Source organism: Hydractinia symbiolongicarpus, chromosome 1 (genome assembly GCF_029227915.1).
Source record: "Hydractinia symbiolongicarpus strain clone_291-10 chromosome 1, HSymV2.1, whole genome shotgun sequence".
In the NCBI taxonomy this organism is placed as follows: Eukaryota; Metazoa; Cnidaria; class Hydrozoa; order Anthoathecata; family Hydractiniidae; genus Hydractinia; species Hydractinia symbiolongicarpus.
The window spans coordinates 28,928,055-29,000,143 of record NC_079875.1 but is presented as its reverse complement, the minus strand read 5'-3'; the positions used below and the strand labels follow the sequence as shown (position 1 = coordinate 29,000,143).

At 35.6% G+C, this 72,089-nt stretch overlaps 6 protein-coding genes across 7 annotated transcripts; 5 read left to right on the top strand and 1 right to left on the bottom strand.

Annotated features, from left to right (window-relative positions):
• The first annotated feature begins 9,349 nt into the window (after positions 1-9,349).
• LOC130629543 (52 kDa repressor of the inhibitor of the protein kinase-like) lies at positions 9,350-10,210 on the top strand. The gene has a single exon (XM_057442797.1). It carries the CDS (start codon positions 9,350-9,352, stop codon positions 10,208-10,210), a length of 861 nt encoding a protein of 286 aa, XP_057298780.1.
• Positions 10,211-16,593: 6,383 nt separating this feature from the next.
• LOC130649116 (uncharacterized) lies at positions 16,594-19,247 on the top strand. The gene is made up of 2 exons (XM_057455336.1): positions 16,594-19,007; positions 19,094-19,247. The coding sequence occupies exon 1, from the start codon at positions 16,956-16,958 to the stop codon at positions 17,595-17,597; it is 642 nt and encodes a 213-aa protein (XP_057311319.1). The 5' UTR covers positions 16,594-16,955; the 3' UTR covers positions 17,598-19,007; positions 19,094-19,247.
• LOC130649099 (uncharacterized) lies at positions 19,037-30,434 on the top strand. Of its 2 annotated transcripts, XR_008983001.1 has the most exons (6): positions 19,037-19,183; positions 19,256-19,453; positions 19,595-19,758; positions 19,882-19,946; positions 29,900-29,992; positions 30,349-30,432. XR_008983001.1 is itself a non-coding variant. In XM_057455313.1 (5 exons), exons 1-5 carry the CDS (start codon positions 19,039-19,041, stop codon positions 29,934-29,936), a joined length of 609 nt encoding a protein of 202 aa, XP_057311296.1. In that variant the 5' UTR covers positions 19,037-19,038; the 3' UTR covers positions 29,937-30,434. The 2 variants fall into 2 exon arrangements, 1 of the variants encoding a protein (XP_057311296.1); XM_057455313.1 differs by having other exon boundaries at positions 29,900-30,434.
• Positions 30,435-30,452: 18 nt separating this feature from the next.
• Positions 30,453-32,718, top strand: LOC130649107 (uncharacterized). Its single transcript, XM_057455325.1, has 2 exons — positions 30,453-30,650; positions 30,727-32,718. Exon 2 carries the CDS (start codon positions 30,766-30,768, stop codon positions 31,282-31,284), a length of 519 nt encoding a protein of 172 aa, XP_057311308.1. The 5' UTR covers positions 30,453-30,650; positions 30,727-30,765; the 3' UTR covers positions 31,285-32,718.
• Positions 32,719-40,613: 7,895 nt separating this feature from the next.
• Positions 40,614-45,111, top strand: LOC130649081 (uncharacterized). Its single transcript, XM_057455285.1, has 4 exons — positions 40,614-43,075; positions 43,228-43,270; positions 43,566-43,648; positions 43,807-45,111. The coding sequence occupies exons 1-4, from the start codon at positions 43,073-43,075 to the stop codon at positions 44,800-44,802; spliced, it is 1,125 nt and encodes a 374-aa protein (XP_057311268.1). The 5' UTR covers positions 40,614-43,072; the 3' UTR covers positions 44,803-45,111.
• Positions 45,112-49,547: 4,436 nt separating this feature from the next.
• LOC130629535 (uncharacterized) lies at positions 49,548-52,749 on the bottom strand. Its single transcript, XM_057442786.1, has 5 exons — positions 52,617-52,749; positions 51,023-51,898; positions 50,679-50,925; positions 50,050-50,462; positions 49,548-50,002 (listed from the first exon to the last, which is right to left on the bottom strand). The coding sequence occupies exons 1-5, from the start codon at positions 52,747-52,749 to the stop codon at positions 49,548-49,550; spliced, it is 2,124 nt and encodes a 707-aa protein (XP_057298769.1).
• Between the last annotated feature and the right edge of the window lie 19,340 nt (positions 52,750-72,089).

Sequence of the window (72,089 nt, the reverse complement as noted above, 5' to 3'; positions counted from 1 at the left end):
AACATGAATAACTGAAATACATCAGAAGGAGTCTTTAAATCTTCTAAAAATGAATTATGAACATAAGATTTTTACCAGAACTATTTAGGACCAGACTAGACTTGCCTTCGCATCATTCATTTTCAGCGTTACTGGACCCTAAAGTGTGTTTCAGTCTATGTTAAGATAACTATTGTTGCCAGGATTGATACCTTATCGATTTATACAATTGTTTTGTATATGCTGTAAGGCTAAAACTGAATTAGTAATAATGGTAATAATAAATCTCCCTGTACTTTTCACCCATGCGTTGTTTGTTTGGAAGAACACAGATTTTAAGTCAACCAGACTGATGATATAAACAGCATTTAGCATTTCTATTTTCTTAGACCGCATTCAATAATACCAGTTTATTATTCGTTTTTGTGCCTTAACAACAAGGCCGTAAATGCCCACCTGCTGTTCTGGCCGCAAAAGTCTTTTTACTTTTAACTTACGTCAAACTATTACGAAGTCAACAGTCCCATGTTTCATTTGTGTTAATCAAACCAAGTTAACAATATAGACAAAAAACACATGGTTATGACCTTTTTGCGAAATAACATTTCACAACCTAACTAATCTTCCCTGAAATATACAAAATTTATAGTGCAAATCTGCAGCCTAAATCACTTACAGGTGCCAATTTGTGGTTTTAGTATTGCAGAGTGCTTTGATCTTCCTTCTCAGTGGGTTTTCAATATTTTTTATCAAGAGCGCAGCAACATAATTAATATCCATGGATCTCCCAAAATATAGGGAGATTAGTTAAGATAGTTATAAATAAAAAGTTACGTCAACAGAAAATTTTGAGTACCGTCACTAAACCTAGACTTTTTTCTGTTTGGAAACTGCCACTGACATGAATTTGCGCATGATAGTTATTGAGTGATATGCACACATCAAATTTCAAGTTAATTTATTAAAAAATAAGGCGAAAAAAAACACTTTTAGAAATTCACGATGTCGCGTTTCGTTTTTCCAACGAACTCCTTTCTAAAGTTGCGTTTAGTTGCACAAACCCCACTTGACTGTCGTATTCAAAACATAACTCAAAATTAAAAGCAAGAGGGATTTTAGTGGATAGTATATTTCTATGCTATTGGGGTGTCTCAACACGACTAATTTTTTTTAAACTCATTTGGGCCTTATATATATACAGGGGAGATTTGTTACATTGACAACTTTTAACGGTTATTGCGACCATTATTGGGAATGTAGAAAGCACAAAACAAATTTAAAAAAAAATTAATTGAACTTGCAATTGAGCGGACATATTTGTTTTACTCTACCTATAATAGTAAACATTTCTGGTAGGTTTAATTATTTTACAGTTTTAATTAATCTAAACAAAATTAATAACAGCAAAACATAAAAATGAAATGTCAAAAATGAACATATGAGCGCTCCTTAACCAACTTTATAACGCCTCATTGAAAACAAATAGTTTCCAGTATTCTAAACTGTATTGATAGCCAAGAAAGAATGGACCTATTATTTTGTAATGATTTGCAACTGCTTTATTTGGTTTTTTAGCAAAACAAAAAAAAGGAAAACACCATTGATAAATAACTTGGTAAGTGTATTATCATTATTATTATTCGTCGTATTCATGAATAAACAATTTATCACAATAATTTCACATTTTTCAGTCGCGCTATATGCTGAATTTATTACTCACAGAATTGCGCATGCCGGGATCAATAAGATAAAGGTCTTTTTGGTCGTTGGATACTGTGTTCCAAATACTGCGTCGTGTTATTCGTGGTGTTTAGCGTTGCATGTACACGGTATAGACATTGCCTTACAACATTGCTCGCTGTGCTTTGATATTGTGTTTACCATATATTCAAGTCGTGTTGAGAAGTATACCAGTCCAAGCACAAGTGTGACAGTGCAATCAAACGTATAGCTGTCATCATTAACGATTACTGTAAGTGCCATATTTAATGTTCAACAATTTTATATTTTCCGGTTCATCATCATCATCATCATTCTCGGCTTAACGTCCGTTTTCCTTACTAGCATGGGTTGGACGGGGTATATTAATGACCCTCTTCCAATCTGATCTAGACTGTGTTAGATCTAAACTCAACTTTCTCTGTATCAAGTCTGTCCTTATAATCTCCTGCCAAGTCTTTCTCGGTCTGCCTCTGGGCTTTGCCCCAGGAACTTACCCAATTAGGTTTAAAACTTCGGTATACCTTACTTTTCCATGTAATTTACTGGATTAACTTTTCCATTTATTTTTATTTTAGTGAACGTCTGGAATCAATTTGACGGGGAGTCGTTAGGTCGTTGGATGCACAGGGTAGGGGGGGGGGGAGGAGAGAGAGAGAGAGGTTTCCCGGTAGTAGGTTCCAGTGGTCTAAGTAAAAATTACCCGTTTTTTGTGTAAAAAGAGTTGGACACATTTTGGTTATACATATACAAATATCAGAATCTGACCGAGCTTTTTGATTGGTTAATACTATTGTTCCTTGCAGAATTGATCACTATCGGGATATCCTTTGTTTTGAGAGCAAATAGCCTCACTCACTTAAAGAAATATAATTGATTTCTAAATTGATTATTTTTATTCTTCAACAGAAAAATATTTTAGCACATTTTTTCAGCATAATGTTTATAATTTTGATTCTCAATGCCTCTCAAAAATTTGTGACATCAAAAGTTGCTAACGATCGCTAAAAAATTTTAAAGTTTCCACTCCTTTGGCGATCTTAGCAAATAATTATAGCTCTTGTGCTCTTTGCGGGAGACTGGGTTTCGATTCCTTTTGACGGCGATTCAATATGGACGAGTGAATGTTACCATAGCCCCGGGTTAACCCAAGCCATGTGAGGGAAATTGGGGAGATGGCCAACTGTTGTGGGCCGTTGGATGTTAAGCCATGGCCCCTCCTGGAAATAATAGACAGGGTATATCGATATTTGTGAGGCTAGTCATGTAAAATATGCACATCTATCTATCTACCAGGTAATCATGAGCATATGATATAATCATATTGAGGGTAACAGGTAATCTTTGAGTCGTAGAGGGAAGAGTTCTCCGTGCCCTTGTCTACTCATGCCTTTTCGGGTGCTGCCTACTATGGCCTTTGCTGCGACTTCCATGCTTTGCTGTTTCCCTCTTTTGTTTCCTTGTCTGCTTTTGCCGTGGCCTTAGGTTGCTGTGTTTAATAATAATCTTACCCTTCCAATGCCTTTACTGGTGCCTGCCTACTATGCCCTTGCCTGTGCCTTCCATGCCTTGCCTACCCCTGCCATTCTGATTCCTCTTCCTGTGCCATGCTTAAACCTCTGCCTAGGCAACCTCTCCGTAACCCTTTCTATATTGATTTCTCCAGATTATTCTTCTCCTCAAAAAGGCTTATTGCTGACCACCACGTCTAACCCATGCTAGCATGGAAAACGGACGTAAGCCGAGAATCATGAATGATGATGACTGCCTAAGCCTGCATTTCAAGTTCCTGATAATGCAGCTGTCAGCGAGATAATCTTGATCATAAAGATGCTCTTGACTCTGACTCTGTAAAACCGATGAAGAAGTTGTTTTAAACAACAGTGATTCTGAACACTCTGAGGATGTTGCCATCCTTGTTCTCGACAATCCTTGGGGACAAGGTGGCTCAGTTACTCAGCAGATAGAATATATTTTATTAAAAAATCAATAGAAAAGAGAGGAAAAACTTTTGAACATTTCAGCAAGGCACAATGAAATATTCAACCTGTTAAGTTTTAGGGTTAAATCATAGAGGTTTTGTTTCTCCAAAGTTACTGCTAAAAAGACAGTTAAACTTCCTTTTCGCAGAATATACTACTTTAATTCATCCCCCGATACAGAGAGATCCAGAATTTACTGTCTAATTAAAGTTTGTTTTCATGTTATTCTTCCAATATGTAGCGCAAACATCAACGTAGTTTAGTAAACTAAAGTCATCATTTTCACATTTTGCAAAAAAGCATACATCATTTATTTAATGTCCAACGAAACCCTTATAATTCGCCATTTTTAGGGTCGACAAATAACTGCTATCGTACTTGCACGTATTAAAATACTGCTTCTCAATTTTCAAACTTAACAAAAAACAAAAAATATTTTAGCTACCTCCTAAATAAAAAATATTATTTCTACCGGAGAAAAGCGAAGAAAAATAAGAAATAAAATAATAGTTAATTGCGTAAATATTACAGTTCAATGCAAAAAAACGACATTCTATTAAATATATTTAGCGTTTTCTGCAAAGATTTAATCAAGCTACATTGGTGACAAACTGTTTTTATGATGCAGTTAAAACGCAAAACTAACTGTGTTTTGCTAAAAGTTTGTTGTTCGTGCATTGCCGTAAAAGGCAACTGAACTATGCTGTGGAAAAACAAATACTTTTTTCCGTTGTTATATCTTCGGCTATTTTTTACATGTCTGATTGCACAAGGCCTAGGGTGGTTTGAGGAAGGCTTTTTTTTGGCCTCTTTCCAGGAGAAACTGAGCTAGTTCTTCTTTTTTTGTTAAACTTGTTTTGTGTGTCTAATAAATTGGTTTTTGAATTATTTATTAATGTTGTTGTTGTTGTTTTTACTACGTTTTCCAATTACTGTTATGAAAATCTGCGGCGATTTTGCTCTGTTGTGAAACCTTTAGAGGGTTGCAACTTCTACCTATTGCTTAACCAGCTGTCATTAGATAAGTATCGTCACTGCAGCAGCTTCTTTATTTTCCTCTTTTCCGATTTACATAGCCTGTACTATTTCAGGTGACTTAAAGCTTTACGCATGCTTTAAGCTCATCGTTGTCTTTCAAAAGGCTTCCTTTAAAGCTTGAAAGTTGTGCCCACTGTACATGTCCAGGGACTTTTGGTATCTTTCTGAGAATAAATTACAAAGTCCATGCACAATGATAAACTCGACCAGTTAAGACTTAAAATTTAAATTCTGGAGGTTTTGCTCCTCTAAAGAATATGCTCATATAAAGGAACACAATTCTTCCCTTTTCAAGGAGATAATTGGCACCAAAATTGAACAAACAAACAGACAGAGGGAGTAGGACAGGACTTCTGTAAAGGGTAGAAGGGTTTCGACTCATATTCCTCAACCAAGGTACCCAAAATGTCTAGTTGAGTCACCTCAAAACAGGTCTACGAACAGTTTTCAGCAGGAACTAGAGATTTCTTTCATCCACAACTTTTCATCTGTCCTACTCTATACAATCTTGTGTGACTGGGGTAATAAGTGGAGTCGTCACTCTCCAAAGATAAGACCAGTGCAGTCAAACCACCTTGCTAACATAAATTTTTTTTTGTTTCCTTTTTGACTGGGGTAATAAGTGGAGTTGTCACTCTCCAAAGGTAGGACCTGGTACAGTCAAACCCCCTTGCTGGCGTAATTTTTTTTGTTTTTCACTTTTATTTTGACTGGGGTAATAAGTGGAGTCGTCACTCTCCAAAGACAAGACTACAAAAAAATAAAAATAAAAAAAAAATAAGAATAGTTAACCCCCTTGGTGACATAAGCCAGAAGTTGTGCTGCTGACTGCAATTTACCTAAGCTCTTCAGGAAAAAGGATGTAAGGTTGTACACCATTAAGCAAGCTTTGTTTGCAAGTGACCACTGCTCTGTCGTTGCAATGAAACCACTTACCATGTACTTGGTTATAAGCAACAGTAGTGTAATGGCCGTTGTTCAAATTTCCAGAGTGGTTAATTGCAGCCCTTAAGTTGTAGTGCTTGCGACAAAGGACTTCACTGTCTACAGTGATAGGTATAGAAACGGTGCCTGGGTAAGATGTGACAGGAGAACAAACCTTAGACAGAAGATCTTTGTTATACGCAAAGCGCTTTAATTGCAGAACCAAAATTGAACTGCACTCTGCGACCTCTTCTTCAACTGTTGCAGTTTGGTAGCTATTGCAGTAGTGACAGAAGTACGAGTTGACACTGACAATTCTTCGCTCTCCAAAAAGTTATCTATTCAGGATTGTACAGTCGATGTCAAGGGCAGTTGAAGAAATGGACTTACTTGCTCAGATGTGCTAATATTATTGCAAGCGCTGCAAGTAGTGCAGATTTTCACACAAGTGTTGAATAATCTACAAAAGAAAGGAAAGGCTAAGGACAACTCTGGTATGAGATACTTAAGAATCTCTAGGGCATCTTCCTGAGAGAACGGATTAAAAGCAGCACCCCTTGCATTAGAAACATGGCCTTTTTATGCATTTAGAAATGAAGAAGTGTTCACTGGAATGTTGGAGGAAGATAGTTTGCGTAGAATACTTACAGAACTTTTACCTATCGCCATATTGGAATCATTTGCAGAGATGGCTGTGGCGACTTCGGGTAACACATAAAAACATTGCAAGATGGAATTGATGTAACATGTGTTGCCCAAATTTAGCAAGCCGCTGTTGCTGCCTAGTGATTCTTGTGCAGGCAAGGTAGTGGAGCTCTTTGTTACGCCCTGGGGATTCGTGTCCTTAAAGCTAGTGGTCGAAGTTGCTTGTGACTTGGATGGTTTCTTTGAAACAGTTGGTATCAATTGAGCGGTATGCTGTGGATCCCTACCAGGATGAATCCAAGACAAAGAATCTCGAGATAGCCATATGTAAAACGACGATCGCATAGATGACTCAGTAAGAGATTTGAGAATGGAACGCACAGACATGTTAGAAAAGTCGAGGCGACAAGGCAGATTCTGTTTCGGAACAAAATCCCCTAGCTCCTACTTCAACCGCAAAGAAATGCAGAGAGCAATTGTTTAATCTCATGACGGAACAAAGTGACGAGTATTTATCAACCTTAAGTCCATACCAAGTCTCCATGTTCTCTTCGCATAGGTAAGTTAATTCAAGGATAATTACAGTTTTGGTCATGAAGTTAAAAGTATGTCCGGACAAAGTTGCGTTACAGCAAGATAAGGTGGTACTATTAAGGTTGAATCTAAGTCTGACAGTAATTCTCCAATCAGAGGCCAGGTGAAGGATTCCTTGAATTTTTGAACGCTTTATGGTGGGAAGATGTTAACCAGCTGGAAGAAAGGATATTTTATGACATCTAGATGGTTTTCCTGGCTCATAATCGGATAAGAACTTCTGAATGGCTGTCACTAACACACGTAGAACAGTATCGTGGCGGTACGTGAATCTACCTTGTGAAAGGGCTAATTTACAAGCGCCTAAAATGTGGGACACGTTACAAGAGGGTTTTTTACATAGGGTGCAACTGTTGTCATTTTAAATTCCCCACTTGACAAGAATTGTAGGAGAAGGAAGCGTGTCATAGGTTGCGCCGATGCAAAACGAAAATAAACTTTGCGGCAGAGGCTGTCTGTTTGCACATAAGAAACTGCAAGTAGAGCTTAGCCAACTTTCTCATACAATTTGTCTTTTTTGCTATTTTTCTCTTTTTACAGATGGTAACTATTACCAATATTGCACTATCCCCTCGTGCACCATTCACAATTAAATCTTTGCGTATGATAATTAAGACTTATGTTAAAACACTTTGATATAACCTGCATTGGTTCTTGTAACATAAAAAGGCAACAGTACTCTTTTGTTTCAAAAATTGAACGTTTTTGCATAAAGATTTTACAATCTGGAGGGGGAATTAATGGAACAACAACAGTTTAATTTAAGTTTAAAAGTTTAAAACTTTAATTTACTATTCCTAAAAACATTATAAGAATCTGTTCTTAATCTATTTTAGAAATAACCACAGAAAACAAAATAAAGTATTAAATACATACCTGCCTGCATTAGCAGCACATAATTTGTGAATTTTCAGGGGCGGATACATACCACGTCAAAGACGTCAAGTGACGAAGGTAAATTGTCTACCTGTATAACGGACGATGTCAATCGAGAGGGGCATAGTAGTGCGTAAAGTTCTTTTTATGTAAACAACGTGCACCGACGATCGGGAGTTGATATAACAATGCAATATTTCAGTTATAAACTGAAACAAAAGCCAAAGATTTAATATGGCTGACCTTAATTGTTTTTATTAAATATTCTTTTGTTTTATTCTCAGAATAGTTTTATTTTACAAAACGTGTCATAAAAAAATATATAAATGGTAGCTGAGTTGTGTTGTTATGTTTGTGAATGTATTACTAGTTAGGCACAAGACTCAGATTGGCTTTGTTTTTCTTGTTTTAGCTCTGAAGCAAGTGGAAACTGCTTATACAGCTCGGTATCATTAATGTTGTCAGGTGACAGTTCATTGTGCCATGATTTAAGGTTACTTACTTCTTTAGAGTTGTTTATTCGTGCTGAGTTTTATTCTACGCATCCCCTCTATTTTTGAACAAGGACAACTAAATAATAACCAACTTTTTAAGAATTTCAAACAAGTATTTGATATGTCCCTGGCTATATCTGATAAAGATTACCCCCATGGTTCTTCACTTACAGAATTAGTGCAATTTGAAGCTCTGTATAATTGCAAAAACGGCAGATGGGCAGGTCTTCTTGACATACTTGGCCTTTCTACTCTCATTAATCACAATATAAATGTAACATACCCCGAATGCGGCGAAACATGTTATAAGTTATTGTTTGCGGAGAAAGTTCAACCTCGAATCCCCAATGAAAACATAGCTTCTGACATAGAGCTTTGTTATGTTATGCATGGTTATGTATCGAGACCAGGTGAAAATTATAAACCAAACCATTTTGTTCCCTGTATACGTTTGTTAAATCATAGTAGTAAGCATAAATCCTTTTCCAATGAAAAAAAACTTGTAAAAACAATTAAAACTGTGGGTTTTGCTAGTGATAAAGTACAAGCAAAGCTATCATTTTGGACCGATTAATGCAGCGATAAGCTTGTATTACCTAAAGTAAAAAGTATGTCCACACAAAACAGTTTGCCGATAACTAAAATAAATAGTACTGATTCAATAAAAAGTTTATCTACATATAATTCTAAAAATAGTTTAACGGTTTCCATTCCTACCTCCAATGCCAGCCAAGTTTTTGGAAAAAATTCTTCTACTTTTACTTCCCCTGCTAATCTTTCTTCCCCTGTATCCTTTTTCTCCCAAAAGCCTTTATTATTTCCTTCATTTTTCTCAGAATCATCATCAAAAGCAGGTAGCTCATCTCTTGTCACTTCTTCAATAAATGAGTGGGATGTTGCTGGATATAGGGACAAATGTAAAGGTCCTAGGCCAGAAGAATTATGTAATTTGATAAAAAATGTTCACAAATGTGATGACTTGTTTTTCCTAAAAAAAAAACTAAAAGTTTTCGTCGGGAAAGACTTAAGTCATTTAGTTGGCTATGTTATTCTCCAAGACAAGATGTTGACAGATTTCCAACCAAGGCATATAAAATAATGAAACTGTTACGTGAGCCATTAACATATTGGCCTGATGCATGTGCTGCTTTCAAGCGCCATGAAAATGTTCCCAATGGCATACATAGTGATGCTTTTACCTCACTGATAAATGCTGTTGAAGGTAAATCCCAACCAATTGATGTCTTAATTGACAACCAAAGGAAAACTGTTGTATTAGAAAACCGAAAAAAACTGATTCCCATTATAGATGCCATCATATTGTGTGGACGGAAAGGTATTGCACTAAGAGGACATCGTGATGATGCTAAGTATCATTCAGCTCCAGGGGAATATTCAGTACGGAGAACTGGCAATTTTGTAGAATTGCTGAATTTTCGAGTTCGAGGTGGTGATACTGATTTAAAAGAGCATTTATCAAAAAGCCCTAAAAACGCAACATATATTTCCAAAACCACTCAAAATGATTTAATAAATTGTTGTGGTGAAGTAATAACTAATAAAATTGTTTCTGAAATTAGGAAGAATAAATTTTTCTCTGTCCTGGCTGATAAACTTTTAGATTGTTCTAATAAGGAACAACTTTCTTTAGTAATCCGTTATGTTGATTCAAGTAGAAATATCAAGGAAGATTTTCTTAAATTTCTTCATTGTAAAGAGGGTTTAACTGGTGCAGATTTAGCCCAGCTGATGTTGTCTGCTCTGCAAAATTTAAATCTAGATTTTAGTAATTGCAGGGGCCAGGGTTATGATGGGGCTGGTAATGTTGCTGGACATTTAAATGGTTTATCAGCTCGTCTTCTGTCAGTTAACAAAAAGGCTATTTATGTTCATTGTCATAGCCACCGTTTAAACCTTTGTGTTGCTAAATCTTGTTCCATTACGCTGGAAGAAAATTAAAGAAATTTCCTACTTCTTTAACTTTTCACAAAAAAGGCAACTTGAAAAAAATGTCATTCAATATTGTCCTAACTCTCAAGTCTAAACTTAAAGATGTCTGCCGAACACGGTGGATTGAGCGTATTGATGGCATGGAAGATTTTCAGGAACTTTATGTTGCAATTTATGTGACCCTTGATGATATGACAGTTAATTTAAATAAAATTGTCAATAATGAAACTGCCACCAAAGCACACTCTTTTTTAATGAAATTTCTACCTTTGAGTTCATTGTATCTGTGGTTGTGACCAGAAATGTTTTGGCACTAACACATGGTGTTACAACTTTGCGTCAAGATAGAAGTATTGATATTACAGATAATGTTTAATACATCACTAATTTGAAAAATACAAATATGAGTTGCAGGAACAATGTAGATTTTTTTCACAACTCAAGGTACAAGGAGGCATTAGATGTTGCGGAAAGTGTAGGAGTTGAGGAGAAAATGAAACGGGTTATCAGAAGTCAAACATTAAGGGACAACCAACCTGCTATCAGTCCAAAGGATTATTATAAAAAAGCCTTAACCATACCAATCTTGGACCATTTAAACAGTGAACTTAACTCGAGGTTTAATTTTGAAAACTTTGTAGTGTATAATGGATTGTGCATTGTACCAGCCAAAGTAGTTTCAATGGTTTACTCCAATAAAGATTAGAAGAGCAAATTCAAAAGGTTTGTAGATTTTTACTGTGGGAAAGTTTGCTTTGGATTATCAGGGTACAAGACCTGAAACCATTGTTCAAACTTTAAAGTCAATAAATGTTGCTATTCGCATTCTTGCTACTATCCCTATTACTTCATGTGAATGTGAAAGAAGTTTTTCATCATTGAGACGATTAAAAAATTATTGCCGTAGTACCATGACAGAAGATCGTCTTAATCGCCTTTCCTTAATGTACATTCATCAAGAAATTATTCCAAAGGTAGATATGTACTTAATATTTTTGCCCGAGATCCTAGAAGATTACAGTTAATTTAAATTCACTTAAAACTTAATAATATTTAAACAATTTACTTTAATCCTTACTTACCCATACTTACCTTTACTTACTCATCTTTTGCTAAGTCTTACTTTTAAGTTGGTAATTATACACCTAACATCTTAGGTTCACTGTAAAAGTTTCTTAATTTTGGATTTATTTTGTTTTTATATATTTCTTTGTTATTATGTCAGCCCGGTATACTGATGTTTAGATGTCAAATTTGATAGATTCATTCATTATTCCATTGGCCGGTTTTGACAATTTGCTCAATTTGACCCATTTCATGTTAGTTTCAATTTGTCCATGGTTTTCTACATTATGTGATGTGCAAGAAAGAAGAAAGAAGATTTTTATGGGTTCTTAATGCAACCCTTCAAGTTTTCAAAAAACATTATTTTGTAATACCAGCTGCTATGAAAAAGTAGCTAGATATATGTTGTTTTTTCTTTCAATTTATTCTTATGAAATAGGTGTCTGGTAATTATACATTAAAAAATGATAATTGGGGCATTTGCGACAAAACATTTTTGGCTTCACGAAAAATTTTGACTAAGGACTTTTTAAACCTGTATCCGCCCCTGATTTTATTTTTTAATTCTAAAAATATTACCAATAAATCAGGAATACTGTTTGGTTGATAATTGCTGAGTATAGTGAAATAATTGACAGTCACGCTGCCATCATTGCTCTTTTGAAAATAAGCAAATTATCTTCCAAATAATCATAAGTCTTTTTTAAATTTTTTCTTAAGTAGTATTTCGTTATTTCACATTGATTCCTCTGCTACTATAAATTTGATCAATCCAACAGATCACAACAGAACACCACAAGATCAGAAACAACAAGTGGACTAAAATGGAAATTTGCCAAATTTTAGCAAAATAATAATTAATAAATAATTATTATTTTGTATTTATTATAATTCCATCCCAATCTATGAACGCAATGTGCTATTGATTTGGCTTTTGTTTAAGTTCTGTTACGTTCTTGAGTAATTACCTTTGTTCTTAGGAGACGTAGCTATGGCAACGGCACAAGCAGATGAATCAACACTTGCAGCTTCAATTTCAAAGAATGGAGATCAACTTAAACTGGTCACTCTTATCAATGAATGTTCCGACCAATTGCACTCAATGCTGCATGAACGTGGAAACATGTTAACAGTGCTGTTGTATCAACAACTGTTGCCATTTAAAAAAACATTTGAAATATCTAAGAATTTACATTTTTTGTGTTTTCTTGAATTTCTTATTGTTTGTGTTCTTTACATCACGCTCTCCAATACATAACATGACTTTTTAATTGGTTATTGCTGGGGTATGCTGTTGTTCACTTTGTATGCAAGAAAGTATAAATACTGATGACTGCAATTCCATTTGCATTGCCCTTTTAGCCGTCATCAGTCACACTGCTTCATATTTTAAATCGGTAAGTATTTTCATACAAATTACACTTTACTCTTATATTTGTTTACCTAAAGGATTATTTTTATCTTTTCCGTAATTTAGAAATGGCTAACAAAAAAAAGTTCAAAAACAGTCATAAATTTTCTATGGCTCAACCGTCCTGAGTTAGCAGAAACTCTTGAAACAAACTCGCCGTTGGTTGGAGATAAGAGGTTGAACAACATTTTTAAAGGACGTATATGGCAAGTGAAGGAATCCTTGCAGCGGTTTAATAGAAAATCAGACGAGGAGAAGCCGTCAAAGTCGAAATTAAAAAAACTTCCACTTGCAGTAACAGGCGCCAGAGGTCTTTAATGGCTATGCTTGCTGACGTGGACGAGGAGAACAGCGTTGCATCAGTTGAACAGCCAAAGGCAGAGTCGAAGAAGAGAAAAAAACCAACAAGAAGTAATCCGATTGGCAGCATGTCGTATTAATTACATTGACGGAACAACCATGCACATACACACAGCATATATTAATGCATACATTTGAATGTAACAAATTTGACAATCGTAATATGAATTCTACACACTTCTTCAAACAAAGTTATGATAGAAAAAGATGCATATTCTGTAGCGAGTTCCAGTCAAGTCTATCTCGCCACATCAGATGTGACCAAAAACCAGAAAGATGAAACAAAGCATTTTAAGGGCAAATTTCGATATTATTAAAGACTAGCCGGGTAAACCCGGCGTCAAAACGCCAGGGTAAGCCACAAGTCAAGATGTGAGCCGGCGATAAACACTCTGTGGAGCGTTTAATAACAGCCGTAAACTGCTTCACACAATGAGGTGGAGTGCTTCACTGTAATATAATCTTTTTAAAAAATAACTATCCCGCAACAATAGCTGTAATAAAAATAGAGTTAACACACCATTGTTACCCGGTCATGGCAAAAACATTCGGTCAATATTATTTTATTTTGCGGAATAAGTTTTTCTGAAAGTTAAAAATTTATTCGTGGCAATGGGCTGACCGCTTAGTACAGTTAAACAATGTTGCACAGGTGTGTAGGGATAATACCCTTTTGAAAAACTTTCTTGCAGACTCTGTTTAAATAAAAACACAAGAAACAGTCCATTCTTAACACAGGGCTGAACAGTCGGTCCAGGTAAACCGTGGTGCACATTCTTACAGGCGTAATACACTTTTTTCAAAAAAATATATAACAGTTCGGTGTAAATAGAAACACAGAAAACAGTCTGTTGGGGGAAATACACGAAATTTGATTATTGAACATATAATATTGAACATCGTTGAGTAATTTAACTTTCCTCGAACTTCTTTAACAGACGTGAATTACTTTAATTTTGATAAAATAAACTTTATATTTTTAATATTTACTTAGTAAATTTACCCTTCTCTCTCACATTTGTTTGGATATAGTCTGTTTGGGTATGTTTATAATCTTCTCTGTCTATTTATAAATATTTTTCTTTTGAATAGTTTTCTACTTTTTAACATATCTATAGTAATGTTAGAGCATATTTTATGTATAATTTATTTTTTTAAATCTTTACTCTTATAAATTTTAAACAGGACACATATTTATAGCAGTTTTTTTAATACTGAAATGTAAGTTGAAAGGTTGTCATGCGATCACACAAAAGGGCAACCAATATTGGTTATGGCAAGAATGGACGTTAGGTGACACAATTTCATAGTGTTTTTAGTGTCCTGAATGAAATGGGGATGGTTAAAAATTTCTGCTTGACTAAAGGAGCCTCATTCGCAATCATTTTCTACTTATTTGAACATATAGCAGTGCCAACTGACTCAGTTAAACCCATTTGTATAGATAATTGTCATTCGCGGAACAAGCTTCAAGAAATTTTTCCCACGTGTATTGTGAAACTAGACTGACTTCATTCAATTTAGGGACTTAACAAGACTCTCTTCAAAAGACATCCATTTTTCCATAAGTGTAGGCTTGATTTTTTGACAGAAAAATGATTTGGAAACAAGTAGAATAAAATGTACGGCAAGCATTGAACAAATCAATAACAGTCTTGATTGTTTCGTAAAGAAATAGGAAAACATTTATTACAATGGCTGGAATATTTTTAATCAAATTTTCAAAAGGGAAGTGAAAACTCTTAAACCGAATAGCAGTCAGCAGAGCCGTGGGAACTGGAAAGAGATCTTTCTTTTTTTAGGTTAAGCTAAGGAAACCTAACCAGCTCCCCTTGGAGGAATATGTTCAAAACACGCGAAATCATGGGTTAGAAAGAATTGGTGCCATCATCACCGATTCTTTTAACTTCTGGGACAAGCACACAAATGTCGAACTGCGGGATTGTTGCTATTACTCCTATTACTAACAGAGTTTAGAGAAGCGATGGATGGGGTTTGGCTTGACAGGGAATGATTGGATGAAATTTGATTGTGAGATAACAAAACAGCAAGCTGTAATGATGGAAGTAGTCTACTGACTCTTTTGTTTTTGAATTGTAGAGGTTACACCTTCTAGAGATCTATATTCAGTACAAGATCTCCCTTTTTACAAGGATAGTCTGCAGAGATCATCCCATTAAAAAGGCCCTGATCAAGTCGTTGAAATTAACGTATCAAAGTGGAAAGGGAAGTGTTAAGCTGGTGCCAGTTTTAATTATTTAAGACTGCGTACCAGCCTTACAGATCTTAGCCGATCCAGAGAAAAGAAAAATTTTGTGTGCACCTTTCAAAAATCCTTTTCTGTTTCCCAGTACCCAAAACTCGACAAATTATGCATCTGGGTGGCATACGACACACAATATTTGCGTCAAACTGAATATCAACTCAGCAGCTACATTAACCGCCACAAAAAATCGCCATCGTGTTAGCAAGCTTTTCGCTTCTTTGGACTTTTGGGGCAAGATGGTTTACTATAGAAATTCAGGAACAAAGGAGAAAATATCGAGTTTTTAAACTTACATGTCTGACAAAAGTAAAATTTAGTACCACTACTTAGTAGCAACAAGTTAGCAGGTTAAATGAAAATAAAGTAAAATGTAGCTATAAAAATCCTAACCATGTATGAAATAATTAAAATAAAAAACAAACAAATAAAATTAGTCACAGAAGTCACAAATAGGTTTATCTGAAGAACAATATAGTTCATGAAGCCATGCTGAACAGTTTATACACTGTATCCAGTTTTCTCCTGGCAATGACTCGTGCCACCAATCACTTCGAACTAAACATTCGCAATCTTCTACAACTGATGGTGCCATTTTTGTTTTAGTCCTTGTAGGGACAAATTTTTAGCTTGTTTATGTTGCACTCGATTACGCCTATTGGTTTCCCGGTCATTTGCTCATAAAGTTTATACCGTATGGGCGCAGTTGAGGCATAAATTGCTAATTTTAGTACATATTCTTTCCTTATATTTATACTTTTCTACAACATTTAACTTATCTAAAACATGGTGAAATGGTTCTGCTCGTCATCCCTTTGCTATAATAACTTTCGAACACAAAATTCAAATGGAGAAAAGCTTGTATTTTACAGATTGCCAAGGACCAAGGATTTACAAATGGAGTACCAAAAAATTATTAAAACTGCTGGAGTTAATTGGAAAAACGGACACATATGTTGTGAACATTGGAGTGCTGGTTATAAAATTAATGACACTCTTCCTGATGTTACATTACCCCAGTCACAAATTCCTATTATTGAGCAAAAATATAATAGAGCAAAAGAAAGACTTGAAAAAACCCAAAGTGCAGCAAATAAAATGAAAGTTAAGGAGCTAAAAAAAAAATTTGAATTCATCCAAACACTTCGTACACCATCTAGTGTAAAGAGAAAACCTTCTGCTAAAAGAATATATTCTACGCCAGTACATATACAACGAGAACCCTCAAAGAGACAGTTATCTGCTAAATTAATATCTAAAGACAAAATTATTGAAGAACTTAAAAAAAAATAAACGAATCAAATAATAAAATAAAGAATCTTACCCATGAAAATAAATTACTAAAAATTAAAAACCACTACCTGCAATCATTTGTTAATAAACGAAATAAAATAATTCTTGAAAAAACAGGAACAATTCTAAACCTTCAAAAGTATATATTTTCCTATGACAACTTACAACAGAAATCTAGCAATATAGAATATTTAGCTGGTTTGCCCGTTGAAAAATTTGACTTGCTATTTCAAATTGTTTCACCATACTTACACATTATAAAATACCCTGACTGTAAAGGAACTGGGGAAAGATCATTAAACAAAGCAACCGAACTTTTATGTGTTTTAACAATTTGTCGTCATTCTCTTCATCTTGGCGTTATGGCTTATATGGCAGGTGTTGGTAAAAGCACAATGTATAGGATATTTGTTGGATGGCTTGTTTTTTTAGAAACACTTTTCAGTCAGTTGGACTTAAAACCAGATGATGGATTTTTATTAAAGAAAATGCCAGATATTTTTGTTCGAACAGGACATGGGTTGACCGACTTAGTTATTGATTGTACAGAATTTAAGTTTCAACATGCTACAAACTTTGAACTTAATTCCCTTATATTTTCTAACTATAAAAACACTGTCACCGGTAAAGCTTTAATCGGAATCTCAGCACATGGAAGTGGCCTTTTTTTCAGTGACATATATCCTGGTTCAATTAGTGACAGCGCTATAACTGAAGAAACTGCTGTTCTTGAATGGGTGCGACCTGAACATGAACTTATGTCAGATAGAGGTTTTTTCGTACAAGATCATTGTTCCATAAAAGGTGTTTTTTTAAATCGACCTGCCCAAAAAGATACAGATCAATTTTCACCTGCTGATGTTGCTGCAAATTTTGATATTGCATCTACTAGAATTCATGTGGAGAGATTCATTGGACGAGTAAGAAATTTTCTTGTTCTGCTATGCCATTTCTGCAGTTGCTCAGTGCAAGATAGAGCCAAAATTTTTTCCTTTGTTTCGTGAAAGTTTTTTAAATAGAGAAGCAAGGCCAATGTATGGCAACATAAGCCACTTACACCAACAGGACATTCACAGTAGGCTTTAACTGGAATATTACTACTAAATAGAATAACTGTAGGTCTTGTTAATTCACCATATGATTTTTTAACAAGAGCTCTAACAAATACATTATTATCACCTGCAACATGTGTTTTTACTGAAACTATTTTCCTGCTAGTCAACATAGCATAAGCTTTCTGTTGCTGACCTAAACTACCTTCTCTTTTTCTACAACTATATTCTTTAAATATCGATGCTGTAACTATTGGATACAATTCCTCTTTAGGACACCAGGGAGCTGAAATGGGAGGGATAAGATTGGGATCTAATGTTGTACCAAAACTAAAATTTCTTTCTCGTTTGACTCTCAATTTTTCCGCAAGTGATGGGTATAATTTGAATCGATTAACACGCATATTAAGCTCTTGTATTGTTCCTCATGTGGACAGGCCACGTTCCATAAACCATTGTACACAATCTTTCTTTTCCATTATTGCAAAAACAATACGTAAAAGTGTTAAACAGCAAATAACTATAATATAATAACTTGGAAGTGTGTACAAACGCTAGCTAAATGTTTACACTTTGCGGGAGTTCTGAAAATTTGTCCCTACAAGCCACTTCGGTCGGGCCCAGATCTGCGCGGTATGAAACTCCGTAATTCTCAGATTTCTCCAAAGATAACTTGTATGGTGATCCTGCATTGTTATCATGCATGGCACGTTTGCGCATTGGAAGGGTTGCTGTATGCATTAGACTAAATAGCTAATTTGGTATGATCGTATGATGCATTAGAAACTGTATGTTGTGGAAATTTTGCAATAACCTTTTTGGTGTGACTTAATGATTTTTTCTAATGTCTGGTATACCATTTTCCCTGGTGTACTTCTGGCATGGCAAAGCAAGTATGTAGTTTTAGCAGATTTAGATTTTTACATAACTGTTGTTAGCCACCTTCGATTTTGTTAGGCCTTTTGCATTTTTATTTGTTGTTGGACCTGCTTATATTTTTAAGCGTTCAGTTTCAGCGGGTATAAATATAACGCAGATTGTGAGCAACCTCAATCCCAGGGCTCTTTTTCTCCTTTTCTTATTACTGCACATGCTTATTTTTTGGACTTTTTGTTTCAGCGGTTATAAACATAGAGTAAATGCAAATTGTGACTTTTAAAAATTCAAATTCCTATGTTCTATGTTTTTATTTGGCACCTCTCAAAAAGACTCGATGAGAGATTCAGTGGATTCTTCCATGGGGATTCGGCTAGTTTTTAACAATAGACGACTACACGTTATGTTCAAGTTATGCATTCACTTCGGAAGAACCATAAACACCAGAAAAAAGAACTTTATTAAGTAAATCAAAATCGTCTGCTGGTAAGGAATTCAGTTATTCATTTTTAAAAACATGATTGTATATATTTTTTCTTGTCCAGCAACTAAGTCATCACAATTTGATTTAGCAAAAAAGTTACCAACACCACCAATCCGGTTTACCGTTTCTAACAAAAAGAAGCCATCTGAGTGTTTTAGTATAAAAAGATCTTTGGCAGGTAATCAAGACTTAAAGGAATTTTAAGAGATAAAAAGCTAACACTTGATGATCATTTGTAATTTATATTTAGAATCTGTTTCACCTGTAATATGTAAACAAATTATGTATGTGGAAGATTCACCAATGTTGTCACCATCAGAACCAAATACACCACGATCACCACTTGCTGCTAACCCTTGTTCTAGTTCCAGTTCTTCCACCTCAAAGAAACCCAGCAAGAGCAATGAAGCAGCTTGTAATAAGGATAAATATCCTTTACCTGAAGTAGGTAAGGTATTTGCTGCATGCGAGTATGTCCTTATATTTTACATTGATCCTTTCCTGCATAAGCCTATTTGTCCATTATATCCATAACACTGCGTCAATTGGGATTTGTTAGTGAATTTACTACTAACTTATATCACATTAGAGTTGCAACGAAAGGTTTTACTTGGGATTTCCGAAATTCTAAATCTCCTGAGAAACAACAGAACAACAGGTACCAGCCATGACAATAAAAAATGCTTGTCAGAGGAGGAATTTGAAACTCTGGAAAGAAAAGTCAAAGAAGACAAGACTGAATTCAAAAATCTTGTAAGCTTTTTATTTCTTTAACATAAGTTCAATTATTAGTTGTTGTGACAGTTTGAAGCTTTTATTTTAAAAAGCATAAATTGCTTTTTAAATAAAACCTCCTACTCTTTTCGATTTTATTAGGTCGACAAAGTATCCAATATAGGTGGTAGTAGTGAGAGGGAATGTACAAAAAACATACTATTAATGTAAGTGTTTATTATTATTTAAAAATTGATAAGGCCCGTGGAAAACTTAACTTAGGCATGAAAACAATGGAAAAAACATGTATATATATACAAGATACATTTTTGTTTTATTTAAAAGGTTAACAACAGATTGCAACAAAATACATCTTTCGCAATATGTTTTATAAGTGTGTTGTTCTACATTACCAAGGGTTTTCAACATTTTATTTTCTCACATTCGTTTCAATCTATCTAACTATTTATTTTGAAGAACATATTATTAAATTTACCCTTCTCTCTTACATTTGTTTGGATATAGTCTGTTTGGGTATGTTTATAATCTTCTCTGTCTATTATATAAATATTATTCTTTTAAATAGTTTTCTACTTTTTAACATATCTATAGTAATTTAGAGCATATTTCATACATAATTTATTTTTAAATTATTACCTTCATATTTTAAACAGGACACATATTTACAGCAGTTTTTTTAAAACTGAAATGTACATATCCTGTATAAGAAAATAATTTACAAAGAGGTGGCAAGCCACCAGGCATGTTCTCTAGAGGAGTACAACCTCTAGCTTGTTTCCAATTCTCCCTTTTTACAAGGATTTAATTAAAAAAAATATAAAAAATAAAATAACAAGGACACAACACATTTGAAAAGATGAACAGAACCTTAACCAAGGGCAGGTAGGTTTCGACCCATATTTCTGAACCTAATTACCCTGGATGTCTAGCTGGGTCACCTGGAAGAGGTCCGCGGACGGTCATCAGCAGAAACTAGACATCCCTATCTTCCTAAAATTAACTTTGACCACTTTCTGTTCAACTGTGCTATTCTTTGTTTTTAACTCAGGTAATAAGTGGAGTCGTTACTCTCCAAAGACAAGATCATGTGTGATCAAACCCACCTGCTAATATTTTTTTTTTATTTTTTATTTATTTATTTTTTTTAAGTGGGGTAATAAGTGGAGTCGTTACTCTCCAAAGACAAGATCATGTGTGATCAAACCCACCTGCTAATATTTTTTTTTTTATTTTTTTTTTTTTTTTTTTTTAAGTGGGGTAATAAGTGGAGTCGTCACTCTCCAAAGACAAGACCTAGTATGATCAAACCCCCTTGCTAACTTAATTTTTATTTGATTTTGTTTTATTTTTGACTGGGGTAATAAGTGGAGTCGTCACTCTCCAAAGACAAAACTCAGTGTAATCAAGCCCCCTTGCTGACTCCGGTTAAAATATTCTTATCTCAGCTCTTCCAAAAAGAAAACATATGACTCGTGACTGTTAATAAGGCGGTCATCACAGAAAATTACTGCTCTATCGTTGCAATGTATCCACCTGTGTACCATTTGGTCGAAGGCTATGGTTGTGTAGTGACCATTATTTAAGTTGCCGAAATGGTTGATAATAGCCCTTAATTGAAAATATTTACGAAATTTCACTTCTCCATCTCCGGTAAAGGTATGGAAAGGGTACCAGGGTAAGCAGTAATACGAGAGGCAATTTTTGACGCAAGACCGTTGGCACTAGCAAAACGTTTTAGCTGTAAAATGAGATGGGAACCGCACGACACTACTTCTTTTTCAACTAGAGCAGTTTGATGAGCGTTGTAAACATGGCAGAAGTAGGCATTGGTGTCTGACAACTCCTCGCTTTCGAAGAAATTATCTAAGGAAGATTGTAACGTAGGGTGCAGAGAACGTTGGATGCATGGTGCTATAACTTCTAAGGAGCTGGTAATATGACATGAATTGCAAGTGGTTGATGTCTTGATGCCAATACTAAAAAGACTTCCAAGAAATGGAAAATCTAATGACAGACCAGGTAGGAGATATTCAAGAACCTCGGGGACGTCATGCTGAGCAGAGATATTAAATGCACTTTCCTTCGCAGCTGAGATATGATGTTTCATAGCACGCAAAAATGGGAGGGATCAACTGGACTTCTAGAAACAGCCACACTTTGAAGAACACCTACAAATGCTTCGCCTAACTTTGAGGTTGTTTTGCTTACAGAAATGGCTTCTTTAACTTTTGGAAGGTTATAAAAACATTGTAAGACGGAGTTTGCATAACATGTGTTTCCCAAGTTTTTTAGACCGCTATTCATAAAATCAGGGTTAGATGGCAATGCGACTGTTGTTTTGGAAGACCTTATATCAAGTTTTTCGGGTTTTTTGATTTTACAAGATTTTGTGTGATTTGCGGAAGATTTCTCAGGGTTTTTTGATTTCTTTTATTCCATATTTGTAACAGAAGAAACTTCAGGAATGATTGGGGCCTTTTCAGGCTAAACCCAAGTGGTAGAATTTCGAGACATCCAGATGTAAAAAGAAGCACTCATGGAGGTAAAAGTTAGGGATTTTAATAGGGAACGTAAAGGCTTGTTAGGGAAACCAAGGCGAGGGAAACCAAGGCGACGAAAACAGGTCCTTACTGATTCTGAACAGAAACCCCTTGCACCCACCTCAATGGCAAAGAAATGCACGATCCATCCATTGTTTTTCATAGCATAACAAAGTGAAGAATATTTGTTAAGCTTTCGTTTGTGCCAATATTCCGTGTTCTCTTCACATGGACAAGTCAGTTCTAACATAATTACAGTTTTGGAAGAACTGGATATGAATAACACGTCTGGGCGCAGTTGTGTTATTGCAATGTATGGTGAAACAACTAAAACAGAATCTAAATCTGACAGTATTTTCCAATCGGAAGCAAGGTGAAGAAGGCCTGGACACTTTGTATGCCTCTTCTTAGATGGTGATTGACCGGCCGGAATGAAATTAATTTTGTTGCACTTGGAAAGCTAAGAGGTTCATATGATACCAAAAACTCTTTTAATGCCTTAACCAAAACTATTAAAACCGAGTCATGACGGTATGTGTATCTACCCTGCGTAAGGGAGGTCCTACAGGCACCCAATATGTAAGAGACATTTGAGGATGGTTTCTTGCACAGAATGCAACTTTTGTCTTTCTCAATTCCCCATCTCACAAGATTGGTTGGAGAGGGAAGGGTGTCGTAGGTTGCCCCTATACAAAATGAAGTTAGACATTGTGGCAGTGAAAGAATTGTTCTCCAAGATAAATCATTTTTTATATCAGAGCACCATTTCGTCCAATTGCCTTGCAAATGCAACTGTACAGCTCTGGCATGGTAAATATCTTCTTCATTTTCTTCAATGATATTGGAAACAAGCTTTCGGTAAGCATAAGTGCCTTTTGGTGGTATATTTTTGTGGTCTAAGAGCCCTAAGCCAGCTCGACCAGTCTGATGCAAACCTAAAATCCTTTTGAAATTGAGCTGACTATCCGCCGAAAGAACTGCCTCACTAACTTTCCAATTTCCAGCTTTCAAAACTGGTACACACTTAGACACACAAGGGTCGACAGAATCTCTTAGTAACAGATGTCCACTGATTTTGGCAGATTTGAGAACAGATGCAAGACTTTTCAGGGGAAGAGGACAAGGCGATGTCGAGGAATATAAGAAAATGTTGGAAATTGAATGATGTAGTTTTAACCATTTCCTAATGAAAACAGAAAATCTTTGCTCTAGTTTTGTGATAGTAGATAGAAACTTCATAAATTAATAATGGCCAGCGGATTCTGGGAATTAACAGATGGTGTAAAAACCAAACCTTATGGACCCCTTTATGAAAGGACATGTCTATAGCCATAAGTTTGTCTTCGGCATCATTTAGAAATTCTTGTATTGCAGCAGAATCAGACAAGGATGAGTTTATTGTTCTGCCTAAAAACCTAATTGGATTAGAATGAATGGATGGAATTTTTTCGCTGCCAACTGTAAACGGTGAACTTTGGACAACTTTTCCCTTATCAATAACAATGCTGTGTGATTTAGAAGGCCTAAACGACATGCCTACCCAATCAAGAGCTGTTGTACACCTGTTTAATAAATTTTGAGTACTTGGAATTGACGTGGACATTAAGAACATATTATCCATAAAAGCTTTTATTGGGGGTTGGTCTAGGATTTTGTTTTTATTACCTTCAGTATCAATAAGGCTGGGGGTAACACACACATACTCAATAATAACGTTTATAGCTGCAAGAAATAGTATAATGAAAAGTGTACAGCCGATAAAAATTCCCCTACAGTGTCGATGCCAACTGGAAGGAGCAGAAGCCGAAAAAGACTTACTCCACAAGCTGTCGTAGTATAGCTGTATGAGCCTTATCCATGATTCTGGTACACCATAGCGTCTGAGAGCCATAAAAATCAGCTTGTGCGGAACTGAAGGGTACGCATTAGCAATATCAAGCCATATGGCTGAAAGCGAAGAATGTTGTGCCTTCGCATTCTTAAGTGTGGACCAAACAATAGACATGTGTTCCCAGCAATCCGGAACTTTTTCCATACAACCTTTTCGAATGGAAGTATTGATGAAGTTGTTTTTCTTTATAATATGCGATCCTAACCGCTTGGAAATCAAACTAAAAAAGAGCTTTCCTTCAACATTCAGAAGAGCTATGGGGCGAAAATTCTTTATGTTGGATGGACAAGGTGTGTTGTTTTAGGTATATAAACTTCTGATGTAATTCTCCATTGCACAGGAATAAAAGACTACTTTAGACAAGCTTGAAAAATGTTAAACAGAAACGATGCAATATGGTTTTGCATGTTGCTTTTCTCAACTTTCAATTTGCTTTTTTTAGAGATATGGGCGACAGGTTCATCATCAGATTCACTCTAATTGTGGAATAACTGCAAGGAAGGCATCTCTGAAATTCCAGAATTAGAAATCTCAAGATCGTTTTCGTTGTCTGAGAAATCTAAGTCTCTCAATTCTGATATATATAGTATATAGAATAGTAATAATTTCATAAAGGTCTTTATATATTTTACTTATCTCCAAAGATAACAAAGGATTGAATAAACCCATATTATTAGATATCACTTGCTACATACATACGTGGCGGAGGTAAGCATTTATTTCAATAAATTTCCACACATTCCTTACCCTGTCTAGTTGAAAGCAACTGAGTAAGATCATATATTTCTTTCCTTCAACCAGTTGGTGGACACATTCATCAAGCAGCTGCTCCGAATTTGTTATCAGAATGTACGACTCTTGGTGGATGTAAAACAGGGGAAGCAAAAATTACGAAAGGTAAAATAAATTTTGCGCACTTTCGGAAAGTATTGAAAAGAGTGCGCAGTTTGTAGTTTATTCCCTTTTTAGGTTACCTTTTACCAGCTAAGCGTATATTGTAACGTTACAAGACAATCGCCAAAGCCGGAAAAAGTTAACACAGGCACAGAAATATAAGAAGTTGCTTCAGTTAGCTCAACAAGTTGTGTCTGTTAGGAGTGAGGGAGGAATGGGTTTTTTTGATAAACAGCTCAACGTTATGCAGAAAATTTAGAGTTATGGAGGTTGGGCAGGTTGGTAGTTATTTTGTGGACAGAGATTAATATTTTTACTTAGACAGCTTCCAAAAAAGTATTTAGGAAAGAGAAAAAATCTATATTTTGCCATTGTAGATTTGAGAGAGCTTTTGATAGTGCCACTTAAAGTTATTTGTTGGGCTATGAGAAAATTAGGTGTTGATGAGTGGCTAGTTACGATGGTACAGTCTATGTACAGCAATGCTAGAAGTCGTGTCAGGATTAACGATTCACTTAGTGAGGAAATTAGTGTAATAGTTGGGATACATCATGGTTCTGTACTTAGTCCTTTGTTGTTTGTTTTAGTCTTAGAAGTGCTGTCGATGGGGTTCAGAACAGGTTGTCCATGGGAGTTACTGTATGCAGATGATTTGGTTCTCATAGCAGGAAGAATTAGTTGAAAAGTTTAAGAATTGGAAGAAAGGACTACAAGAGAAAGGGCTAAGGGTGAACACAGCAAAGTCTAAAGTCATGATTAGTAGAATTCCAGCCAATTGTGAGCTTGTAGTTGGTAAGTGCCATTGTGGAGTTGGCAGGAAAGGGGTTGGTAGTAAATCAATTTTTTGTCAGGCTTGCAAGCATTAGGACATAAGAAGTGCAGTAGTATTGGTGGAAGGTTAAGAGGTGAAATTCAGTTTGTATGCAAGCGTTGAAAAAGTGAGATTATAGAGAATGAAGTATTTCCACCTTAAATGATGTATAACAGTGGCTCGTTAGAGATAGTTGAGAATTTCTGTTACTTAGGTGAAGGGGGTGTTGGAAGAAGTGTTACTTGCAGGATAGGTTCTGCTTATAAAAAGTCCAGAGACTTACTTCCTTTCTTGACTAGCAGAGTCTTGTTAATTGAGAAAAGGTAGGTTATATGAGGCCTGTGTAAGAAGTGTTATGTTGTACGGTAGTGAGACATGGGCATTGAAGCAGTAAGATCTTGACCGTTTAGAAAGGAACGATATGAGAATGGTTAGGTGGATGTGTAACGCCAGTCTGAGAGACAGAAAGAGTTCAGACCGAGAAAGACTTGGCAGGAGGTTATAAGGGCAGGCTTGATACAGAGGAATTTGAGTTTAGATCTAACACAGTCTTGATCAATTTGGAAGAGGGTCATTAATATACCCCATCCAACCCATGCTAGCATGGAAAACGGACGTTAAGCCGAGAATGATGATGATGAGATGAGTGTGTGAGAGTAGGGGAGGAAGCAAGATATGAAATTGACAGCCTGTTGCATGAAGAATCAAAAGAACAAGAAAATGAAGAAATAAATGACTCTGAGAAAAAAAAAGAACAGGATAGAGGTAGAGATGAAAGACGTAGACATAAAGGAAGAAACTTGGTAATGTAAATATGCCACCTAAAACGATTAAAGGGGGTCGTCCAAAGGGCGCGGAACTAACATGATAGGGCTGCCTTGAAAAAAAAAAAGCAAAAACAGTTTTCTATTCTTCCCTTTTCGATGAAAAAAAGTGTTGCTTCGCTTGCAATAAATGGCAACCAAACCATCCAATCTTGCGATGTTGAAAAAAATCATCAGCTTGGTCGGCTGTCCTAAATTTAACGGAAAAGAAACGGTCCTCAAAATGGATGTGCTTGTCATGCAAAAAGGGATTGAAAGATTGTGAAAGCGTGGCGAGCGAAAGGTGCTTAATGTGGTGTCATTTGACTTGCACCAGCTTAAAAAAGCTACCAAAAAAGGCTAATTAAATTTGCGGTATTTGCAAGAAAAAAATTATGAATATGTAATAGTGTCTTACTCTTTATTAGAAAAAACGACGTTTCACTTAATTTTGTCATTATTTCTGCCAATTAGAGGCTGTGCCAATTAGAGGCTGTGTGTAAGTAATCTTTGAGATTCTAAACAAACAAATTATTTTATCTGCCTACCGTTTAGTAAAAAAAGAATCATCAACCGGCATAAGAGATGTAAATATTTTCAACTGCCGGCTATTTAGCATATGGAAAATCATTGGCTGGCTGCCTTCCACGCAGACATGGCGATTGATAATGAGGTGACAAAACAGCAAGCTTTGATGATAATACTTGTCTAAAGACAGGTGGTTATGGCTACGTAGAGTTTATACCCTCAAAAGATTCCGAAATAATTCAAATCTTCCTTGTTGCAAGGGTTTGGCAAATTATACGATGACCATTTTGACTAACATTAAAGTAACACGGTACAGAGGAACAAAGAAGAACAACCTTTGAATACAACAGAAAACATTAAACAAAACAATGATAAAAACAGCTACAGTTTAGAGACAATAAAAACAAGCGATTCAGTGCATAAAATAAATAAAACTTATTAAAGTGAATATTCTTTAACGGATAAATTTCAAAGAAATTCATTAAGAATTCGTAGATAAGAAAAAGCAAAAACTATTTACATAAAAAGGCACAAAGAAGCTTTCCGTAAGCATAAGTACCTTTTGGTGGTGTACTTTTGTGGTTCAAGATCCAATGCCTAATGAAAGGGGTTAACGAAGAATCACAGGTAGATAGACGAGTTAGTAATAACAAAATTGATATACGAAGGGTACGGTCAGGGATTATTGGCGCTCTTTAATTCTATCAATGACAGTTAACTTTAAGATGTATTCCAACATCAGCTGCAATGTGTTAGCACTGCGCCGTAATACATCGAAAAGAAATAACAAGCGCTACAGACAAAATACTGGCTGGTTGCAATTTTGCTTACAACTTGCAAAATGCAATTTGGAATAATCAGACATCAGACACGATTATGTCTATTGTCAACAATTTTACGAAGCTAATAAAAGCCTCTGCAGTATCGACTAGTTAACTAAGCTTTCTTCTTCGATTTGATAAATTGAGTTTCTCTCAAACAAAAGCTTAGACGCGAACGAATGACTCAGCAGAAACACTGAGTTTAAATTAAACAATGTGACTAATCTCTTCGGAGGCCATTTTACTTTATCTGTGAGTTGTTTACCAAGCTTTGAGTAAAACTGTTGCAGGGCGCCTAGAGCAAAAGGTTTCAGGCTGACTCCTCTCCTTGCCCTCTGCCCATAGACGGCTTGCGTTGTGACGTCATTTGTTTACATTTTCTCGGACCTTGTGGAAGCTGGCAGGGTAAAAAACAGCGAGCGCCTATGGAAGCCCCTGTGCACATTAATATAGTTATCTCGAGTTCCATGGATAACATTATTATTGTGCTCAAGGGACACGTATATGTGCACAATAATGGCGTTATCCTGAGATAGCACAAGTTATCTCGAGATAACTAACTATCTCGGGATAGCGTGCCAAATGTGCTCAAGAAAGCGCACAATAATAATCTATCCGCGAATAACGATTGTATCTTCAGATAGCTCTGCCCGCGTGTATTCAAATTACGAATTTATCAAACCACGAGGTAGACCACGAGGTTAAACGAATTATACAAGAGTCGGCAGTAGTATCTGTCATGGATTCCTGGACAGCTAGCAGTTATCCTGAGCCTATCGTCTACTATTCAAACACTGCGGACCCTAGAGAGACAGCACGAAGACTTAGTAATTCTTTCGATGAAATATCGACTGATATGTAATTAGCTATAGCTAATTAACAAATCACACTGTACAGAGGGTAGAGCAAGCTAGTTAGTGAAGACGTTTTAGCTATAGCTATGTAGCTAGCTATATAGTAGCCACTATTTTACCTATATTTTTAAAAAGGAGTAAAGGAGCTTACATGATTTAGAAAAATGGAGTTTTCTTCAGGTGCATTTGCACACACATCAATTCAGACTTACCAAAACTTACTTTTCAAAGCAGAGTCAAGGAAAATAGTAATCTAATTGGGTCCAAAACTCAGTAAAACTTGTTGATCCTGTCTAAACCCAGTCATAAATAAGCCATACTTAGATATTAGCTAGCCCAGCTAGCTACTGGGATATCCTGACTGATTTTTATTTATATATTGCTAGCCTGGCTTTTAGTAGCAAAGGTTAAGACATAAATAGGTTAGGACATATATAAATAATTGTTTGCGAAGGTGCCAGTGACAAATAACTTTGTCACGCTTGGCAGACTTATCCGCCACGGCCAGAACCCTCTTTGCAAAAAATATGTGTAAAGCATGACAAAAGTTATTTGACAAAAAATAAACAAAAATGGTTTGGGTGTAGACTTTAAAGACCTTAGTGTAATATTTTATGTAAAGATGCGTGTTATTGACATGATTTATTAGATGAAATAGGTTTTCGTCACAGTGGTGCCGTAGATTAGTGGTTATAGCTCTCGTACTCTGTGCGGGAGACCGGGGTTCGATTCCTCTTGACGTCGATTCAACATGGGCGAGTGAATGTTACCATAGCCCCGGGTTAACCCAAGCCATGTGAGGGAAATTGGGAAGATGGCACACTGTGTGGGCCGTTGATGTTGGCGGGAGTTGTCTAGTAGAGCGCGCTCAAAATGAGCATTAAATACTCTAGGACTCTCCATCCAAGCCATGGCCCCTCCTGGAAATATCCCTTTTGTTGTAAATTTTCACAGCTTTCTGATCAGTGGAACGCGTGACTGTGTGTAAATGACTTACTATGTGTAGCTTTTATTTAGAAGCAAGTTGTTTCTCTTATGGACAGTACTTCATTAAATGATATAACTACAAAACTGATAGTCGAAGTTACAGAAAAATATAAGCTTACAGAGGTTTGTAACTTTATTTAGAATTGGTTTTACAATCAAGGAGGTTTGCACAATCAAGGAGGCGGTATTGGTACAATTGGCTTGTGCTCCATAAAGTTCGATCTGAAGCTAAATTCTTTCTCAGGATGTCATTACTTTAATTAGCTCGATTGTTTCTTTAGTCGGTGAACTCTAATGAGGACATTGAACCTATCACTTCATCGCATTCGCAAACTTAAAACATTAAATACTCTAGGACTCTCCATCCAAGCCATGGCCCCTCCTGGAAATATCCCTTTTGTTGTAAATTTTCACAGCTTTCTGATCAGTGGAACGCGTGACTGTGTGTAAATGACTTACTATGTGTAGCTTTTATTTAGAAGCAAGTTGTTTCTCTTATGGACAGTACTTCATTAAATGATATAACTACAAAACTGATAGTCGAAGTTACAGAAAAATATAAGCTTACAGAGGTTTGTAACTTTATTTAGAATTGGTTTTACAATCAAGGAGGTTTGCACAATCAAGGAGGCGGTATTGGTACAATTGGCTTGTGCTCCATAAAGTTCGATCTGAAGCTAAATTCTTTCTCAGGATGTCATTACTTTAATTAGCTCGATTGTTTCTTTAGTCGGTGAACTCTAATGAGGACATTGAACCTATCACTTCATCGCATTCGCAGGTAAAATCTTATTTAGAATCCCTATGATAATTTCCTCTCACGTTTTTTTGTTAAACGAGCGCCATTTTATTTTTAGGTATATATGTTGTGTTGACATAAAACCGTTTTGCTTTACATGCAGGTGGGATCCTGTGGAGTTTTTGAAAAAAATGACTTGCTGAAAAAGCTGGAGCTAGAGAAGAAAAAGAGAAAGAGAGAAAAACAAACAAATTCGTTGCAGACTTCCAAAAATAAAATTTTAGCGAACCGTAGCCGACAATTGAGCCGTTTAAAGTTAACTTCATATTTCTCGATAAGAACGGTACAGATCGTGGATGCAGCCAATTTCTCAGATTTGTTTGGTTACGTGGACGAAGTTTTTTTAGAAACTGATGTGCCAATGTTTGAATTTGATGAAAATGTAGCACTGACGATTGTTAAAGTTACTTCAAACCACGTTTTGAGACGAGTTGAATTTAATAACGGTGAATTTGGAGTGTGTAAATCACACAAGCCAGTTTTAAAAAACAGCATTTTAACGCAGATGTCTAACTTAATTTATGAAGCTAAAATCATTTTACTCGCTGGAAACACCCAAACATTGTTTATTGCCATGGTTTATCGACAATCAATTCGACCCCTGTGCTTGTTTTAGGATTTGAGAGCGATGCTACTCTCGTTGATATGTTTAACAAATGTGCGAAAATTAAAACTTCCGCGATTTCAAGCATCCTGTCAGGTCTGTCTGATGCCATTTGTCATATTCATAATAGCAATATATTGCACAACCAAATAACCGCCTATCTTGTGTTGTGTTTAGTTGTTTTATACATGCCTTGCTAGTTGATTCAACTTATTGAAACTTAAAATTTTGTTGTGCGGATCATGATATACCTGTGGGTAATTTTAGTGATATCTTTCTACCTTGATGGAACTGGCTGGGTGCATAAAACAAACCCATGCAAGGCAGCAAAAACAACAAGGACACGGATGAAGAGGTGAAGGTTTAAGCAGAGAGTGTACGGCCAAAGGAAAAAAGAGGGCAGTGGTAGTAGGATGGCTAAGTTCATGGTAGCGATTGCGTATGGAAAAGGTGTAATTGAGTGTCATCAGTATGAAGGTGGTCTCAGTGGTGAAAAGTGCGCATATTTTTTCAGAGGTCGCTTTCCAGTAATGTTTGAACATGGATATAACCAGCGCGGGAGACTGTTCCTTCAAGATGGAGACCCTTCACAAAACTCTCGTTTGTCGCGTGATGCTATGGATTCCTTCGGGCGCAGACTTTTCAAGATTCCACCTTATTCACCCGACTTTAACCCCATTGAAAACGTCTTTCATTTGGTTGGAATCCAGCTTAAGAAACAGGCCTTGGAAAGAAGACTGAAGAAAGAAACCTATGTGCAATTCTGTCGCCGTGTACACTTTTAAATTATCCTTCCAGAATTATTGACAAAACAATTGGTTTCATGCCAAAACGTGTTGATGAGGTTATAAAAGGTAAAGGACGTAGTACCCGGCGCTAAGCTTGTGAAAGACCTTGTAAAATTGTGTAAGTTTTGGAGCAACGAGTAACCTTCGAGTAACCATAGGCTGTTTACAGGTTTTCTTAGCAAGATATGACGAGTAACACGAGTAACCGTACTGTATATAAAGAATGTATAGTATTCCTTTAATATAAAAATATGGTTGCTCGTGTTACTCGTCAATTTTGTTAAGAAATCTTCTAAACCCCCTATGTTTACTCGTTGACCTTTTGTTTGTTGTTTTTGTAGGAAGGCATATTAAACTATATAAGTGTGTTATAATATAAATTGACTTGTTGTATGCGCACACAACACCAATTGCTAAAACGTCTGAACAAAATAATAACATAAGCTCCTCACAGTTTTGAAAGTCAAAAAAGTTTGTGTACAACATAATTCGTCTTAGGTAGAATGTCTCTGTGATAGAACAGAACCAAAGTAACATTAAATACGTGGTTGTTATTCGTCACAACGGATAAACAAAAGTTTGGCGAAACATCTAAGTTATATTGAAACTGACGGTAGGACTTGTTCAAGAAATCAAAGAAGGGTATATTTAGTTTGCTAATGTCAATATTTTTTGCATGTATAAACCCATTCTTATTCCCCACTCACATCTAAAGCTAGCTAGCTTAAAACTACAGATTTAGATAGAATAACAATAGAATTTAGATAGATAGCACTTAGCTAGCTAGCATAAAAAAGAGTTGATTAATTTAGAGTTTTCCGTCATAAAGCTTCAACCGAAGATGCCAAAAAAGGAAGACCAAAAGGAATATTCAACGCCATTGGTCTTCCAAAGAAAAAGAGTGAAAAACTCATTCCATAGTGTATCACGGGTTATCAATGGCGCGTTGTTGATCACAAAAAACCTGCACCCTAAATTGACAGATCAATGTGTTCAATTAACATCTACTAAAGAATGCTTAGAAAATGAGGCCTGGAAAAAGCTATTTAGATTTTCAAAGAGAAAATAAAATTGTCTTTGTGAGACTTGCCAAAATGCTTTGGCAGAATCCCAATCCGTTGGATGTAACTGTTGCCTTAATTGGTACCATTTGTCCTGTATTGGTAAAACAAAATTACTGGCGAGACGCATATGGTTCTGCCGAGAATACTTTAAACAATAGGAAAAGCAATTTTATTCGTAGAAACTAAGTTTTTGTTTTCGTTTTTGTTGTTAACGCACACGCGTAGATCTGCAGAAATGCTATAAGATTTTCCTAATGCTTCTTAAAAAAAAATAGTGTTTTTTCGTCTCAGCCTCAATATTCTTCATTTTTTGACTAATATGAGCATAACATCTTCATTGATAATATTCTTAACATGACTATAGCCTGAAAACATATAATCAGCCTTGTAGCACACGTAGTCAAACTTGTAGAAATGTAAATAAGAAAATATATTTTCATCGTCAACTCTCCTACTTCTAGAAAAAAGAAATACGTGAATGCCGTACTTCTAGCAAAAAATAGTAAAAATACGTGATATCGTACTTCTAGTAAAAAATAAATAAATAAAAGTACGGTCACGTACTTGTAGCCACTTCGCTTTCAAATTATGCAACAACTTGCTTGATGGGTACTGCAACAACGCTTTAGTATTATGAAGCACTCAAGATTAATTTTTGGATTTCATTTGCGGAAGTATGTTTTTTATCCAGTTGTACGTGGAGTGTATTTCACACATATATCTGAGGGGATTGCAGCAATGCCAGGATTTTATAATAATCAGAATATCAAGGCAGGAAACAGGTTATAAAAATGAAATGGATAGTATTGACCTTAGAATGTAACCATACATTTAATTTACATTAAGTCTGGAAAATCTATTGGCTTTTACCTGGAATATGACAATGCATTCTTCATCAACTAACGTTGTGTTGAACAAAACTTTTATCACCGTTATTTCCCCTATGTTGATATAAAGTTAGATTTCTTTCATGCGACCCAATTACCCATGAAACCCCGTTATTACTTACTGATGAACGAAGTCACTTTCATTTTCGACAAAAAGATGACTTCTGCGCTGTTCGGACCATGAAAACCCCTGGTTATGCAGTAAAAGGAATTATCCCAGGACAAGGAACAAAAGCAAATGAAATAATAGCCTACTCAGAGGTGCCACAGTTATGTCTCCTGAGGTTGCTTAAGTTGCGTTGACTGTAATCTTTTATAATTATAATGAAAAAAATAAGTGGTTGCAAAAAAATAATTTGCATAGAGGTGGCTAGCCACCGCAATAATGAACTTAACCTGTTAGGTCTTTGAAAACAAACTGGAGGTTATCCAAAAGCATACACTTATGCAACAAAAAATTACGCGGTTTTTAAAGGACATGTAAAGAAAGAATGTGGTGTTGAGTTGCAGAATCCATTGCAGTCTTCGTCTTCATGCACGCAAGCCTGTAAAGGACACAGAAATGGATCTAAGAGCTAAAAATGTTGCCAGTTTTTTTCAACAAAAAGTGAAAAATATAGAGCTTGTCATTGTTAACGTACAGGCTGCTGATTGTTACTGGAAAAGGTGCAATGTTATTTAATGTTTTCCAAATGTTAAGTTCTGAAACAATGGTTAAAAGAAAGTGGATTCGTCTGATTATTTGGAAGATAATTTGCTTATTTTCAAAAGAGCAATGATGGCAGCGTGACTGTCAATTATTTAACTGTACTCAGCAATTATCAACCAAGCAGTATTCCTGATTTAATAGTAATATTTTTAGAATTAAAAAATAAAATACACAAATTATGTGCTGCTAATGCAGACAGGTTTGTATTTAATACTTTATTTTGTTTTCTGTGGTTATTTCTAGAATAGATTAAAAATACATTCTTATAATGTTTTTGGGAAGAGTAAATTAAAGTTTTAAACTTAAGTTAAACTGTGGTTGCTCCATTAATTCCCCTCCAGATTGTAAAATCTTCCAAACAGAAGAGTACCGTCCCCTTTCTATGTTACAAGAACCAATGCAAGTTGCTCTTCAGCGTTACGGTGTCCCGCAACATTGAATTACTTTTATTAAAAACTACTATATCGGCATATACAGCAAATCTTTTTCTGAAGATGCCCCAAGCAATGCGAGGTATATTTGCTGGCTGTACACTATCTATCATTCCTTTCTTAGCTGGCATAAACATCATCCTAGAATATACGGTAGAAGCATCTGTAACAAGGTTTATCACATCAAGCAAAGTGTTATTTCCATTAATGAGAGCTTTCATGGACGATATAAACTTGATGTCATCGTCCGTTTGCGGTGCGCAAAAGCTATTAACCAGGTGTGCTACCGCTTTAAAGTGGGCTGGTATGGAATTCCGTGCCCACAAATCACGCAGCATAGTAATCGTAAAAGGCAGGTCTTTGAATTCTACACCCTTCTCAGTTCAAAAGCCTTTAAATCCAACAGATTTCTCTTCATTTACACCCTCTTTCCACTCCATGCCAGTACGATTTTTAGGTCGTATCATAGACGGTTCTATTTCCGATAGAAAAGCTATCAATGAGCTTGGAGAGAAACTATCGGCAGGGCTTTTTACGATTGACAAATCCTTTTACAAAGGTATTCAGAAACTGTGGATCCTTCAACACCTTCTTATCCCACGTATCCAGTGGCCTTTGCTCATTTACGAAGTTTCAATGTCGTATGTCAATACGCTCGAGCAAGAGGTATCTTCTTTTATAAGGAAATGGCTGCACCTTCATCGCACTACCACTAATGTTTGTTTATACGCGGCCTGCTCACTATGTCCTTTGCCAATAAAAAGTCTAACGTCCATTCCTAAATCTGCTAAAATAAGCGGACACTTACTGCTTAGGGATTCAAAGGACCCCCTAGTATCAGCGGCACCACCAGTTACGACGGCAGAGGCAGAAGTAAAAGTGAGGGCAATGATGGGCTTGCACCAACACGGTAAAGGTGGGTTAGGTCTGTGTCCGAGAGCTAAAATGCCTGCTTCATGACAATGTTACTCATACAGGAAGCTAATAACAAACACTGCAAAGGAAATAGAAGAAGAAGAAGAACAAGTAGGTAGAGTTACGCAACTTCAGGTGCAAGGGTACTGGAGTAAATGGAATAACTACATCAAGCACGATCTCTCCTGGAAATCCTTGTTGGCAATGCAACCAAACTTAGTGTCATTCTGCTTAAGTTCGACCTACGACGTTCTTCCGTCCCCGGGTACTTTACAGCGTTGGCGGATATGCACTGAATCCTCTTGTTTTTTATGTGAAAAAAAATTGTGCATCACAGCTGACATCCTAGGTGCCTGCAAAACTACTCTTGCGCAGGGTTACATTCCGCCACGATTCTGTTTTAAAAGAACTTGTGGAGTTGCTCACTACTTTTTGTAAGTCCATCACGTCACCTGTAAAACAGCTAAATAGCATTAAGTTTGTTAAAGCTGGTGCCCACACTCCTGGTAAAAAGTTTAAACTTACAGGTCTTTTACATCTCGCCTGCGATTGGATGATGATTATGTCTGACTTAAAGGACAGATTTGTTTTCACTGGGCATATTGCTTTAACATCACTCAGGCCAGATCTCGTTATCTATTCCAACAACAGAAAGCATGTGATTGTGATAGAGCTTACCTGTCCATGCAAGGAAGATATGGAAACTTGGCATTCAACTAAGATGTCCAAATACAATCCTCTGGTGAACATCATCAAACAAAACGGTTGTCATATAGATCTTTTTGCCATCGAGGTAGGTGCCAGAGGCTACTGCTCTCGATCTGTTTCTTCGTGTTTGAAAAGACTGGGATTGGACCGCAGAAAAACTTTTCAAGCTGCTCGTCAACTTGGTGACATGTGCATGAAAGCTTCTTTCTGTATTTGGGTCGCTAGAAATGCAAAGGTATGGAATGAACACAGCCACATCCCTATTTCAACCAGCTTTTCCATACCCACTCCTTTAATGCCAAAGGCCAAACAACCAACAGTCACCAAGCCCAATACACGTGTTAAAGCAGGCCAAGACCCACCTACCAACAGCAAAGTAATTCACGCAGGATTAAAAAATAAGGGAAACACCTGTTACACCAATTCCATCCTGCAAGCATTAACTGCAATCCCATCATTTTGGTTACATTGTGCTTCGGAATCTTTATTTATTTTTTTATTTTTTATTTATTTATTTCACGAATGTTTTACAAGGATGGCCATTTCAGACATTATAAAGTCTGTTATCAACATGGGTCCTTGGAATAAATAGGATAAAAAAAATATTAGTAAAAATAAAACAAGAACATGTAAATGTACAATAAAAACGGTGAGTATAAAATATATAAACTGCAAAAAACACACAGACAAAAGGCTAAAAATCAAAATACCACACTAGAAAATGAGTTGATCAAGACGAAAAACAAAAAACAAACAAAAAGCCATAAAAAGGACTAAATACGCAGATAATATTCTCTCAGTTGCGACTTAAAAATATTGTATGATTCACATTTTCCAATGTCCAACGGGAGTGTATTGTAAATATGTGCTCCAGTGTAACAGAAAGATCCACGAGCATATTCCAAACGAAGATTAGGTAATTTCAAGCTATTTCTGTTGTTACGTGTGTTTCTTGTGTGGTTTGTTTTTGTGAAGTAATTCTTAAAATTTTCACACACATCGTTGTCCAAGCAACGGCGAATGAAATTACAAGCTCGCATTTCTATCATATTGACAGTATCAGGTGGTGTCAAGAATTGATTTCCAATAATTGAAGTTGCTCGTCTATGTAAAGATTGGATTTTGAGTAGTTGTGTCTGAGAATTATTAAGGTGAACAAATCCGCAATATGTTAATACTGGTTGAATCATTGTTTGAAAAATTGCCAATGCAGCTTGATCTGTAATGAGCGGGCGAATGCGATATAGTAAACGTAATCTACCGGAAGCTTTTTGATACGTTAAATCAAAGTTGCTGCTCAAATTCAATGATGGTTCGATAAGTACACCAAGATATTTATACGTGGATGTTACCCTCACAGTTTGGTAGCCGTAAGTTACGTTTAATGAGCTGTTTTGTTTAGAGAGGTTATTTTTCGAACCAAATAACATTGCTTCAGTTTTTCCTGCTCCGAGATTTAAAATTAATTCATTTTCCAAACACCATGCAAGTACACAATTCATGTCGGATGAAAGACGGGTTTCTATGATCTCTAAGTCCTTACCAGCAACAAATTAAACAGTATCGTCTGCATATTTGACTACTTCAGAGTGTTTCACTACGGTACAAAGATCATTGAAAAACATAATAAATAGTAGTGGGCCCAAAATTGACCCTTGTGGTACTCCACTATTGACTGGATGTTCATCAGACAAAGAATTTTTGTATTGAACTTGCTGAAATCTACCAAACAAATAGTCTGTGAACCACTCGTGTTCGTCTCCAACAATTCCAAAACTGCTTAATTTTGACAGTAGTTTACCATGACTTAACATGTCGAATGCTTTTGTGAGGTCTAAAAATACGGCACCGACCATTTTGCCATCGTTAACCTTCAATTTCAGTGTCGATAAAGATTGTTGCAGCCAATTCAGTTGAGCGACGAGGCCTGAAACCGAACTGGTTGTTGTTTATTAAATTGTTACTTTCCAGATATGCAGTCAATTGTTCATGCACAACTTTTTCAATCACCTTGGATATAGCTGGAATAACAGATATTGGTCTATAGTTATTAACAGTCACTTGGAAAAGTTGAAGTTTCAAAAGACATGTTAATAATATATGTCAGTGGTGAAGCGATTACCTCCATGCAGTCTTTGAGTAACCAGGATGGTAGATCATCTAGCCCAACAGACTTTTTACGTTTTAATGATTGTACATGTTTCATGGTTTCATTAACAGTGATTGGTTTAAGTCGAAATTTTGGGTTAGATTTACTCGGTATTTCTTTATGATATTTCCAGACGGAGTTTGTCAACACAAAAGCAGATCTTTTAAGTGAATTTACAACATTAGAAAAAAATCTACAAAACGCATTAGCAATAGAATGTTGATCGGTTACCAATTTCTCGTCGATTTGTATAGTAGTATTCACTTTTTTTATCGACCGCCAGAAGGATTCTGGATTTGCGGTGTTCTCCTCAAATAACTGTCGCTGATACGTATTCTTTGCTTTACGAACTTTATTATTAACCTTGTTTCTTATTTTTTTATAAGCGGTGATATCTGCTTCTGATTTGGTTTTACGCGATTTTCGTAACAAATTGTCGGGTGAGTTCATCTCCTTCTTGAGATCACATGGCTTACCGCGAACTTTTTTACGAATTAATGGAGCCATGGAATCGTAGGTGCGATATATAATTCCCTTTAACAAAGACCATGCTTTATTGACGTTTGTTGAATTATAAACATCTTGAAAATTCTGTGATGAAAGTGTTTGACAAAATTTATCTTTGTCATAATTTCGATAGTTTCGACAATTTATTGTTTTGCTAACGAAACGAGTGTGATGTTGTTTTCTAATACAACATAAAAGGTCATGGTCACTAAAAGAAATGGGGATGACTTTGGTATCCGCTATAACTGTGCAATTAGTTGTAGCGATAATGTCGATAAGAGTTTGTGACGTTTCCGCTATTCGGGTTGGTGATTTAATGACTTGTTTAAAACCGTGTAACGTTAAAGCTGTTTTAATCCCAACATGATCGTTCTTTTTCAGAAAATCGACATTAAGGTCCCCTAAGATTATAACTTCTTTGATACCGTCTAAGTACATCAGATAGAAGAGATGAAAAATCTTTATTAAGATACTTTGAATTATCCGGGGGTCTATAAATTACGGAAAGTAAATACGATTTCGCATTTTTTGGACATATTTCTAACCAAATACCTTTAATTTCATTTATTTCTAGATCGTGTCGCCTTTTATAAATAACATGATCAGCAACATAAAATGCTAACTCCGCCTCCTTTTCCAAATTTACGAGATTTGTGTATACTTTTAAAATAAAGCGAATAGTTTTCATTTGAGCATAAGTAAAAACGTTTTTGCAGCAATAATACAACAAATAATAGAGCAGCCACAAACGCTGCTGCTTTCTGTGCTGCCATTTTTCTGTTGATGGTGTGGATGGTCTCTTGTCTCTCCTCTATTAAAGTTTGTTATGCTGAGTATGTCCATGCTGTCCCAGTCTTCCACAGTTGTTGACCCTTCCGCCTTCATAAGAGCCTTACAGCGTGAGATGTCCAGTATTAGGAAGACCCCATTCAACATTAATACCTAGCAGCACGTGCCAGAAATACTGCTTCATGTCTTGGGTGAATTAACAGGCCCTTCTGTTATCGCAAATAATATCATCACCAACATTATAACCGCTACGACGTCATGTAATGCATGCTTCTTATCAACTAACAGGGAAGAAAGTATGCCTATTGTGCAACTCCCTATCTCAAACACCGTTACAGGTTCAATTAATTGTTTTTTGCAGTCCGAAAATTTGTCTGGAAATGGATGTGACGGTAAAGCAGCTGTTAGAGTTGCACCATCCGATTTAAATAACTCTTCTGTGTATGTGTTGTTTTTTGTGAAAATGTAAAAATTGTCTGATTAACATTCACATAAAAGGGGGAGGGTTATCTTTCCCTAGCGGTTTTGTATTACCCCGGCTGTTTCTGTCATAAGCAGTCTACCGTAATCCTAGAGTTTCCTCACTCTTCACTCTCTTATAGAGTAATCATAAGAAGCATAGCAAGGGGGTTCGACTATGTCTTGTCTTTGGGTGCGACGACCCCACTTTTTACCCCAGCCAAGTAAGTAAGTAAGGAATCACCTGCTCCCTATTTCCACATTTTGTGCTCCCTAAATTCCATTTATGCTCCCTTTTTTCATGCGTACGATTGGATTTAGGGATCATGCTCCCTATGTCCAAGAATTTAGGGAGCATGCTCCCTAAATTCCACTTTTTGCTCCCTAAATCCACTTCGTGGTCCCTATTTTCAATTTCAGTGCTCCCGAAATCCAATTTGTATTTTAATAATGGTAGCTTCGAGCATGGACGAATTGTGTTAGTCAAGGAACTAAAGGGTAAGGTAAGGTTATGTAAATAACTGGCTACATATATAGGATTTTTGTTCCTAATTGAAAGCTTTATATACATTATTCTTTGTATTTTCGTTCTCACTGGGTAACAAGTGGAGTCTCAATATATCCAGTGTTGTAACTATTTCAAATTTATAGCTAGTCATGTATTATAGCTAGAGGCTAGCTAGCTAGAAATGAATGAAAATGTATTTTTAGCAAGCTATCCATATCTACAGAGTTTAGTAAGTCATTATTAAATGTTTATCTTGCTAGCTAGCTACATTTCAGACCTCACTCAAATATAGCTACGCTAGAAAGCAATTCAAATCAAGCTGTTAGCTATTATATTTTAAGCCTTAGAAATGTGCATATTTTATGTCTAGTCTCACAAATATTGAGAGATATACCCTGTCTATTATTTCCAGGGAGGGTTGGAGGGACATGGCTTTGATTTGTGATTGGGAGTCCTGGAGTATTTAATGCTCATTTCGAGCTACGCAGTCCCAATTAGGTTCCGTGCTCTGCTAGACAACTCCCTGCAAGACCCAACAGTCCACACAGTGTGCCATCTCCCCAATTTCCCTCGCGTGGCTTGGCTTAACCCAGGCTATGGTAACATTCACTCTCGCCCATATATTGAATCGCCGACAATGGGAACCAAACCCCGGTCTCCCCGCACAAAGTGCAAGAGTTATAACCACTAGGCTGCGGGGCCACAGTCTTTGATTTTTGGTTCTGTAAACTACTACTGACATTGAAGATGCAGTGATAAACAGTTATTTGATAAATCCATAATGGCAGACTTATTTGTGACATTTGGCCTTACACTATGTGGATTTATAGTTTTTGTTGCTTATTTAAGCCAAGGGAAAACGTTTTAACGAAATATTAGAAGGCAGCAGAAATAAACGGGACTATACTGTGGAGAATAAAATACAATGTTGATGTCTTGTGCGGGATATCTCGTCATTAAAAGATTGTCTTTAGTAATCGCTGTATATACACCATTACTTCCATCGCAAAACAGTTGTGGTCTCTTTTAGTCCAGTTCAAGTCACTGCCTCATATATTAGGTGTACAATAGGTTTTGTGTATATATAGGTTTTGGTTATATTATGTTTATGGACTTGTGTTTAGTTACAACTGCTTCTTAGGACTTCTTGTCAGTGTAGGATGGCTCAAACAAAACAAAGTACGACATAAATAAAAGTAGAAATAGAAGTGCTTCACACATTACATGTGACAATGATAGGTCTGCGAAACATTTACCACGCAGGACGATTTGTTCCTTCTTGTCTGCGGGTATTTTTCCTTAAAAAATCAAATACATGCCATGTTGCTGTCATGGTATCATTTTCCACCTGGTCTTTGGTGTTGTACGAGCCCTGGTATACAATGCATGCCTTTTAACATAAACAATATTGGATTTGGGGGAGGGGGGCCTGTCTACTTAACTTGTAGGGACATTTTTCCTTTTACAACAAAAGTTTTCTCAATATATTTGTGGAGGGTTGTAGGTCAAAGGAATTGCTTGGCCTACTGAACTTTTGCAATAACAAACAATATTGTGTAGCAAAAGGATTATTGTTTTTTAAATATTGAGTAAATTGCTTCTAAAATGATTATAGGCACCCAGCTAATTATTCCATGTGAATAATAAATCTATTTATGACAATGATTACCAGGCCTTATTTTAAGGCACAAGAAAAAACGTATATAATACCTTTTCAAAACTAATATTTGAAATGAGTTATGTTTTTGTGCATTTTGTAGCGTGTAACTGTAGCTCTCTATACCACATTGCTGATGAAAAATGTAAGGATATTCAACCAGAGTTAGCTATTGCTTGAATTGTACTTTTTAGAAATTCTCAAAATAAGTTATATAAAAACAAGGAATATGGTAAGAATTATCTGAGTTAAATTTTTTTTGTGTCTTTTACTTGCTCATTATTTTAACTGACCTTTTACCAATAAAATAAGTACACAGACATTCAATCATGCTTGACGTGTGTACTGTGATATTTTATTAAAGCATTGTTTTCACTATCTTAGATTAAAAAATGCAAGGGCAAATTACAGCTTCCCCAAGAGAAAGGTAAGTATGTCAAGTTGGATATATACATGACTTTGAGTGTAAAATAGGAGTGACCAAGTATAACTTTTGATCAAATCTACATATTTTAACTTTGTGCAAATTATATTTGTGATTTTTTTCTTGACTAAAAAAAGTGTAGAAGAGTAATTATATAATGGTTCTGTTGTATGCGCAAACAAGCTTGGTGAATTATTACTAAATTGGTGCAAATTTTTGTTAACTTCAATTTATCCAGCAATTTATAGTATATATTTTTTACTCAATATTTATTCCACAAATTTATGTGATAATTTAGGTGAAATAAATAACCAGAAAGCTGGTCTTGTTGAGTCATTAGTTAGTGCTGTGGAAAATCAACAAGACAACAATAAAATTGAGGTATATATATTTCCCTGTTAACACTTATTATTTCTATTTATTTCGTTGACAGCAGCCCTATATAATAACAGCGGCAATTTAATTATGATATACTTATTATTTTTACCCTTCTGTAAACTGTGCAGTCTATTGCTGTATTTATTTTATTTCTGTCTTAGAAACCTGCTTTGAATTCTACTGGAAAGGGTATGTCTTTCGTCATGGTTTATGTGATGAAGCATAAGACAGCGTCGACCTCTGGCCCGGTTGTTCTTGCTTTTTCCACTTCACTATACAACGACTGCAGAGTGTACATTGATAAAATTCGAAATAAGATTCCAGGTGTTGGAGTGGAACCCAGCGATTTGGTTTTCATCAGTTGGAGTGGTAGGCAAATGACTTCATCTATGATCGGTGACCAATTCAATGCATTTTTTCAACGTGCTACTACAAAAAATCTTTTGGAAAGAAATATAACGGCAACGCTAGTACGCAAATCTTTCGTATCTACCGTGCATTCGTCTGTTCCTGGGTTAAAGCGCGACTTATCGAACATGATGTGTCACAGCGAAGATACCGCAGCTAAATCTTATTTTCTTCAGGAAAAAACAAAAAATGTAGCTCAAACATTTAAGCGAATGCATAGCGCCATGAGGTCATCATCTTCATCTATGAGTAGCGAAGAAATTGAGAGGAAAATTACCGAAATCTTTAAAGATGTTTTGTCATCAGATGCTACCATAACTTTGTCATCAGTACGAGAGAAAAACGATCTGTTGGTGAATATTCCATTGACCGAATATCAAATTCGCGACAAATTAAGATACATTGTAGAAAACCAAAAACTGAGTAGGAGGGGAAATCAAACTTTAAATTACGAGGAAGACGTTTTACCTCCAACAGATGAGCTTGGGCCTCCTGAAGACTCAGATAGCTCTGCGCATGATGATCATTCTAAATATGAGTTCTCTGCTGAATGTCGGTCACGTACATTGTATCTTCCAAAAGAAGAGATTGCCATACGTAAAGCTTTTAAAGAAATTATAAGGCCGTTCTGCTGTAGAACGCATTTTAAAAACGATCGAAATCTGAAGGAAATTTACGAAAAACATGGTTTGCAGAAAATACTCGTGAAAGTAAGGACTGAGAGGCGGAAATATTGCTGTAAAAAGTAGTAAAAACATTTGTTAGAAAGGACTTTTAGGATAATTGTTGCACAATTACGTTACTTCAAAACAAAGAAATTCTAAAGCAGTTCGCTTTTTACATAGCCACCTATTTTTATTTTTTTATTTTTTTTCACGTTTGGAACGTTTGGACAGCGTTTCACGGACCGATAAGTCTTGCCTCTTTCATCTTGCATGTTTTGTTTTTGAGATTTGTATGGATTGTTTTTTGTTTTAACTTAGCTAATGTCTTACACACACGATGACCTTTACTTTTTTTGTATTTTACTTTTTTCGTTTAATAAAATCATTTGTTGAGTTATTTTTTATTAAATCGTTATCTTCCACAAAGAGAAAAGTTCCTTGTTGCACTATGTGTTAAAATTACATTTTTAAAAGTACAACTCAAAAATCTATACCTCCGCGAATATACACAACCTTAAAGTAGCTAAGCTCTAGTAACCATAAAACACGGTTAAAACTTCTGGCGGTGGAAACAGGCGTTAAATCGAAAGTGGGCGTTAAAAAAAATAAACTTAAATATTCATTTCTTCTTAACATAGTCTTCGTCTTTTCTGTCTTCTAGCAAATTGCAGTTAATCTCATTACTTACTAGAGAAAGAGACGAAAATCTAAAGTAGGAATCCTAGTAAATGCTTTATTTCTTTCTTCCCTGGTGGTTGATTGAATAATAAAAGCTCTTAAGGAACGTCCCTGCTGAACAACGGACCGTTTGTCCGTAATTTATTTAACATTTTGTTACTTGGAGACGGGGCATTTTAAGCATAAGACTTTTAAAGCCTTCCTTTACGCGAAGTAACTTAATGGGAAGGAAACTTTAGCTTGCGAATTAACCCTTTACGATAAAATTGAATTTGTGGTTTACGGTTAAATGTAGAACAAACTATGCTCCCTAAATTCTAATTATATGCCCTAAATCCAATTAAGTAGCAGGAGGAAATTGAAATCATTTTTTCTTAAACCCTGTTTTTCTTTTTAGTTCTGTGTAATTACAAACTAATTTAAAATCAGTTTTTGATTGTATTGTTATTTGAAACGAAAAGAATACATCTGAAATTGTAACTTAACAAAATTTAACACAGTAACGTTGACTCTAACATTTGTTTATGCACGTGATCATGTGTCTTTTATAACAGAATTACAGTATACCCTGTGGCGGGCGCCTTCTAATTCAGACACTTCTGTAAAATGGACGTTTTAAGCTCCCCAAGGCGTTTTTGATAAGACACTCCTTGATAGGAGCTCTTATTCGGGTTTTATATAATATGACCAAAATAATCTCTTTATCACTTTTTACACCGTCAGGCGAAAGAAGAACGCCTCGGGGTTAACTGCCGTGGCGAATTAGTACTTCTTGTCCCGTAACATGATAGTTGATGTGCGGCCAAACCTTTGAGATGTGCGGCCGAACGTCATAACACTCGGCTGAACGTTGTGATGTTCGGCCGCACGTCCGCAAGTCCGAACGTTTCAAATTATGAATGTTCGGACGAACGTTTCAGAGAATCTGGTCTGTATATTTTTACCTAGCTTTGTGTGTTTACACGTTCTACACCTTACGGATCGAGTCTCATCAAAGTTTGTCGAACAAGTTCTCTAGAAACATTGATGTTATATTTCAAACATACCAATTCGGTCATTTGTTTTTATTAAAGCTTTTTTAAATGTTTGTTGCATCCAGGCAAATGTTCCAACATCCGGCCGAATATTGTGATATTCGGCCGGGCTTTCAAGATCTTTGGCGGAATGTTTGTATGATACAAACACCCGGCCGAACGTTTGAAACTCGGTAAATAAATATATACATAAATATATATATAAAAATATACAGATCAGATTCTTCAAAACGTTCGGCAGAACATTTATAATTTGAAATGTTCGGACTTGCGGATGTGCGGCCGAACATCAAAACGTTCGGCCGCACATCTCAAAGGTTCGGCCGCACGTCGACTATCCTGTTACGGGACAAGATGTCGATAACGGCAATTTAATATCTTTTGAAAAACACCAAAAATTGAAACAGTAAGACCAGTTATAAATCATTACAAAAAGGTCCCGCCAATTAAAACGCTTTGGAACGTGACAACGCGACATTTTTTTCTCAATTTTGGCAAATACCGTTAATTTGTACATGCTCCCGAAGTTCTAATTTTAAAACGTTTTTATATCAAGGAAAAAAAAGAATCTTTTCTATGCGGTTGCTTTTCCGGGAATCGATTTCCTGTGTGATCTCATGCTAAAGTATCGTGTAAAAGGGATAATTTTACCCAAAAAACCCTTCTTAAAGATTTGGGCAAAATTTAGACAAAAAAAAGGTGCTCCCCAAATCCAAGTAAGCAAGTAAATGTTTAAAACGGGATTCTGATATTCTTTGAAAAGGACAAAAAATGGAAAAGAAATCGCTTGTACAAGTCAAGACAAGCAGTTGCGATCAATTAAAACTCTTTGAAACGTTTAAACGCGACATTTTTCTCAACCAAAATTAATTATCGCTACTCTGCACATGCTCCCGAAATTCTAATTTTAAAATATCTTTATTACGGAAAAACAATTGTTCTATTCAAGGACAAGTCGTGTTAAATCTAAAATTGAAGTTGCAACAATCCGGTCCACATCACTAAGGCATTGAATTAACTTCAGTTAAACTTAAAAACGTGTTTTTTTCAAAATATGTTCTGCAAACTTTTTGAACAAACCTTGACATAATGTGATCCCTAAATCCACATAAGCATGTTTTCGTCAAAAGCGGGAATATTATATATTCTGGAAAACACAAAACAATAGAATAAAAAAGGGTTTCACAAGTCATGGCGAAAAGATCACATCAATTAAAACGCTTTAGAACGTGTAAATCTCAGTTTGGTTCAGAAAAAGTAGCAATTACTATTAGGTTGTGCATGTTCCCGAAGTTCTATTTTTAAAATATATTTGTCAAGGAAAAAAAATTATTTTTTCTAAGCCGTAGCATTTCAGGGATTTGATTTTCTGTACGACGTTAGGCTAAAGTATCCTGTTAAAAGGGAATTTTTACCCAAAAAACTCTTCTTAAATATTTTATAAATTTGGATAAAAATAAGGTGCTCCCCAAATTCACGTAAGCAAGCAAATGACTAAAGCGGGACCTTAATATTTTTCAAAAAAGACAAAACAAAGGAAAAGAAACGGCTTTCATAAGTCAAGACAAAAATATCCTGTCTAATAAAATGCTTTAAAATGTAAAAACCTTACTCCGGTTCTAAAAAAACAGCAATTATCATTAGTTCTTGCATGCTCCCGAAGTTCTAATTTTAAAATTTCTTTATTAAGAAACTTTAAGCGTTCTTTTCGAGGACTATATATTTCAAATATGAAATCGAATTTACACTATTCCGGTCTATACTTCTAAGGCATTTAATCAATTTAGATAGATTTTAAAAACGTTTTTAAAATATCGTCCAAAAGTTGAGAAGAAAATCGAGCGAAGACAATTCCACTGCTTTCCCTGAAGGCCTTTAGTTGCTATTTTTTTACATTTTCGTAAGTAGCGAAATACATTGCGGGTGGAATTTGGTGGAATTATGTTTTTTTTGTTCTCTTTAGAGGTACTAACAAGTACAGAATAGAATGGATATATGAGAACAAATTGATACATGAAATTCAGCCATGCTCCCTAAATCTATGTGATTTCGCGTTTTTAACAACTTAATTTCATTCTATTGCCTTTTTTTTGGCAACTAGAGATAAAAACGGTGCGTTAATAGATTTAGGTTACTCACAGATTAATAATACTACTTTAATTTACACATGATTGATAATATTGACATTTTTTGATGCTCCCTAAAATCAATTTTGGAATGGAATTTCGGGAGCTACAACGAGATACAGTAAGTAAGTAAGTAAGTAAGTAAGTAAGTAAGTAAGTAAGTAAGTAAGTAAGTAAACATTTATTTACCTAAGAAATGATAAGTTACATTACTAAAAGAATAAATTAGCAATTAGGAAGGAGACATTCCCGATAGCCAAGGCTAAACAAAGGAGAAAGCCACCAAGAAAAATGTGAAATATTTTCATATGTCAGTAAATACTGTAAGTTTACAAAGATTAAAATGAAAAAGCATTATTGATTATAATTAGTATAAATGAAAATTCAGTACCATATAGTCAAATAGAAAAAAGTAATGAGACAAAATAATGAAGAGGAAAGCTAGTTGATGTATTGACTCATGTAGAAACTTGTAGATAGGGATTTGATTGTGCTTAATTTACAGTTTGTGAGGTTCGTATCAGGATAATTTCTTTGCAGATTGTTCCACTGTAATGTGGAGATTCTAGAGAATGAAAAAGATCCAAACGTCGATGTGTTGGTTCAATAAGCAAACCAATTGTGTTACATCTAGTTTCATGAGAGTGTGAGATTCGATCAAATTTGAGTGAGGTAAGTGTGTCAGATGGGAGGTTAGAGTTTAGGAATTTGTGGATAAATTGAATGTTAAGGTCGAAGAATTTAAGAATTCCAAGTTCTGCAAATATAGGCAAAGATGGGGATCTTGGTTCACTGAAGGTGATCAGCCTAAGGGCAGCCTTTTGGAGGGTAAGTATTCCGTGGGCTACTGTGATGTCTCGAGTGCCCCATACTTGGCAAGCATAGCTTAAGTGAGAACTAAAGATAGCATGGTAAATGTTTAGCAGGGATTTTAGGGGAACATAGTGACGAATTTTAGATAACATCCCATTGGCTCTTTGAAGTTTAGTAGTCACAGATGAGACATGATACTTCCAGGATGGTAAATGTTTAGCAGGGATTTTAGGGGAACATAGTGACGAATTTTGGATAACATCCCATTGGCTCTTTGAAGTTTAGTAGCCACAGATGAGACATGATACTTCCAGGAAAGATGTTCATTAACATGAACACCCAGGTATTTCACACTTTTGCATAGAATCAAAAAAGGTAAAAATTCAAGCCTACGAGATTGGGATCTAAATACAAGAAACTCTGTTTTGCTGGAGTTCAGTGATATTTTGTTGGCGTTAAGCCAACACACAAGGCGTTTAAGATCAGCATTCATCCCTCTACAAAGGGATTCTAGTGATTTTGAGAATTTCAGCAGATGAGTGTCGTCAGCAAAATGATAGGTCTCTGACGATTTGATACAATTATGCAGATCATCAATATACAACAAGAACAGCAGCGGACCAAGAACAGAGCCTGAGGCACACCATGTAGAATGGCTTTAAGTTGAGATTTGAATTCACCGATTGAGACATACTGGAGACGACCAGTTAAATAAGACCTGAACCAATCATTTGCTTTTCCCCGAATACCATAGTGATTTAGTTTGGATAGAAGGATTTTGTGGTCAACAGTATCAAAAGCTTTTTGTAAGTCGACAAACACTCCACAGGCAAGCTCACCTTTGTCAAGGCAATGTCTAATGCGTTCAACTATAGTAAGCACAGCCTGTGATGTTGAATGCTGTTTTCTGAATCCAAACTGTTTGGGATATAGGATATCATGATTGTTGAGAAAGCCTATTATTCTGTTGTACATAACCTTTTCATAGATTTTCTCAATGTTTGACAATAATGAGATTGGTCTGTAATTCGACACATCTATAGAAGAACCTTTGTTTTTGTAAACAGGCACCACTCTGGATGTTCTTAAAGATCTAGGAAAGATACCAGATCCAAACGAAAGATTGATCAAAATTCATATAGGTTTGGAAATATCATTTTCCAACAATCTTAGAATTTTGATTGGAATACTGTTTGGTCCAGAAGATTATCGTGGAGAGATGTTGCCAATAATCCCGATGATTTCTTTTTGGGTAACAGGTGATAAGAAAATTGAGTCTGGGTTTGGGTTTTTGAGGTAGCCAGAGTACCTCTTGGATGTAGGTGGAATTTTGTTCCTAATAGAATTTGCTATGGATGTAAAAAAATCATTAAAACTATTGGCAATATCAATCTGGTTTGTCTCAAGTTTGCCGTCAACCTGAATGGAGGTAGGAATATTAGATTTCGACGGTTTCGTAGAAATAATGCTACGATCACCCTCCCATTTTGTGCATGTTATTTGAAAAAAGGTTAAAGTATTTGGTATAATGGTTTGTTTTACTTTGTCTGTATAAGCTGACAATCATGTTTCGGTAGCGTTTGAAAAGTTGTCGGAACTCTGATTTAGAATCTGGATCTTTGGCTTTAGTGAATTTCCGAAAATAAAAATCACGTTTAGACATAGATTTTATGATGGCAGAAGTAATCCATGGTTTTTGTTGGGTTTTGATTTGCCTTTTGGTGAGCCTGCCTGTGGGAACGTGTCTGTCAACAAGCTTTTGAGTTTTAGAATTAAAAATGTCAAAACAGCTGTTTGGGTCAATTGGTCCAGGACTATTAAACTCAACACCCCAGTCGATATCCAGGTAATCTAAAATGAAATTATGTTCGTCAAATTTGGACCAGTTTTGGTATTGAATATTTTTTTCTGAGTTGTTAGTCAATTGGTCAGGTAATATAAAGAATTGAGGCAGGTGATCAGAGATCATGTGAATAAGGTTACCAGAGATTGATGGTTGACCAGTGACAGAGAAAAAAATATTATCAATTAATGTCTTGGAAGTCGCTGCTATTCCTGTTGGTAATAAGATCTGGGGAAGTATAAGGTGGGAGCCGAGTATATCAATGAAGGCAGAGAGTTCTGCATCTTCATTGAGTTTTAACAAATTTTTATTGAAATCCCCCAGTAGAAGGATTTGTTTCTTTTCAATGCTGACTTTATTGAGCAAGGGTTTTAAGAAATCACGATTAAAGGAATTTGTTGACATACAAGGATGTCTACCGACAATTAAGTTGGTTGTGTTAGGCAAGATCATCTCTGCAAAACTTGATTTCAAGTATTTATATTGGTACATAATGTCATCCAAGTCTGTACGAGGAATGAAATTATACTGGTCAGAAATATACAACAAGCTCCCTCCTGCTGAGGATTCAGTGGGGGTGGATAAGCACTGGTAACCTTCTATATGGTAATTGAAAGTTGGTGGTGAGCCTTTGATAAAGCGGGTTTCAGTAATACCAATAAAAGAGAACTCATGTCTCAAAAGGGCTAAAAGAGTGTTACCAGATACCAGATAAGTGCTTTAGTACAGCCATATAGTGTGTAGAAAATGAAGTGAAGTGCACAAAACTTTACGGTGTTTCCGGTGTAATATACTATTTAAAAAATAACTTTCGACAACTTAGGTAAAACAAAAGCACAGATTACAATTCAATGTTACCCCGTTATAGCGAAAGCAGCTGGCCAACCTTTTGTTTTTCAGGGAATGTTCCCGGGAAAAGTTCAAAAAAATGTTAAGCTGAGCGCTTAGTATAGGTAAACAATGTGTACTTTTTTTCTGTAAAAAACGTTATCACAACTTCGGTTAAACAGAAACACAGGAAACAGCCCCGTTGTTACCACCGGACTAAGCGCCTACTACAGGTAGACTGTGTCGCACATAAGTATAGGTATATATAACACCATTTTTAAAAAAAAGCTTTATAGCGACTTCAGTTTAAAGAAAATCAGGAAACCTCCTGTCGTTATCAGGTTCAGTTAAAAAATATATACTCAGCAATTTTATTTTTCAGCATAAGCTTTCATAGCATAATAAAATTGGTAGCTGCAATGCTTTTAATGGCTTAAGTGTGACGATCGTGCCATTACTGCGGTGGATTCATCGCAACTTAACAATCGCTCAGCTTACATACTGTTCTTTAGTAGAAGTTCTTTTCTGCAACAAAGTGGATCGGTGAAGAAAGTTTTTCTAGCGGTTGCAATTTACCCCGACTGACCATTGATTGGTCAACCCACCGAGAAAGTGGAGTTTCCTCACTCCTTTCTCTTTCTTGAGACCATGTAAGAAGAATAGCAAGGGGGCTTGACGTTTTGTCTTGTCTTTGGTGTTTACCATCCATCTGGAGTTGTTACCCCAGTCCAGTAGGGGGAGACCAAATTCGCTCACTTGGCCTACTGGATTGACGATCCTGCTGACCCGAGTTCCTTTTAAAGAGCCAAATGGGGTTATATTTTTTTTTCTATTTGCGCTAATTTTTTGACCTTTGTAGCATAAAACCTCAATTACAATAATCTGGTCCTGTTGTTAGGCTGGTCCATTGCAGCAATGATCTGTGTAGGGCTGAGTATAGGGCCCATTAACACGTGTAAAGCTACTGCCAGAGTCGCACGTTCTGGCGCACAGGAGAGTTTTTTATTTTAATATATTTTTGACATATACATTTTTTCTATATTTGTTCAATCTGTAACCAGTTCATTTATCGCTCTTTCTTGTGTAAAAAATGCTTTTAGGTCCAAGTTGGACAGTACTCGTGCTTGTAAGAAGCAAAAAAGTGTATTCAGCACCTACTTCTGTGAGCCGAATCCCAGTTTTGACAATCACCGTCCCTGTAGACAAGAGACTTTAGTGCAACCATGCTAAAAAAAGGAAAACGTGCCTAAAATTTAAAGTTGATCTAAGAACGCTCAACAGCACTACATCATATGTTTTCTTTTATATCCGCTGCTAGTTTTTTTTTTTTTTTTTTTTTTACTCTTTAAAATACCTTCGCTGTTGCTTTAAACCTGTACTTCCAGGGTCATGAGGGAGGAAAATGTAAATCCGAGCGGCTTTGTTTTACCCCAGCTGGTTCATTCAGGCCAGTTTACCGTAAATACCCAGAGGATAAAGAGTGAACTCTTCTCTGGGAACTTATAAAATGCTTAGCAAGGGGTTTGGTTTTAGCCTGTCTTTGGATGTAACGACCCCACTTTTTACCCCAGTTAAGTAAGGTGTCCAAGTTTACTAACTTGGTCTTCAGGCTTCACAACCCTGCTGTCCTTAGTCAAAATATTCACAGGCTGGTCCTGTCGTGACAGCTGAGTGTTGGGGCCCTGTAACACGTGGAAAGCTACAGCCAGAGTCACAAGTTCTGGCGCACAGGAGAGTTTTTTATTTTAATATATTTTTGACATATACATTTTTTCTATATTTGTTCAATCTGTAACCAGTTCATTTATGTTGTTCGCTCTTTCTTGTGTAAAAAATGCTTTTAGGTCCAAGTTGGACAGTACTCGTGCTTGTAAGAAGCAAAAAAGTGTATTCAGCACCTACTTCTGGGAGCCGAATCCCAGTTTTGACAATCACCGTCCCTGTAGACAAGAGACTTTAGTGCAACCATGCTAAAAAAAGGAAAACGTGCCTAAAATTTAACTAACAATCTTCCTTATATTTACCTGTTCGCGCATTACCTTGCAACACAACAATTTTTGCTTTATTTTTTTTGTCATTGGATACTTGTTTCTCTATATAAAAGTTGTTCATCATGATCAACTTCTTCTTCACTACTAAGTGATGATTCATTATTTTCAATACAAAGATTAAACCTTTTAGGTTTGTGGATTGTTAACATGATATTCTTTACAAAATAAAAAAACCTTAATTACTCATCAGTTAGGTTTTCTAAACATTATTCTGTTTTCATTGTGGGACACGTGTCTGCGATCCGTCCTTAATACAACACCATTACTGAGAACAATATTTGAATATATGGCAAGCCTCTCTAACTTTCATCTAAAGAACACATTTTACAGAAATAGCAGTAGAAAAAACTGCAAATCATCTTTATTTTTTACAATAGTGTATATCTTTGCGTAAATACTTGAGGAAAAGTCCATTCGTAAGGACTGATTGTGATGAACAAACTGGGATAACCAAATTGATTAACAGCATCAATCAAAATACTCATACCGAATTTGCCAATGCGAAGACACAAACCATTTATTTTTCAACGATTTTGCTGGGTTTAAGTCATAACATTTACAGCACCTACACCGAATTTATTTTAGACGACTTCTCCTTCCATAATCGACCAATAAGAATCTGACACTATTAAGATATCGATTGGTAACATTGAGTTGTCCGGGTTAGCGTCTGCAAGTTTTAAATTTTTTAAATGATGGTAGTGTGCTTCGGCATAACTAATGCTTTGATGAGCGATGGACGAACATATTTCTTTCACAAACCATGATATCTCAATGTTAACACTTTCTGCATTGATAACAAGGTTTACTCTTTCTAAATTTTTTTGAGAACTATTTTTAACGAATGTGTGTATCGAAATGTTTTTTGATTCGATAAATTTCAAATTTAACTTTTCTTTTATAGAGGGTAAAATGTAAGATAATTGAGATCCGCTATCAAATAAAATCCTTTGGTTGGTTTCAATGTTTTTTACCGAATTACCGACATGAGTGGAAGCGGTTTGTAGCAAAATCCCGTTTGTGTTGCTGGCTAAGTTAACATCCGTGTCTTCCAGTGGTGGTACATCCTTCTTTGTTTCTTTTAGCTCACGCCTTGCGGTCACATAAACCACGATACGAGAGTTTATCGACTTATGATTTTTATCACAAAAAAAGTAATTCGTAGAATATTTATGGTTGTTTGATTCGGCAAATAAAGAAGCGGCTGAATTGGTTCTTCGGGTTTGTTTGTTTCCGACGACACAAACACGGATTTAGCTCGGGCATCATTTTCTGTTCTCATTCCTTTTAAAACAATGTTGATATCCAAACTTTCTGTTGTATCGAACTGTCGACTAATAATAAGGTTAGGATCCTCCGGCGTTTTGGACATCAGAACTGGTATTAATAAAGGACGACACACTTCGGATCATATAATTCTCTCATCAAATAAACATCTTTAACATCGGAAATTCTCTCCATTTCTAACAAACTTTTCATGTGAGAAGATACTAACATTTGTTTATTTTCGTAACTTTCTTTTAACAATTTTATGGCGGTTTATCGTTCGATAATTTAATGCCAGCATTAACAGCGCCTGCATTTCCTTCGATAAGATTTTTTAAGTAAGTCATCTTCTGTACATCGGATAAATCTTCATTCCTGTCGACGGCACACTCAAAGTTATCAATAAAACACTGCCAGTTTTATGGCTGTCCGTCAAAGGGTTTAATTTCTAATCTTGAAAGTTTGACTATGTATTTACTTGTACTCGATGTGGTGATAACGGACGCGGTTTCTTGTTTCTCTTTAACTACAAATTCATTAATGTTCAACATACGTCTCTTAAATGCGATCGCATATTCTGTAGATAAATCCCTGTCCATATCATTTCTGTCTTTATCTAAAATATTAACAGGCTCAAAAAAGCAGTGGATGACGCAACAGTCTCAGGTTCTATATATTTTAGTCGTAGAATTCATAAACGAGGCATTTAGAAGAGACGACTGTCTCATATATTTGCAATTATTCGTATTGATACAAGATAAATGTCATTTACGGTCGACAATCTCGTCTCAGGTGCTATATATTTTAGCCCTAAAATTGATAAATGAGGCATTTAAAAGAGACGACTGTCTCATATATTTGCGATTTTTCGTATTATTACAGGATAATTGTACTTTAGGGTCAACAATTTCGTCTCAGGTTCTATAATTTTTGCCGTAGCTAGTGTGGAACAGTTTATGGGTCTAACTTCTTCTGCTTATTATAATGCCAAAAAAAGTTGAGTCAACTCACGTCTCTTCCGAATGGGTAACTTAATCGGACCAATTTCTTCAAGTTTTGTCAACCACCCGTTTCAAAACGGACGGGTTGAGTCCAGCATCTGTAAAAATGTGTTGGTATTAGCGAAGTTTTTCGGACGTGAGAAAAGTTTTTAAACCCTAATATTTTCTTAACCGTTTGTCAAACGCACATGCTTCTATAAGTTATTTTGATCAGCGGTCTAGCTCTACACAATAAATGTAACCGGTAGACAAATATCTAAAAAATAATATGATGTATTGAAGTGTCTTTGTTGACGTATTTTTCCACAGAACTTATCGACAGCTTGCCTAACGGGAAGCTACAACAAGTAAACAAAATGTATTTATTATCGAGTGCGAAAGGTCAGAAATTCCAACGCGATGTCTTGTTTACACCTTTCATTCTGTGAAAATAACCTAAAGATATTCATTACTTTGTAGACGGTAGACTAGAATCAAAATCCTATTCGAAGCAATATTTGATGTTAAACGGAGAAAAGTATTGTGTTAAGACTGAAGAGTGGCTGTGTATCAGGTGGCGGTATCGCCACTTCTACAGTGGTTACATTAATGAACTAACCAAGTAGAAAAATATAATTTAAATGTGTAAATATTTTTTCATTCTTGATATTTATTAAATTTTCGCTACGCTCTTCACTGAAAAAAGACACACCTCCAACAACTATCAGATTATCGATTATTCCAGTTCATGGACGCTGTTCTCGAAGCTTAAGCATATCTATAAAATCTATATTTTCTAATATGTTATAAACGCAAGTTGTATGTTATGTGGACACATTCGCTTATGTTATGATTAATAACTAGTTAATTAATAAACAAACAAAATTTACTAATTTCGTAAATATAAAAGTTCCAAAAAAATCAGTTTAACTTCAGTCAAAAGAAAATGTTCAAAAGCAGAGAATCGTAGGTAGAACTTTCATTCAATAAAGAATTATTATAGTAATATTAATTTGGTTTGAGACAAAAATAGACAGGCTTGGATTAATACCTTCACTTTTAAAATAATACATGTATCTTTTAAACACATTCACTTTTTTCTCCCAGAAGAAAAAACACTTTCTTTGGACAATCACCAAAAGAAACACCACATTTTCACATTTTACAGTAATTTTTTTTCACCTTAAAAACTTTTTTAAAAAAGTGAAGCATCCATGAACAGGAAACCAATCTTTCTAACGGAAGAAGATTTGTGTGATTGAAACAAAACCAAGACGTGCAGACTGCATTTCACAAACTATCTACATTTTGTATACCATTTTTTTCGCCCGAGTGAACCGAAAAAAGTATACACCAGGCCTGGACCAAACTTGTCGTTTATTCATTACTGTAGGTTTTTAGCACCTGCAGAAATTAATGTAATGTAATATGTAGAGCTTGAAATGCTGATGCAAAAAATGCATAGAATCACATGCTTTTGACGAGCAGTTAAGATATAAGGCTTTGCAAGTTTTGCTGAAACAGCAAACATTTGCCAAAGTACTTATATACCTAATATTTTGCAAGAATTTTTTTATGTATTGTAAAAACTGTATAAAGTTTTGCATGACAGACAGTGCAATTTTTAATGAAACGCAAAAATTTATGGCTTTATGCCACAATTCCACTCTACATTGAGTATTGTGTACTACTTCAGGTAAGTTGGTAAGTGAATACGCAATTTACAAACTTTTATTGTTACATAATTTTTTAATCCCTGTGCTTTATGCAAAATCACTTTTTTCAAATTTAAAACGCTACGCAGATTCCACTTAAAACAAAGAACTGTCCCTTTGCAAAACACTTATGCGTGAAGTGCTAAAAATTCTGGTACTTTTCTATCGTTGATTTGAATTGGAAAAAATTGCATTTAGCCCTCCAAAAATTTTTAGTTAAACGCAAAACAAAATTACTTTATGTAAAAATTCCACTTTACATTGAGTATGTGTAACTTCAGTGAAGACAACCAGAGACGTTCTCATTTACTACTTCGCAATGAAAAAGGATATGCTATTCTCTCTGTTATATACGATTAATATGTATTTAATGACTCTATTTTTATTGCTATTTTAGACCAGTTTTTTTTTGAAATCGTATTCTAGTAAAATTTACCTTTTTTTCAAAGAATAAAAAAGCCCATCGTAATTTGGTTTTAATTATTGATCACGTTTTGTCTTTATTATATCGCGCAGGACAAGTTATGAAATCTTAGTTACTTATCTTGTCTGAACAAAATACACAATGTCTACTATAAACACGCCTGCTGCACTTCGCTATTCGCTTTTTACTTTGCTTTATAAAAAGCATACATAAAATTATAAAAACATTTCATACCACCCTTGAACAAACTCTCTATAGGAACGTTTTGTTGTCATCATTATTCTTCTTGTTAAAATCATCTAAAAGTAGATTAGGCCCGTGGAAACATCCAGTTAGGCAGAAAAACAATTAAAAAGTTCTGTCATTTGAATTTTGATGACATCAGCAAATATTTCAGTATATTGAATATGCCTTTTACTAAAAAAAATAATCTGAAAATGCATTAAAAGATAGTATATAAGTCATAATTTAACAAAAAAATTCTTAAAATCTAACACAAAATATTAAATGTCAAATTGCATGAAATCCTCCCAACAAAACTTCAGACAAAATATGAAAAACAACAGCGTGCAAGGTGTAAAATCTAGTTAGTAGAAAGTTACAACATTGACAGTCACAACCCTGACAGTTACAACAACAATAATAATAATGTCAGAAATAACACATCTAAAATATGTATACAACGTGATTATGTGAAAAATCTTCCACAAAATTGATATGAAACCCTTCAAATTCAACTAAGAAAAAGCAGTCATTTAAGTACATACAAAAATACAACTTGGAAAGTGTAAAATATCAAATTATTATTTTTAGTATATATACGTGCATATGGTCCTCCCTCACAACAGTTAAACAGTTTCAGTCTGAACATTCAGTAATTTTTTATCATCACCAAATATTTATTCCCGTAATTACGTTACTTACAGTTAGTTTAAAGTTTAAAAAAAGTTTGTAAAACAAAATATAAAAAAAATCCAACTTACACAGCAGCTCACAGTCTAATTGTACAAAAATTTGTACTTTCAGTATTTTACATGTGGTCTTTTTCCACAAAAGTTTACACAGCATATAAAAAAGAGCAGTTTGCAACACAAACAATATAATCGGCAACCACACTATTCTCTGCTGAGAAATTTTAACCACAAATGTCACAGAGCTCACAGAAGTTTAACAGGATGTCAACAACAAAACAATAAAGCTTACTCCAATTAACGCACACACTTAAGTTTTACAAAATCATTCCTCTTAAAGTAAAATTTTTTCTCACACTACCCTAAAAGTTCAATAAGTCTTTGAAAGATTTTGTGGCTTGTTACATCATAATTCGTGCTCAAATAAGATCCCTAAGTTTGACTACTAAGGTGGATATAAATAGCTAAAAGAGGAATAACAACATTAATCATCAGTTCGCTAGCTAGGTTTAGATATGGAGCTTGAAGGTAACATTAGATAAGACAGATACCCAGTTAAATATAGTTAAACTGGGAAGACGCCAGCTAGCTATTTATGCTTAGTAAAACACATATAAAGAGAAACAATAACAATATAAAAATTATGACATTTGCAGTAAGTTCAACAAAATAAAAAGTTTCGCTAGCACATTTGTTTGATAGCCAGGTAAGAGCTTTATATAGCATTTTGAATTTTAGGACAAATACATTAGTTACGCACCAGGGGAAACATTAATTATGCAAAAAAGTGTAAAAAAATATGTTAGATTTTTTATAAAAAACGCGGTAAAAGAATTTGAAGCTTTTAAGTGACTTTTTCGTGGCAAATGCGAGTCTGCCTGACACGTAACTCTAGCGACATAAAAACATATATAACGTCTAAAAATATATAAAAAGTTCTTACTATTTGTGAATCCAAGTCTACTTTAAACCCAAGCTTTCATTTTCTACTTCTAATTTTTCTTTACTACTTCTAATATGCCCTTTATAACAATATTTCAATGCAAAATGTGAAAAAGAAAAACAGTTTGCAACAAAATCAGTTATTCTGATGATATTGCATACACTTTCTCTCCACAAAAATGTAAAAAAAGAATGGTTCTAGGAAATACTTTTGATTCAACAAAAATCAGTATTTGTATCTTGTACTCATTTATGTTGTACAGAGTCCTGCCCAGTAAGAAGTTTTTGCAGTGTTGTACTCCCTCAAAAAAGTTGAAACTTTTCTTAATTAAGACAAAATGTCATAAACAAAAACATTTTAGTCAGAACATCTAGAACAACAAAAGTCACTACACTTAAGGTACCAGAACTACTACATGTTAAATAAAAATCGGTTCGTCATATTGCATGTAACCGATGTATATAAGTTACACAAAATGTGAAAAAAACATTATTTGCTTAAAAACAGTCCTTAAACTCTTCTTAAATATACTTCTCAAAATACTTTAAACAGCAGTAAAATTTCAAATCATTCCTTCGTCTTAGCTAAAAGATTCACCCAAAACCCAGATAAAATACCAAAAAACACAACAATCTATAGTTTAAAAAAGAACATATTCTTCAATTGCCAAAAAGATATTTCTACTAAAAAATAGATACTTGACATAATTCATATCAATTGTTGACAAAAGGTCTGCATTCCAATCCAAATCACCAAAGGCGTTAGACACTTGTCTGATTACAGCATGACTTTATCATCATCAGTTTTGCAAAAATTCTCCTCTTCTACCCAATCCAGCAGGATCAGAAATCTACAAAAAGAAGATTGTCGCTTTATAATCCGAGTCTTTTTCTCCTTCTTGCAGAAATAAGTTCACCAATATATTCCCCTATGAATTCATCCTTCTTAATTAGTCTAGTTACAAAGACTCCAAAACCTACAAAAAAGCAAAGACGAACTAAATTTCCTAAAACATTTTCTTCATGAGTTTAATTAATTTAATTACTTTAAATGAGCCTCTGCGCAAAATAATTGTAATACAAAATATTACATATCACATCATCAAATTTGTGCTTTTCGATATGATCTGGGTTTGTACGAGACCGTATATGGTGTTTCGCAACATCACACAGAGTATCTGGCTCTCTTTTTCTTGCCCTTCTCCAAACAGTCTAAAATATGGGTAACCACAAAGAATATTAACGAGGATCGGATAAGTATTTAGCAGACAGCAAGTAAATTGTCTTAAATGAATATCTTTGACCACTAAAATATGAGTTCAAGAATAATTGTGACAAGGCACTTGAAGGTTCTGAAGTTTGGTAAAATTACAATGGAAATGTTATTTTTAACAATCTGTCTAAGAAATGACTTACGGTCATAAAAGGTATGCACAATGTAGCAAATCTACTTAATTTATATTTCGAATTTATGTCTCTTTTGCAAAGCATTTACCGTGTTTCAAGTACGATTAAATTTGTTTTCATTGAAAAAAAAGTGATTAAAATTTCATTACTTACCACAACAGAATCTTCAACCTTACCTTGAAACACTTCTAGAGCTTGTGTTGCAGTCGGTTTATCTGAATAGTGAGACCAGCAATTTGAAATTAAGCAACAAATTTGATTTGCTTCTTCACCATATAGCTCCTTTAAGTTATTAACGTTAGGTCTTTGCCCCGATCCCATGGTGAGTTTAACTTACTTACAACTTCGAACAATGTTATGCTTAAGGCATAAATATCAGAATTTGTTGATGCCTCATTATCACCTTTGATTAGCTCTGGTGAAATATATGCCAATGTTGTGGCTGAAACATTTCAACATATTATAATATTTTTATTTTACTTTACGCAATAAGTAATGGGTTTTTTGTTAAAGTAGAAGTATCATATCCTTAAAAACGGCAACTTCACTAAAATCAGAAATTTTTAACTGGATATGTTCTTTATTGCCGTTGACAAGCACATTGGACTGTTTTAAAACAATAATCTTTTCTTTCAGAGAATATAAAATAGTCATGATTGTTGAATAAAGTGACTAATTGTTTTAGGTTGTTGACAATACAGTGTGAATCTTCTTTCATCACAACCTGGCAATATTCAAATAACAAGGCAGAAGGTCTCAAGGAGTAACCACGGAATCTGCAAATATTTTCGTGTTTTATCTTTAATAAGGCATTAGCTGCCCTTAAAATTGCTTTTTTTGAGAGCATCTGTTTGAAATTTTTTGCAGCAGCACTCTTTTCCCGCAATGTGTGTTTAAACACTACCGCTGACGATCCTTTTACAATTATGCCACCAGAAACGTTCAGTGGTATGTCAAAAACCTCCAAATGTTTTATTTGCCCTGTACATAAAAGGTTAATTTTTTTAAAAGTAAATCCGGCCATAATTTTACGCAACGATATCTAAAAGAAATAATTCACTATTAGTTAGAAATTACCAGATAGCCAAACTAAAGAGTATCTAAGTTTCTTCAATTCACCAGATTTAAACCATACACCCAAGCGTCGTAGTTTGTAATTTTTTCAAAATTACTTTATGCTTTAATCATTAAACAAAGGAACGGGGAAGTAAAGCTTTTAGTAATGATAGCCGTATTTTGTGTGTTCACAAGGGTTGCGCAGCAGCTTTATTAAGCCACCCCACCCCCCGCAAATCTTTTTTACATTATATGCAAGTAAGTGTTAATAAGTTACTGGAGCTCAATAGTTATATTAAAAACTTATTTTATATAGAGAACATTATGGCACATATCTTTCAATTTCGGAAATTATTGAACTATTACTTAGAACTAGTTATTGGTCTGTGGAAAAATCTACGGGTTCCCTTATCCTGCATTTTGTGAGGTTGGCTACTGCACTACTATTTTGGGCAGAGACTGTTATTAGATAGGGCTATTATTGGTGGTTATTCTGTAAACAACGCAGTTTTGGAACTGGTCAACTATTATCTTCTTTTTTGGTGTCTATGGTTCTCCTTATTCTTAGTCCTCGTTACTAACCTCAAGAGGGTGTAACCTCTACAATTCAAAAACAAAAAAGTCAGTAGACTAGTTCCATCATTACAGCTTGCTGTTTTGTTATCTCACAATCAATTCTCAAAAAGGACAAAAAAAATAGTAACATTTAAAATGTTAGTTAAAAAAAGGGAAATAAGACTGTTTAAAGCGGTAGTAATGTCCACCTGTCAGCTTTCTTAACGACAGTCTCTTTTAATTGTTACTTGTAAATCATGGTTTAATTTTTTTTTCTTTTTTCACGACCATTACTTTCCGAATTATTTTTCCTGAAATTTCATCACCTTCAGGATCAAACAGAAAATAATCAATCAAAAACCAAATAAAAAATACGTACACAATGGTATCGGTTTCTTTCAAATATATTACAAGGTGTCCAGTTTCTATGTCTTAAATTTAATAGCAGTAGAACTATCAGTGAATTTTACAGTTACAGGTGCAGATACTTTTACCCATGGACATATCAACGAGCAGCCTGAGGTAGACACTTTTAACATGGATTCAGCACCAACTTACAGTAGTACATCTTTCAAACGATCTTGGTGAAAACTTTGAGGAACAGTTTGTCGTTGAAGAATAGGATTCTTCTTCTACCGGATGAAAATATCTACCATACTTCCATGCAAAGATGTATCTGTGTACATTTGGAATACTAATACTTCTGTGGTGTTGTTCCACAAAATTACTTTTCATCGTATGTTGTCCCTCATTTCCCTGTGTACTTGCTTTGATATATTACAAATAAATTCACGAAAACCTTTTTCATATGTCAAAGAGAAAGCCATCATTTAACGGTGACTGCCACACACTGAGATGATGCAATAATATAAATACGGTAATTTACAGAACAGAATTGCACGACAGAAAACCGCGGCACAAACTTCCATGGCCAGATCGACATGGGAATACCTTAAACGCAATATGTCATTCATTTAAATTACTAACAAAGGCTCACCCCTTAAACTCCAGCAATCCTTCTCTCTGTCCACTACATGACCTTTATCGCTAAAACGCGCTTCGACTATCAAAAAATCCTTGCATTCCATAATTGGGCTGACAACAGGGAAAATCGACATATCAATATTGTACGATTCAGAATGCGATTGCGGATTTGTGATTACAAAAATGTGATTATTAATTAGCTGTCATTACACGATTTCGTATCTTAATCGATTGATTAAAACAGTGACAATATTTAGTTGTTTATCAAACTCAATTGGTTCATACAGGTTCTGAAATGTTTTCTAGGAAGGGAATTATGAGTATTACTGTGGAAAGTTTATCATTTCTTGAACATGATAGTTCCTTCGTCGAGTCTTAGGACAACACAAGATCAAATGTATTCTTAACTCTAAATACACCCTAAGAAGTAGTATGTCTAAACCAAAAGACAAAATAAACCTGGAAGAACAAAGCAATGTTGTTCACGAAAACAAAAAAAGAAAGTTTAAGCAACGAGTACAAGAACATATGCGCGCAGTGAGAAACGAAGATGTGAAGAAAAACAAAATTGCGGACCACAGCTGGAGCAGAAGTCATCAGTTTAATTATGATGAGAAGAAAATCATTGACCGAGAATCCAGAACAACGGCCAGATAGATTAAAGAAACCATCAACAGTGTAGAACGTAACAAACACATAAACAGCATCTCGTATCAACTTCCTGAGATTTGGTTACCAGCCCTACAGAAGAAGTAGTTACCTACATCTAGGTCCGAAAATGTTAATTACCGTAATTAACTGTAATTATCAGCTCGTTTCTGATTGGATAATTTTTATGAATTTCGATCCTCTGCAATTATATAAATACATGCTCTACATCATTTTACTTTGCCCGATGATGGGAGAAGGATCTCCCGAAACGTCGCCTACTAAACTATCATGTTTAAGAAATGATAAACTTTCCACAGTAATATGAATACTGAAAAGACGAACCGAAATAATATTTATTATTATGAGATAACAAAACAGCAAGCTGTAGTGATTCGACTAGTCTAATGACTTTTATTTTAAGTGGTAGAGGTTAAACCCTCTAAAGATCTCTATGCAAAGCAAGATCTCCCTTTTACAAGGATGGTCTGTACAACCATGTCATACAGTTCTAGTCTTTCCCAGTGTCCCTAGTCTTTCCCATTGACACTAGACTTTCCTAGAGTCAGCCAGCCTTTCCTGACAGTCATGAAAACCGTTACGGTGAACAGCAATAATAGAATTATGAGTAGTTCAGATTTTACAGAAGTTCGAAATTTTAAGCAGCTTTAAAATTATTTCTTTCACATGTGATAAAACCAACAAAAATCTTTACAAAAGCTACAAAAATGTTACTGGCCAAGTAACAGGCCAGATTTTGAAATCTTCAGATTATGGTAAAACTACTTAGTGCATGGCTGTCTGATTTTTAAAATCAGCAGAAAATAACCAACATTAACGAGAACTTACATGGAAAATCTATAACGCTTACTGGTTAAAACGATTGTTTCTAAGGAGACCCGCCTTTTGAGATTCTTTTTAAATGTTTATCGATATCAGATTGTGCTTAATACACATTTTAGGCTTGCTTGGAGCTGAAGGGGTAAGCATAATTCTTAGGGCACGGCTGTCTTATTTTGAAAAGAAGCAGAGAATAAGTCCATATGATTGCATGTGTATCAATATCATATTGTGTTCAAAAGTACTTTTGTATAATACACGTTTCAGGACAGCAAAAATGAGAGAAGTGAGGGTGTGGATAATATTTCTGTCATTTGAAAAGACTTGGTTGGAGCTGAGTAGGATAAGAGTAATTCTCGGGGTATGGCTTTCCTATTTTGAAAAAAAGCAGAAAATAAGACCATATGCTTGTAAAACGAACCACCTAAGGAAAATTTTGACCCAAAAGCATTAAAAACATTATGTTAATATCAACTTTCTTCGATATATAAACTCACATATTAGTACCTTTACACAACCGAAGTAAAAAAATCAGAATAAACTTTTTTCCCAAAAATATCTACCAAATAAAAATACATAGAGCTGGCTTGTTTTACCTCATTATATGCGGGCAAAAGGAGCCAAGAGATGTAATAAAACGTTCTAATATTCAAAAATCTTAGAAAGCACACAGTTTAGTATTTTTTTGGTACAAACCTTTGCAAATTAAAAATACAATAAAAGACAGGTAATATTGAATATTTGTATGCATGCAGGTAAAATCCACGCAATTACTGGGCATCATGTTGCGATTGATAAACGTTTACCAAAGACAATACAAAATTTATATACTTCTTTAATAGAAAGTATTAAAAAAGTTTGATTCCTCTGGACGACTGGTTTTACTACAACCTTTAGCACTTTCAAGATTTAATTAAAAGAAACTGCTTTCTAGCAGATTCTTTTGTAGCAGGTGGTTCACTGTTATGTATGGACGAGGATCTTACAAATACTCACTCTTCGCACACATAAAATTACGACTATAATTCTACACTGTCAATTACTTTTACTACCCTTTAAATTATTTTAATTCATAAAAATCTATACACATTCTAACATAAGCTTTTTGATTGGTTTAGTTTTAAACTCAGGCTGTTGCCCCTCTCAAATAAGTGCCCAAGTTCTGAAGTTCTGTCATAAGAAAAACATAGTTTATGTTGATATAGTCTGACAATATCATCATCAATGAGGGGCTTTCCATAAAACTCATAGACTGGTTTGTCCAGCCCTAAATCCTGTAATATTCAAAGACGAATGTTGGATATATTTAGAAAAGCGACATGAATACGTTGGTGATTTGATCAATGGAAAGTACCCTACGAATTTGGAGGTACATCTTGAATTGGCGCTTTAACTAGATTTAAAAAGGAAGAAAGTAGTCCGTTTATTTCTGATCAAATGAAACTCCCATTCTCCAGGTAAAGACATTAGGTGAAGAAGCTGAATGGTGTCATCACAGCGTTCTATTTGAGCTGGGGGGTTGTCAGCCATCCTCAACTGATACATCATCCTCAGTATCAACACCTGGTTGATGATCTGAAGTTTCTGCATTGGTAGCACTAACCTCTTTCAAGGTTATGACCGCATAGTTTTTCCCATAGACAACTTTTGATCGATGTGTTGGTCTCGTATTCTCAGACACATGCTCTAATCTCTGTTTATACATCCGCTCAACGTCAATTACATCCGGAAGTGCTCGCGAAGTGTCCCCATACTCAAAGCTATCATCCCAGATTTTGTTTATCGTTCACTTGGTATCTTTCCTCCAAGCCCTTTGAAGGAGTCGGTACTTCCGTCTTCTCCGAGCGCTACGGTTCTTGGTTCTCTGGCATATGTTCAAGTTCAAAGTCTTCCTCTGCTTGTTCTTGGAAATCAATTTTATCTGCTGAAGCTGAAATTTGTGGATTTTCTTCAGTAACACCAACTTCTTCTTGCTGCGCTTGTTCTTCATTAATTGTATCAGTTTTTTTATCATTTGCTTTAAAAAACTTTGTTTTCTCTCCTTTACTATAATGGCATCTCTTTATAGAACCCATTTCAGCAGTAAAACAACCGAAAAAAAAGCTTTTCTGACTGGAGGGACTAATCACAACCTTCTCTCCAAGAGTTCGAGCTTGAGAAAGATTTTTTGGTTTTCAAAGTATAGCTTATAGTTTCGAAATGTATTGGGAAGAAAGGCACGCCTTTCGGGCGTAAGTTAGTGAAAATTCTATAGTGTTAGCGCTGTTACTTCCCGGAGTTATGCGCAAAACAGTGTGGGTAAATTTAGGCAAATTTAATAAGATTTTGAATTTTTGGAATATGCCATCCGAAAGTACACAGGTTAAGGCTATCAAAAACATGAAAATCAAGATTTTTTATTTTCCCCCAAAAAAATTACATTGTTTACTTTAGGAAAGCATGTGCTTATTGTACTTCCAACACGTGACATATACACAGCGTTAAGAGGATTCTTCATCTTCCTCAATGGACACCAACCTGTTGGCTGTATAGTGATTGCGGATTAGGTCTGCAGAGTCTCTTGAACCTGGTCCTGGTGTCCAGGCAGAAGGGGACTCAGCATATGGTAGAATCGCATGATGAAGTCATCAGATTGCTCGGCGAGGAACTTGATTGAGGGCTAGGAATGCACTTGGAGCATTGCAATCGGGTTAACATGGTGGGTCCCAGTGGAAAGAAGGAACATCATAAGGAATTGACGGAGGAGATCTTGAGACTAAAGAGCAACGGGAAAGCACTGCATACAATAGGAATGAATGATGTAAAGCGGTCCTGGTTGACGAAGGTGGGCGGAATGAAGGAGGGTGACAAAATCGTTGCGATTAAGGCACTTTCTGGAACTCTTAAAACTAGAATCAACCAAACAAGGGGTCGCAATGTACAAGAAGAAAAAATGTGTCGTAGATGTGGCAACAAGGTTGAAACTGGTTCGCATGTAGTGAGAGCCATCACTGAGGAGCTCTTTAAGGTTCACCCGTCATGGGTTATCCAAAGAGAGAAGAAGTGGAATATAGATGGAAGGTCTTTCCGGCCGGATGTAACAATAACTGACGGTACTGTCTGTAAAGTGCTTGAGGTGATGGTTCTTTTTGAATCGTCAACTGAGCATCTCACTCATAGAGCCAGAGAAAAGACTGATAAGTATCAGGTACTCAACCTAGGTGGTGGAAGACAAGGTTTTACCTTGCTCGAAGTACTATCCCTAGTGATCGGATAACTAGGTACCATGACTAAAGAATGCAATCACAGCCTAAAACAACTAGACATGTCTAAATCATCTCACTACCTCCAAAGGGTCGCTATTAAGGGAACAGTTATTATACTACGTCGTCAGTTATCTAGTTATGATTTTACAACTATAAACGCCCCAAACAACCCAGGTAAAGGTGTGGCGATTGAAGAGTACTGGCGGATGTGCTCAACGTAGTAATCATGCTGGGGCGCATGACGTGCGTATACTGTGATGAAATGACCTTCGAAAGTCCGAAACTGTACTAGGGCGCAAAGTCAACCGGTCGAGAAGGTTGCACTTTTTGTTAGACCTAGTGCTTCATTGCCTGGTGAAATTTTAATATCCATCAACCTCAGGACAGCTCTTTAGGGAGCGGATTGGGAGGGCCGTCACTAATTTAGTTTTTCAGATTAAAATTACCTGGCTCTGTGATGCGAAATAGCCTTTTAATGCTAAGAGGTGTCAAAAACCCAGGAAACACAGACGATTACACTAAAAGAAATGACGGAAGGGCACCACCAGGAGTGGAGCCTGCGCCTTAATTTGACTTAACACAGGAAAACTCACCAGGTCCAGACATAGCAAGGATTCACCAGAGCGCCAGGACTTGTGAACCTGGCAGTAGCTTTCCACATGTGTTACGGGATCCCAACACTCAACCTTCCACGGAAAGTTTTTGGACCAGCCATTTGCTTCGGACTAGCAGTAGGTCAGGACCAGCCTAAAGACATTGGAGTAATTATCATTGGATGTAAAGTCATGAAGAAAGATAGAAATGAAAACACCTTATATAGCTACTTTCTAACATCAGGTATAGCAGGATCGTTAATCCTGTAGACTAAGTGAACAAACGCCGGTGAAGGAGAAATTTTCTTCAGCAATCTTAACAATAGCAATATTCAACAAATAAGCGGCGAAATTTATAAGTCTATAAATGGTGACAGCTTTTTCCCAATGCACACATGGCCTTTAGATATGCAGTTGTTGTTTACTAACCTTCCTCTATCCGATTCAGATACATTTAAATTAATTTTGGAAATGGTTGCCTCCACAAATTTGCATACAACACATTTTATGTAGCCACTTTAACAAAAACACTATGAAAACGATAAAACGCATCCACCAAATTAGATGGATTACAAGCAATTTGGAACACAAATTAAACACATGGTATTATTTTGACATATTTGCAAACAAAATGCTCTCTTTAAGTGGGATACCCAGGGGATCGCAGCAAATGTTATAAAACTATTTCACATGCACCTCCCTTTTAGTTACTCCCCGACAAAATAAATGATAAAGTGTTGTTTGCTATTTTTATTTCTTTAATATTTTAGTCTTTAATCATGGACAGCGATCAAGTCAGTACTGGCATTCCAGAAGATTCCCCTACCTTCGTACACCAAAAACACCTTGAAAAAGAAAAAAAAAACAAAGCTTGGACATGCTCCGAAAAGAAAAACAGAAATCGAGAATTTTGGGTCATGCATAAATATCATCCCCACCATTTCCCTTCACCATATTCTCCTGGAATAAGTCAATGAAAACATCACGGAGATACAATTAAATTAAATAAAATTGAATTACAATTACAGTACATATATATACCTCACCCATACCAGACAAGGTAACGTGCGGCCAACCCTCTCCAGGTAAGTCAGGTAGGTATCCCTCTACACTTCTGTCAACTAAAAGAACTAAACTCCTCAGCGACAGCGACCAGTACCACTCATGAAGTTCAAAATACGACCACCTAAATTAGACTACAAAAACACCAACTCCAATTCCAATAAAAAAAACAGAAAATCCAATGACTACCATAAAAATCAAAGAGAAAAAAACAAAACAACTATCAAACCCAAGAAAAAGAATATAAACCACCAGCACCAGAGAGCTTTTAGTGATATATCTCTCACACACATACACCTCCCTACTGCCATGGTAAGCCCGTACAAAATTATTTTTTTTAATAAATTTAAATCAACAAATTATGCAACTTTTTTTATTTTCAAGAGTCCAAATTTGAACAATCTCTGTAACCACTCATAAACAAAATGTTTTGAGAACAAGCGCGCTCGCAACATGCACTACTTGCACTATCAGCAGTGTCAGCAGATCTTTGGCATGCAAATGGTTGCATTTTGTCTATGCTCTTAAGGTTTTAAATAACTGCTCGTTGCTGAGAAAGAACACTGTGCGACTAATTGTATTAAAATTGATATCTGAAGTGCTAGTCCTAATAAGGTCTGGGTCAATAACATTTGGAAACTCACGGTTTAAAATATTTAGATTTTTTGTAGACCAAATAAAATCAATCCCACTGCCAGCGTAAGCTTCGTGGGTGTGACAGATAACAATTGGGTTGGTGCTGCTAACTTTGATGTGGGCTCAGCAGGCATGTTTTTCATCCCATCGCACAACTTAACCTATTGACCCCTCCATGTAAGTACTATCTGACTATTGCTGACTATTTCACTAGAACTGGTAACTAACAATGAGGAATGTTTAAATGAACACAAATTGAACGCAAGACAAAACAGCACACCAGTACCAGTTTTTATACTCTCTGGTGTACCACAAGTACGTGTCTTGGGACCACTAATATTTCTATTCCTCATCAATGATGTTGGTAAAAAATATCTAACACAGAAACTTCAAATGTTTTGCTGATAAACGGTAAAGTTGAGCTGTTGCAGATGTCTCTAAACCATAAGGACGCCGTAACAGATTTTATGAGTGGGCTGAATACTCCAACATGAAGACAAGAAGTCCATACACTTACGATGAATGTAAACCCCCCTTTGAGACTAATAGTTTTGTTCTGCCCAATCTTAGGACGCTGCCCAATCCTTGAACATAAAATTGCCCAGTCTTAAGACTGGGCAGGGGTGTCACAAGATTGGGCAAAAGACCATGTTAGGCCCATCTTTGGCACCTTTAAAGAAGGGATTTATTACATGAGCTCTGTTTTTTGGAAGACCCAAAAAACATTCTCAGGC

Bases quoted from the DNA above. Each gene is read 5' to 3' on its own strand.
- LOC130629543 (XM_057442797.1), top strand. From the start codon at position 9,350: ATGAAACTGTTACGTGAGCCATTAACATATTGGCCTGATGCATGTGCT.
- LOC130649116 (XM_057455336.1), top strand. From the start codon at position 16,956: ATGGCTTATATGGCAGGTGTTGGTAAAAGCACAATGTATAGGATATTT.
- LOC130649099 (XM_057455313.1), top strand. From the start codon at position 19,039: ATGATTGTATATATTTTTTCTTGTCCAGCAACTAAGTCATCACAATTT. The intron at 19,184-19,255 runs GTAATCAAGACT...ATTTATATTTAG, and splicing joins TATAAAAAGATCTTTGGCAG to AATCTGTTTCACCTGTAATA. The intron at 19,454-19,594 runs GTAAGGTATTTG...ATATCACATTAG, and splicing joins ATATCCTTTACCTGAAGTAG to AGTTGCAACGAAAGGTTTTA.
- LOC130649107 (XM_057455325.1), top strand. From the start codon at position 30,766: ATGCAGGTGGGATCCTGTGGAGTTTTTGAAAAAAATGACTTGCTGAAA.
- LOC130649081 (XM_057455285.1), top strand. The intron at 43,271-43,565 runs GTAAGTATGTCA...GTGATAATTTAG, and splicing joins ACAGCTTCCCCAAGAGAAAG to GTGAAATAAATAACCAGAAA. The intron at 43,649-43,806 runs GTATATATATTT...TTTCTGTCTTAG, and splicing joins AAGACAACAATAAAATTGAG to AAACCTGCTTTGAATTCTAC.
- LOC130629535 (XM_057442786.1), bottom strand. From the start codon at position 52,749: ATGGATGGTAAACACCAAAGACAAGACAAAACGTCAAGCCCCCTTGCT. The intron at 51,899-52,616 runs GTAAATTGCAAC...ACACTCTTTTAG, and splicing joins CCAATCAATGGTCAGTCGGG to CCCTTTTGAGACATGAGTTC. The intron at 50,463-50,678 runs GTACTCTGGCTA...TATCTTTCCTAG, and splicing joins ATTCCACCTACATCCAAGAG to ATCTTTAAGAACATCCAGAG.